General features: G+C 40.1%; 1 protein-coding gene and 1 long non-coding RNA gene across 2 annotated transcripts; both read right to left on the bottom strand.

Annotated features, from left to right (window-relative positions):
• Positions 1-3,590: 3,590 nt before the first annotated feature.
• LOC139945998 (uncharacterized) lies at positions 3,591-39,753 on the bottom strand. Its single transcript, XR_011787195.1, has 9 exons — positions 39,370-39,753; positions 36,233-36,347; positions 30,733-30,850; positions 19,038-19,189; positions 17,741-17,952; positions 11,266-11,393; positions 9,972-10,119; positions 8,245-8,418; positions 3,591-7,739 (listed from the first exon to the last, which is right to left on the bottom strand). It is a non-coding gene; the product is annotated as an uncharacterized lncRNA (long non-coding RNA).
• LOC139945827 (uncharacterized) lies at positions 15,651-16,654 on the bottom strand. The gene has a single exon (XM_071943297.1). It carries the CDS (start codon positions 16,542-16,544, stop codon positions 15,651-15,653), a length of 894 nt encoding a protein of 297 aa, XP_071799398.1. The 5' UTR covers positions 16,545-16,654.
• Positions 39,754-51,911: the final 12,158 nt, after the last annotated feature.

Here is a 51,911-nt window from a genome sequence, read left to right as displayed (position 1 = left end):
GTTTGCAAGTACAGAAATACAATATATTCGTTCCCTTTAGTGAACTAGGATCAGTGTCAAGACTCCAAAAATACTCATTCATAATATTATGTAATGACCTCAAGGGTAGTTTAGTATCGAATCGACGATGCTTAGCCTGTAATATGTTGTTGGCCAGATGTTTGGCTCTTGAGGGAAAAGTATGAACATTTCATCGAGAAGAAGGGCTCATCTAAATGAAAGTTTTTAATAGACATTTAACGGATTCTTCGGAGGCCCCACAAAAAAGAAGAAGTCATAAATAATGTGGGTCTTAGGAGAAAAAAAAGTATGGCAGAAATTTGGGCAAATGTGTTGGTATAGATTATTATGGCCCTACAGCTAGTAATAGAAATATACATTTTGGTTGCCTTACATAACGGTTGAGGCTCGTACCTCAGTGACCGCTGTTGTGGCTGGAAAGACTGCTGAGATGTAGGGAGAGGCAGCATACACTTCTGATGAAAGGGAAACCTTCAGATTCCACGAACTCTGAAAAAGAACAAAATTATATTTAGAGTACGGATGTAAAAGTGTTCATACATAATGAGGGGATATAGAAAGTACAAGGCATTGGGAAATTTTATTTTAGGGCAGCATGTTCAGGGGGCCTTCAAATTGTCTCCACATATATATGACATGTACAGTTTTTCATGTCGCCAGTAGTTTGACTGTATTGCCAAGACAGTCTTGTCTTAACCCCCTCAAATTTCCTCTTTTGCATCAACACATGAATCACTTACCTGATTAAGAAGATTCTATGAACATCCGTGCGGTTATTATTGTGGAAGTTGTTAAATTTTTATGTGTAAAATGTTGCAGAAAATCTGCTTTCTAACCACATACTTCGAGCAGTCGCCTTTGAACACACGAAGCCCGCGCTCAGAAAAAAAAAATGGCCGCGAGGACCCCCTTAAAGGGGTGCATCAATCTCGCTCCCAGGGGTGATCGATATCGGCGCGCCATCTTTTCCCAGCATGCCTTGCTCGATGTGCATGCGCGTGACCGTAGTACGAACGTCATCCTTTTGTTGGCCGAAATTTGAAAGAATCATAGGGGGTGAGGCCAGCACTTTTATCAACTTTTGCCTATTTTGTTTTTTTAAGGTGTGATGTTGTGCTCTCCATGATGCAGTAGGCTTTCTTTGAAGCCCTTTTTATTGAACAGAAGCCAATAATAATATTTCTAGCAATAATTGAAGAAGTTGTTACTTTGTTTTTTACTTGAAAGAATTGGGGCGAAACTTGAAAAAATATCAGGGGTAAAGTTCAGCATTTTTATCAAATATAGCCAATTGTGATTTTTTTTCGAGCGTAAAGTTCACAAGGCAATTTCATCGAGCAGTTCACAAGCCTTAATTTTTGTCTTGCGAAAAAATCACAAGGCTGTAGCCCGTGTGATTTTTGTTTCGAGCGAAAAGTTCACAAGGCTTGTAGACTTTTTCCAGCAAAATGTGACAAGTTCACAAGGCTATAGCCTTGTAGATTTTAGGCCAAAATTTTGACTTGTTTCATAAGGCTAGATTTTAGGCCAAATTTTTACTAGTTTCACAAGGCTATTATAGCCTTGTAGATTTAAAAGCAAGTTTTGACTAGTTTCACAAGGCGTAGATTTTAGGCCAAATTTTGACTAGTTTCACAAGGCTATATAACCTCATAGATTTTAGGGAATATTTTGACTAGTTTCATAAGGCTATAATAGCCTTGTAGTAGGTTTAAGGCTAGATTTTGAAAGGCAAAATTCTGACTAGTTTTTAACCTTGTAGATTTTAGACCAAATTTTGACAAGTTTCACAAGGGTTAACCTTATAGATTTTAGGGAAAATTTTGACTAGTTTCACAAGGCTACATAGCCTTGTAGATTTTAGGATAGATTTTGAAAGGCCAAATTTTGACTAGTTTCACAAGGCTATAACTTTGTAGATTTTAGGCCAAATTTTGACTAGTTTCACAAGGCTATAACCTTATAGATTTTAGGCATAAATTTTGACTGGTTTCACAAGGCTATAATCTTATTAATTTTAGGGAACATTTTGACTAGTTTCATAAGGCTATTATAGCCTTGTAGATTTTAGGGAACATTTTAGGGAACATTTTGACTAGTTTTATAGGCCTTGTAAATTTTAGGATAGATTTTGAAAGGCCAAATTTTGACTTGTTTCACAAGGCCATAACCTTGTAGATTTTAGGGAAAATTTTGACTAGTTTCACAAGGCTATAACCTTATAAATTTTAGGGAACATTTTGACTAGTTTTATAAGGCTATATAGCCTTGTAGTATGTTTAAGGCTAGATTTTGAAAGGCAAAATTCTGACTAGTTTTTAACCTTGTAGATTTTAGACCAAATTTTGACAAGTTTCACAAGGGTTAACCTTATAGATTTTAGGGAAAATTTTGACTAGTTTCACAAGGCTACATAGCCTTGTAGATTTTAGGATAGATTTTGAAAGGCCAAATTTTGACTAGTTTCACAAAGCTATAACCTTGTAGATTTTAGGCCAAATTTTGACTAGTTTCACAAGGCTATAACCTTGTAGATTTTAGGGAACATTTTAGGGAACATTTTGACTAGTTTTATAGGCCTTGTAAATTTTAGGATAGATTTTGAAAGGCCAAATTTTGACTAGTTTCACAAGGCCATAACCTTGTAGATTTTAGGTCAAATTTTGACTAGTTTCACAAGGCTATAACCTTATAAATTTTAGGGAACATTTTGACTAGTTTTATAAGGCTATATAGCCTTGTAGATTTTAGGATAGATTTTGAAAGGCCAAATTTGACTAGTTTCACAAGGCTGTAACCTTATAGATTTTAGGGAACATTTTGACAAGTTTCACAAGGCTATAACCTTGTAGATTTTAGGCCAAATTTTGACTAGTTTCACAAGGCTATAACTGTGTAGATTTTAGGCTAAATTTTGACTAGTTTCACAAGGCTATAACCTTATAGATTTTAGGGAACATTTTAGGGAACATTATGACTAGTTTTATAAGGCTACATAGCCTTGTAGATTTGGGATAGATTTTGAAAGGCCAAATTTTGACTAGTTTCACAAGGCTATAGCCTTGTAGATTTTAGGCCAAATTTGGATTAGTTTCAAAAGACTATAACCTTGTAGATTTTAGGCCAAATTTTGACATGTGTATTTTTTTTAACAAATTGTGAGTGTTATTTTATGTGTACAAGAATAAAGGCTGATTCTATTAAACTGTGTTTGTCTCTTATTTTGACTTCTTTACTTGGCAGCCATGTTTTTCCACAGCCATTTATTTTATAATAGTTTCCTTGCACATAATTACTTGCTAAAAAGAGACTTATATACACACCTAATTGTATTGTGGGCAAAAATTCTGCCAGAGGGTCCATCTTATCCTGGTGGAACCCTCCCTCACCCTGTGGGGAATACCTATTGGTCCCTACAGGGTGGGGGAGGGTTCCACCAGGATAAGATGGGCCCTCAATACAATTTGGGGGGGGGGAATAGGGTGGAGGCAAATAAAACGCAAGATACAAGGAGAGTCATGTTCAATTTTTTATTACAAAATTTGGCCTAACAAAAAGCAGTTGTGCAAACATCTGTGCCTGTCGGTGGACCCCCTCGGCCACCTGGAACTTGTGATGGTCTAAAGGCCTATGTGCAATGGTCGACATGTTCTCTGTTCTGTGAAGTTCAATTAGATGTACTCCTAGTGTCTACTTCAATGTTGTAATGTCTTACAAAACATAAACGAGCTAAACCCAATTTTGCACTTTGTTTTAGATGCAAGTGTTGAGCAGAAGGGAGTTGTTGCTTGCTTAAATGAACAGATGCTCTCAAGGGCCAAAGATTTCCCCGATTGTTGTCTTGCAACCAAGCTGCACTGGTATTGAGGGCCCATCCATATGACGATGCACTGGTCGGAGAAACAAATTTTGCAATGGCCACTAACTTCCCCCTTGCTTTCCATGGGGCTGCAATTTGGACGTTCAGATGTAGTCAACTGACAAAATGGCTACAAGTGAACTTGTTTTCAACCAACTTTGATAAACAACAAAGTTACTGAGTGTTTAAGAGACATGTATCAACCAAAAGCTCAGAAAAACACTTGACGAATTCACACAAATGTCAACATTTTTTTAACAGTTTAAGTATGGCGAATAGTGATGTTTTCTCACTACATGTTTGCCGATAAATGATAACAGAGATGACATTGGATTAGTATAACACCTACCATCTTAAAAAAAAAAAAAACTTTGACCACCATGACCAAACATTTTTTAACACGGCTAAAGATTGATCAAGAACTAAAATCTATGCAAGCCTATAGCCTTGTTTCATTTTAGGACAAAATTTGATAAGTACGCAAGCCTGCAGCCTGTGAGCGTTAGGGCAAAATTTGACGAATAAGCAAACACGCGCCTTGTTGCATTTAAGGGCAAAATTGTTAGCAAAATATGCAAGCCCAACCCTTGTTGCCTTTTAGAAAAAAAGAAATTGATAAAAACGTGAGCACTTTTTGTGGACCGGCGCGGTGGATAGAAGACGTCATTATCAGTATTATTATTAAACATACATGTAATAGCGTTGTAGCATTTTAGGGCACAATTTGATAAATATGCAAGCCTATAACCTTGTAGTTTTGCAGAACTTTATGACAAACATTCTGTTTGGCACTACTTTGAAAACTAAATCTGTGATCTCCTGCAGTAATTTGTCCTTGACCATGAACAGACAGACCCTTAGAACCTTGACATAGACCTGACCTTTGACCTCTTCTAAAAACATCCAATTCAAAACAACTATACAAATTATAGGAATCCAATGTCATCTTTAGTATCAAAAGGCAATAAAATTGGTTTTCTTACTAGATCTTTGGATTTGAAGTGGCATGACCAAGCAGAACATGTTTCTCCAGCCCTCATACCATCAACTGAATAGAAGTCCTCATCATCCACCGAGTCCAGATTCCATTGGCTCAAACGAAGACATCTCTTGACACCTTTGATGATTTCAATAGATCCCCAGTTCAAATCTTTTTACTCAAACACAAAAGATTGACGTGACCAACAAAAGGCTAACTTATAGGGGCCCTCATCTCAACGTCTTGAGAGATCTTGGCGACCAGGACGTTTTAGGGACCAACCACTAACTTCCAGCTCAATCCCTAGTCAATTGCTTCCGAAAATGCTCACTCTAGCTCATAAAATGTTGTAAGGCATTACACCAGTGAAGGAGAACACTAGTTGTACATCTAGGAGAATTTCACTGAACGGAGAACATACCTTTCATTGCATCCGGGCCCTCAGGACCAACACTTGTTCCAGGCAGCCGAGGGGGTCCACCAATAGGCACAGGTGTTTGCACAACTCTGCGAGTTTTTCATAGGATTGGATGAGGCCCTAACATCAAATGACCTGCTCCTGCACAATGAGTCCACGTTTTAGATCTTGAAATTTCAATAAAAATAAAAAAACCCAAAAGAATAATAAAGACATAATATAAAGAACAAATTGTGCTGTGTTTCAAGCTCTGAAGTATATTATTTCAAATATCTTTCAGAACAAAAGGATTTGCAAAAAAAATCATTAAAACATCAATGAATTTGCAATTAGTTTTGATAGAAATTTCCATATCTTGTCAAGATACTGAGATTTCCATAGTTTTGTTTTCATGTTTGGTCAATGAAACAAAGTTAGTGGCTTCGCCTGCAAGGAAAGTCATTACTTTTTGAAAATGTCACTGAGATTTCCATAGTTTTGTTTTGTTTTTATATCTGGTACAAATGAAACAAAGTAAATGGCTTCGCTAGCAAGAAAAGTCTTTCTTTTTTTAAGTTTTACTCTTTTGAGTGGTCTTATTTGTGGGTATAGGAGCAGCTCAAGCATTTATTTTAAAAGAAACAAAGACATATGATTCAGAAACGATTGTTATTCTAAAAAGATTCAACTGTCAAAATAAATAAGAAATGAAGAGTTTTGTTAAAAATTCCACGCAACAGTTTCAATCAAGGTCTCTCTGACTGGTAAAACTGTGTCCCAAGAAGACAATCAGAGTGCCCTGAGTCTCTGCAAGGGAAGGTTTCTTGAAGATTTTGTGTTGTGAATTTGGAATGTATTACTCTGAATCATTAACCTTGAGTGGGGAAGGGAATGTTTGTATAACTACAGGGGAAATCTAAACACTAGTCAAAGTGTGCGAAAGTTGTTACCATACAAGGAAAGTATGCATAACTCACGACACAAAGGGAGGTGTCAGTAACTCACGACACAAAGGGAAGTGTCATTAACTCACGACACAAAGGGAAGTGTCAGTAACTCAAAACACCAATGGAAGTGTCAGTAACTCAAGACACAAAGGGAGGTGTCAGTAACTCACGACACAAAGGGAAGTGTCATTAACTCACGACACAAAGGGAAGTGTCAGTAACTCACCACACAAAGGGAACTGTAACTCACGACACAAAGGGAAGTGTCAGTAACTCACCACACAAAGGGAACTGTAACTCACGACACAAAGGAAAGTGTCAGTAACTCACCACACAAAGGGAACTGTAACTCACGACACAAAGGGAAGTGTCAGTAACTCACGACACAAAGGGAACTGTAACTCACGACACAGAGGGAAGTGTCAGTAACTCACGACACAAAGGGAACTGTAACTCACGACACATAGGGGAGTGTAACTCACTACACGTGTCAGTGACTCACGACACAACGGAAAGTGCTAGTAACTCATGACACAAAGGAAGTATGAGCAACTCAGCATAACACCAGGTGAAGAGACCCACAAGGAGAAGTGTGAGCAATTCACCGCAAAATGGAAAGTGTGAACAATTCAACACACAATAGAAAGTGTGAGCAAAAATATCATTCAGACACCCTGAAACATTGACTAACCTACAAAAATAATCAACTAATTACAAAGCAAACACCAGGTCAAGTTTTGTTTGACTCCTAAGAATGTAGACACTTAAGTGTCTCCTACTCAACACATGCAACTCTGTATTTTGATAAAAAATTTGGCAGAAATCAAGGCACAGCAAGATTTTGTGCTGCGTTTTGTTTTATATTTATTTAATGGTTAAGAAAACCAAAACCATAAAGATGTTGCATGGCTGCTATTGCTGATGTATGAGATGGGCAAAAACCCCTCTGGGGGAAGAAATCCCATGCCGGCTCCACTATTGCAGCAAAGTTTGTCGACTCCATACACCAGCATACATAAACTGAATGAGCTAAATGAGTGTCAGTGAGTCACGGCACAAAGGGAAGTGCCAATAACTCAACACACCAAGGGAAGTGTCAGTAACTCACAACACAAGGGAAGTGTCAGTAACTAATGGCACAAAGGGAAGTGCCAGTAACCCACGCCAAAAAGGGAAGAAAAATTCTTCAAACTAAGCCTTAGACAACATTTCAGTTAGTATACTTGATAGTTTACCACACAAAGGAAAGTCTTGATAGTTTACAACACAAAGGAAAGTGTGAGCAATTTACCACCATAGCAAAGTGGATGTGCCAGAAATCCTACACAAAGAGAAGTGTGAGAAGTTTTAACGCAAGGGAAAGTGCAAGCATTCAAGAGAAAGTGTGAGCAATTCACCACACAGTCATAACCTTTACGATCCATCCCTATAATATAGGCCTACAACTAAATCCAAACTCCATAAAGGTTGCAACAGTGCTGGAGATGGCAGGAACTCCTTGTGAAGATATCACACTCTCCGTCTGGATAACTTGGTCTGTAGAAGATGAAAAAAAAGGGAAAAGATAATGATTTAAAATCTTTGTTGGTACAGGAATAACCATAAATGAATAAGTGAAATAATTTGGTCAAAAATGGGCTAAAGTTTGATAAAGGTAAGTCTTGTATTTTTGCCTAGAATTGGCTAAAACTTGATAAAATCACTAGGGGGAGACCTGGCATTTTGGTTGAAAATTTGATGAGTTGGGATAAAATAACAAGAGGGCAAGCCTTGAACTTTTTTTTTTTGGGGGGGGGGGGCGGGGGGCATGGATTTAATGGAGAGAAGACAATGAGTGAAGTTTCAGTTTTAGATGCGGGAGGAACACCCCAGTAAATTATTCCAGGAAAAAAACACACGCAGTTGGAGTGATAACCAAATCCATGTAGTGCCCCCGACGCGAATCAAACAAGAGTCCTAGAGGTGGAAGGCGATGTTGGAAATTAGATACAACTACGCTACCTAGACCACCAATTTTGTAGCATCAATATCAATATCGTACCTGTCAACATGAAGTTCAAAGAGTTGTTGTAACGCAGATTGCTTGACACTAGGCTTCAGTAGCGATAGCTTGAGACATCACTTCTGTTCTGTGTGACAGATAGCCACTATGACTGATGATCTGACAATCTAGACGGCGCTATGACTGATGATCTGACCACCTCTGATTGGATCACTTCATCCGTAGATGAAAAAAAGAGAATAAAGTTAAAGGTTCATTTATTTTCCCACAGTACCAAAAGAAAATAGACATTATCACTCCAAATAAATCTTTACAGTACAAGATAAGGCACTGCAGAGCTTGCAGGCAATGGTCCCTAATGCCGGGCATTTACTTTGACACTGAGAAGAACAATTTTCTTCTTCGAGTGAAATATGATAATATTAAATTAAACCCCAAAACAGTTCAGGGGGAAATTAAATGTGATTTTGCCTTGTACACCCTGAAAATCTCTGCTGTGAAACCACGGTGAAATTTCAATGAAGAGCTGCATTTGGTTAAAATTCAATAATTATTTCTCTCTCATTAAAAAAAAGGAGTCTTCTGACCAGTTACTGTCCTCCAAAAGCCAATGAATTAGCCTTTCATCTACAACACAAAATGGGCTGAAATTTGGTAAAATCACAAGGGGTAAGCCTTGCATTTTCTTTTGAAAATTTGATAATACCAAGGCCTCGCACTGTGTAAAAAATGGGATGAAAATTTGATTTAAAAATGAGGGTAAGCCTTGCATTTTAGTTGAAAGAGGGCTGAGATTTGATAAATTCTCAAGGGGTAATCCTTGCATTTTTTTCCTTAAATGGGCTGAAACTTGGGGCTTGGTTCTTCACCTTTATGTGAGCGGTGAAAATGTCAGAAATGTGATTACTTTCATTTTTAAATTCACATGTTTTTTCTTTAGCCTTGCATGTTTGTCACAAAATTTACGAAAATGGAGAAAATCACAAGGGTTAAACCTTGTATTTTTTTTCCAAAATGGAGTACAATTTGACGAAGGTAAACCATGTCCGTTTGCCAAAAATGGGCTAAAATTTGATAACATCTAGAGGGGTTAGCCTTGCATTTTTGTTGAAAATGGACTGAAATTGATCTTGCAATCTTGTGTAAAATGGGCTAAAGTTTAACATTTGATGAAATTGGTTAGCTAGACATTTTCTTAACAAAAATTGATGAAATTGAGATGAAATCACAAGGCTTTGCATTTTGTAGAAATTTAGCTAAGAATTTAATAAAAAAAATGGTTTAACTTTTTGTTATTCACAAGGGGTAAGCCTTGCATGTTAGTAAAAAAAAAAAGGCTGAAATTTGATATACAATCAAAAGACATTAAAAGCCTTGTACTCTTGCCAAAAAATGAGTTGCACATTTTGGGAATTGATTCACCTTTTTGTGACGGTGACCATATCTGAATTGTGATTCATTTCATTTCAATTATTCTGGCCGTGAAGCTAAACATTATTTTAGAAAAGTGAACTCAATCACTGTACTAGCCAAAAACCGAATGGAGAGAAGACAATGAGGAATGGAGTTTCAGTTTTCAATGTGGAAGGAACACCCCCAGAAGATGCACGCAGGGAAAACTCACTTTAGGGAAAACCCACGCAGTCGCAGTAATAACCCAAGTCAGTGCCCCCCTGCATGATTCAAACTGGGGGTCCTATAGTTGGAAGGCTTACGCAAACTAGATCACCATTTAGGTATTATCAATTACTGCTTTTATATCGTACCTTTAATTCGAAGTTGAAAGAGTTGATTTAACACAGATTGCTGAACACTATAGGCTTCAATAACAACAGCTTGTGACATCACTTCTGCTCTGTGGGACAGACAAAATTATGACTGATGATCTGAAAACCTCCAATGGGATCACTTCATCTGTAGATAAAAAAAGAGAATAAAATTCAAAGTTCATTTATTTTCCCTAGCAAAGTATCAAAACAAAATAAAATATTGTCACTCAAAAGAGATCGGTATAAAGAATACCATTACTAGCCCTCAAAAAAAGAAGAGTCAGCCTTGGATCTCGGTAAAAGTGGCCGGAATTAAAAAGAAATCACAAGGGTTAGGGGTAAGCCTTGTATTTTGTTTAATCACAAGAGGTAGGCCTAAGCCTTCGATATTTGTTTAAAAAAAGTTGATAACAGAAAGAGGTTCTTGCATCTTTGTTGAAAATTTTGATGAAACCAGATTTATCACAAGGCTTTGAACTTTGTAGAAAAAGGGCTGATGGTTTGATATAATAACAAGGGGGCAAGCCTTGCAGTTTTGTCTTAAATGGGCTGAAATTAGGGGCGTAGATTCACCTTTTTGTGATCGATGCAACTTTTTAATTGTAAAAAAAGAGGGAGATTGCCAATCACACTTGACTTTTGTACAGTGTTTTTCAGTTTTCTATGGCACTGTGTTCAAAAAGAAAAAGAGGAAATCAGCTGATCAGCAGGTTTGTTTTTGCCATCCATGTTCGCCAAAATTGGATTCAAATTGGATACAGGTAAGCCTTGTATTTTTGCTCAAAATGAGCAAAAATTTGATACAATCATGAGGGGGAAGCCTTGCATGTTTGTCAAAAAATTCATGAAAGTTTGATAAAGGTAAGCCTAGTTTTTTGCCCAATATGGGCTTAAATTTGATAAAATCACGAGGGGGAAGCCATGCAATTTTGTGTGAGCGGTGGGGGCATGAATTCACCTTTTTGTGAGCGGTGACAATGTCAGAAATGTGATTCACTTAATTTTCATTTATTCTGGTTGTGAATATAAAAAAGAAAAGTTAATCACAGCCAATGTACCCAATGAAGAAAAGACAATGAGAAGTAAAGTTTAAGTCTTAGATGTGGGAGGAACACCTCAGAAAATCATTCCAGTGAATAGCCAACAGTCACTGTGGTAACTCAATCCACGTAGTGCATGGCATGATTTAAATAGGGGGTCCTATAGAGGAGGAAGGCGTGGTAGGAAATAAGATACCACTACGCCAATTGACCACCAGTTATGTATTATTAATACCACTTTTGTACCATACCTGTAAACATGAAGTTGAATGAGTTGTCATATCGCAGATTGCTTTAAACAAGGCTTCTGCCCTGTGTGACAGACAACCACTATAATGATTGATGATCTGACAATGGATCTCCGAATGGATCACTTCTTCTGTAGATGAAAAAAGAGAAAAAGGTTCAAGGTTCATTTATTTTTCCACAGTATCAAAAAGAAAACATTATTACTCCAAAGAAATCAGTACAAAGTACAGTGCAGATAAATAAAAACAAAACTAGATTAAATATGCCACTGCATAGCTTGCAGGCAATGATCCATTTATGCCAGGCATTAACATTGATACTGAGAAGAACATTTTACTAAGTCTATAAGAAAACTAATTTTTTTTGGGGGGGGGAATCAATTTCATTTTCCCTTTGACACCCTGAAAAATATCTGCTGTTGAACCCCCCGTGAAAGTTCCATGAGGAGCCAGATGAAATTCAAGAACTATTTCTCTCTCCCTGAAAAGAAGGAGTCTTCTGACCAGTAACTGGCCTCCAAAAAACCAAAGAGTTAACCTTGCATCTTTGTCAAAAATGGGCTGAAATTTAATAAAATCACAAGGGGAAGTAATAAGCCTTATATTTTGTAAAAAAATTGCTGAGAATTTGATAATAGTTCATGGCATGTGATTGTTTTGTTTTGTTTGTTTTGTTTTGTTTTTTTTATTTCCAAATATCACAATTAATAATCATGAAACATACAAGAAATAAGAACAACGAGTGATAAGAGGAGGGCACCAGGAAAAAGCCTAGGCTTGTACAGAGCCTGGACCCTTGATAATGTAAATTAATAGGTTTTAGTTTATAACAATAACAATATTGATTATTGAAATTAAGGTACGGTGAAAGGTATAATGCATACAGCAAAAATAACACAAAACAATGATTGTTTGTAATTAAACTGTTTTGAAAAAATTTGTTTGCTATGCAGCCATAAATACATATTGAGAGTTGATAACAAAAAGGAAAATTAACAGAACATTATTTAGGAAATTACAAAACTTGATAATTTGGAATGGATAATCATGGTACGCGTGTAGTTACAGGTGGTGTCATTTTAGACGATACTGGTTATAAGTAGGTTTTTCATGTATTTTTTGAAGCTGTGCACAGTTCTAAATGAAGGTATTGGGATGAGCTGATTCCAGAGTAGGGGGCCTTGATGTCTGACTGTTTTCATAAATAAAGTGGTCCGAGCCTTACCAATATGAATTTTAGTAGCTGATCTAGTGTTATGTGAATGGATGTCAATATTTCGTGTAAAGAGAAGTCTTATGTTACCTGGTAACAAGTTAGATTCAAACTTAAACATAAGGACCCCAAGATGATATTTATACAGTTTAAAAATATCGAGTGTTTTAAATTGCTTGAAAAGGGGTGCAGTGTGCTCTCTAAAGCTAGAATTGGCTATAACTCTCAAGGATTTCTTCTGTACGATTAATAGCTTGTTCAGGTAAGAAGCATGAGTATTTCCCCAGGCTAGAATTCCGTATTGAAGTGGGGCAATGCCAGCGTATTATAAATAGAGAAAAGCACATTTCTAGGCAGAATATGTTTAAGTTTATGTAGAACACCCAAAATTTGGGAAACTGATGTGTGAATCTTTTGGCAGTGAGACTTCCATGTAAGGTTGCTGTCAATTATAACACCTAGAAATCTAAAAGAATTAACTTGGCTTATTTTAGAGTTGTTTATATAAATATTGATGTTATCATCTTTACATTTATTTGAAAATAACATAAAGCAAGTTTTCTTTTCATTAAATGATAGTTTTTTACATTTAAACCACAATGAAACCTTTTGCAATTCTGAGTTTATGTTACTGAAACTGCCTCCTTTAAGTTACTATGACTAAAGAAAACATTGGTGTCATCGGCAAAAAGAATAAAGGATAACAATCTCGAAGAATTACAGATATCGTTTATATATAAGAGAAAGAGTATTGGACCTAGAATTGAGCCTTGAGGTACGCCACATTTAATAGTTTTAGATGTAGAGTCATAGTCTTTCCAATGAACGAATTGTTTCCTATCAGAGAGCTAGCTTTTGAACCAGTTCAAGGCCTTTCCCCTAATTCATACCTCTCAAGCTTTGAAAGTAAGATAACATGATCAATAGTGTTGAATGCCTTTGAAAGGTCCAAGAACAATCCTATAGTGTGGTTACATTTATCAATAGACGAACTGATTTTGTCAACAAGGTCTATAAGTGCCGTTTGGGTTGAGAAGTTAGCACGGAAACCATACTGGGAGTTATGCAGAATATTATACTTAGTTAAAAAGGTATTAAGACGATTAGCAACCAAGCGCTCAAGCAATTTGGAGAGACAAGGTAATATAGAAATAGGGCGGTAGTTGCATATTAATTTAGGGTCACCATTTTTATACAAAGGAATAACCTTAGCCTTCTTAAAATCATGTGGCACAATTCCTGACTCCAGCGATAGGTTAAATATTTTCAGCAACGGCCCAGCAATAATGGTACCAGTCTTTTTAATAAGATAGCTGTCTAATTTATCATGGCCAGGACTTTTGTTAGACGATAAACCATCAATACACTTCAGAAGTTCACTTTTAGTTATAGGGGTAATAAAAAGAGAATTAGGATAATCACCTTCGATAAAGTCAGTGGGGTTTAGTCTTGAATCCGGAATCTTTGATGCCAGGTTAGGACCAATATTAGTAAAGAAATCGTTAAAATGCTCAGCAATGTGTCTTGGGTCGTCTACGGTCGTACCATTGACAAGGAATGAATCAGAACCGGGCGGCTTTTTACTTCTTTTGTTCAAGACATTATTGATCATTTTCCATGTTTGTTTAATATTACCTTTTTCCTTATCAAAGGAAGCAGTGAAATAAATCTTTTTCGCTTCTCTAATTACAGTTAACTTGTTTCTGTATTTATCATACTTTCTTTTGTTAGATTCATTTGGGTTTTGGAGATAGCATTTATACAACTTGTGTTTTCGTCTGATTGATTTCAACAGACCCTTGGTCATCCAGGGATTGCACACTGATTTCTTACATTTGAATCGTTTATATGGAACATATCTATCAAACACTTCATTTAATTTTGTAACAAACTGGGAGTAACATTCATTTACATCTTCAGTATTAACAATTTCATCCCATTGGATTGTGTCCATTTCACGTTTCATGAAGGAGACATTTCGATCTCTGGTATCCCGTTTCCAATAAAACATATTTGAGTTTTTAACTCTAACAAAACTGGGACCGAACAATACAATTGGCAAATGATCACTAAGACCTGAAGTAATAATTTCTGCCTGATGAGAGTCTACGCTGTTGGTGAAAATGTTGTCATTAAGAGTAGCTGAATTGCACGTTATTCTTGTTGGTTTGTCTACAGTTGGGCGAAAGGAGTGTGAATATAAGATATCCAAAAACTCGCGAGTTGGGTTATGGGAATCACTTTTAAGTAAGTTTATATTGAGATCCACTAAAATGTAGCAGATTTTGTTTTCAGTCGTTAGTTTGTTAAGAATTTCATCCATTTCTTCGGAAAAGTTAAAAACAGCAAGACCGGGAGGTCTGTAAATTAAACCTATGATGATAGTTTTGGATTCAAAAATGGATTCAAAACATCCTGAAGCACTAACAATGTCGGGCCGAATGGTGTATTGCAATGAGTCTTTTACATATAACATGACACCACCACAATTTTTGCATAGGTCTATTTTTGTGCTCACATTTATATCCAGGAATGGATAACATAGAATGCGGGGTGTTTTTGAGCCATGTTTCAGTAAGACCGATAATGTGGAACTTATGTTGTATTTCATTTAGAGTAAAAGTGAGATCTTCAAAATTTTTGTTTACACTTCTGATATTGGCGTTGAAAAGGAGTCATTTTCTAATTCCTTTGTTTTATCTCTGAGTTGTCTTTCTGACATGTATTGAGCACCACAGGTGTTAAATAAAAGCTGACTAGGATCCGCTGAATTCAGAATTGTCGGGTTAAAAACACAATCATTGAAACGAAGAGTAGTGTCATTCAATGGCTCAGAGCTACTGTCGTCACTACTTGCGCTTTTGTTATCACTCATTGTGTGAAATGAATTCAAATTGGTGACGACGGACAAGCAGACTGATTAAGTACAATGGGGTGATTATCAAGCTAAGAATAAGAAGATGCACTGTGTACATACTGATGAATGCAAAGGGAACAAAATGGCACCACAATATAAAGCAACATGGGGTAACTTGATTTACAAGAAAATAACACAAGTACATTCCAATAAGTTTGATTTGTGAAAATAATATACAACTAAATTTAAAGAAACCTTGTGATAACGCTCAGAAGAAAATTACTCAGCTGACGTGGGTTGTACTATGAAGAAAACAAGCTAGGAGATGGGGGTTGCTTCCCCAAGTTGAAAGGTCTTGAACAGACCGCTTTTCAGTTTGTAGGAGATTACTGCGGGGACGGACATAGGGATGTAGGCGAACTGTACCCTTGAGTCATCACGAATGGATTGGAGATGATCCTCTCTGAGACATTTTCTGCCTGCCCGGATCCTTGAGGTGACGTCATCGGTGATGTAGATGTTAGCTCCTCTGTAGGGATTGTTCTTCAAGGTTCGGGCGGCGTTTTTGAGAATGAATTTTCTGTCCGTATACCTGAGGAGCTTGACATGAATTAGTCGTGGGCGAGTCTGAGTACCGGCCCCGGAGCGAGATTGATGGTTTCCCGGAGTGCGGTGGGCCCGTTCGATTTCAACTTCTTCACCTCCCTCCAGCTTCATGTGGAAAGCTAAAAAGCCCGCCACAAACTCCTCGCAGGACTTTTGATCTTTCTCAGAGCCTTCTGGGACACCATGGATTACGATGTTATTTCTCCTGTTCCGGTTTTGGAGATCATCTAGCTGGTTACTAAGCTTGTGTGTATCACTATGGTGACTGTCGAACCTGCTGTTTGTGGCTGCTAAGTGATTCATATGTTGCTTCTCAAGCATTTCCAGAGATGTTTTTAGGTCGTTAATGTCTTTGATGTTGGCACTAACACGATGATCCGTATCCCGGAGGTTGACTTCAAGGGTGGACAGTCTAGCACCCATGGTCTCCAGAGTACCGAGAATTTTGTCCAGCTTGGTGTTCACATTGGCCAATGAACCATGACAAGACTGGCAGCCATCTTGCACCCCAACAGGCTCCTTGGGGGATTGGGTCGGTGACGGATCCCGTTTCCCTCGTTTTTTGCTTCCTCGTGCAGGTTTACTCTTTTCAGGTGACTCGGCCATGGTCAGCAAGGTTGTCAGGTAAGTACGTTGGCAGAAACTAGTGTAAATATTTGCGGTTATGGCTAAATATTGATGACTTTTTGGGGAGCGCAGAAGGGCCCGTGCGTCACTGTTGAATGATCATGGCGTGTCGTGGCCGATCGGTTAAGAGCACCGAACTCAAGCTCTGCTGTTTCTGTTTAGCAGAGTGTGGGTTCGAATCTCGGTCGTGACACTTGTGTCATTGAGCAAGACACTTTTCTATAATTGCTTCTCTTCACGCAGGGGTACATGGGAACTGTGAGGGCAGAGTTGGTTATTGGATTGATAAGCTTAGTGCGCTACATACTTGGCGGCACAGGTTGTATACTCCCCAGGGAGCTGAGATGGTTTAAGGAATGATTTAAGGCCCAGTGACCAGAGGTAATGTTGAAGAGCCATGAGCGTCACTGCGTGACGGACCTGAGCACTATATAAGAAGCCACTATTATTATTACTACTATTTATCATCACAAGGGGTAAGCCTTACATTGGTTTTTGAAAATGCAATGAAATCGGATGAAGTAGAAGTCCTTGCATTTTGTAGAAAATGGGCTGAAAATTTGATAAAAATGAGGGCAAGTGGGTCAGTTGTTGCAATCTAGTCTACAATGGGCTAAAGTGTAAAATTTGATGAAATTGTTAGCCTTGCATTTTCTTTGAAAACTTGATGAATTTGAGATGAAATCACAAGGCCTTTCATTTTGTAGAAATTGGGCCAAGAATTTAATAAAATTCATAAGAGGTATTTTCATTAAAATTTGATAACTTCACAAGAGAACAGTAAGCCTTGTATTCTTGCCCAAAAATGAGTTGCACACTTTGGGCATTGTCCTTTTTGTGACGGTGACAATGTCAGAAATGTAATTAATTTTATTTCAATTATTCTGGTTGTGAAGCTAAAGTATCTTTTAGAAAATCACTGTACTAGCCAAAAACCAAATTGAGGGAAGACAATGAGGAATAAAGTTGTAGTTTTAGATTAGGAAGGAACACCCCAGAAAATTGTTTAAGAGGAAAACCCACGCAGTCGCAGTGATAACCCAAGTCTCATAGAGTGCCCCTCTGCATGATTCAAACAGGGGGTCCTAAAGTTGGAAGGCGTGGTAGGAAGTTGGATACCAATACGAAAACTAGATCACCAATTAGGTATTATCAATATCGCTTTTATATCGTACCTTTAAATATGAAGTTGAATGAATTGTTATATCACAGATTGCTGGAAACGAGGCTTCAGTAGCAACAGCTTGGGACATCACTTCTGCTCTGTGTGATAGGCAGCCACTATGACTGATGATCTGACAATCTAGACGGCACTATGACTGATGATCTGACAATCTAGACGGCACTATGACTGATGATTTGACAACTTCCGATTGGATCACTTCATCTGTAGATGAAAAAAGAGAATAAGGTTCAAGGTTTATTTATTTTTCCACAGTATCAAAAGAAAAGACACTTATCACTCCAAATACATCGGAATTAAGAACAAATCTTAACAGTACAGATATATAAAACTAGATATAAATAGGCGATGCAGAGCTTTCAGGCATTGGTCCCTACTTCCAGGCATATACACTGATACTGAGAAGAACAATTTGCTACATCTATGTGTGAAATATGAAAATATGAAATTAACTCCCAAAACAATTTGGTTGGAATCAAATGTGATTTTGCCTTGTACACCCTGAAAATCGCAGATTTTGCTGAAATTCAAGAGTTATTTTTCTTTCATTGAAGAAAGGAGTTTTCTTACCAGTACTGGCCTCCAAAAAAAACAATAAGTAAACCTTGGATCTAGGTGAAACTGGGCTAACATAAACATAAGCCTTGCATTTGTGTTAAAAATTGGCTGAATTTTGATAAAATCACAAGAGGTAGGCATAAGCCTTTGATTTTTGTTGACAATTTGATAACATCACCAGAGGAAGTGCTTGCATTTTTTTGAAAATTTTTATGAAATTGATTCAATCCCAAGGCTTTGAATTTTGTAGAAAATGGGCTGAAAGTTTGATAAAATAACGAGGGGTAAGCCTTGCTTTTTCGTCTAAAATGGGCCAAAAAATTATAAAATCATTAAGGGGAATACCTTGCAGTTTTGTGTGAGCGGTGGGGGCATGGAGTCACCTTTTTGTGAGCGGTGACAATGTCAGAAGTTTGATTCATTTCATTTCGTTTATTCTGGTTGTGAGTGAATCTAAAGAATCTTATAGAAAAGCAAAACTAATCACAGCCAAGAACCCCAATAAAGAGAAGACAATGAGGAGTAAAGTTTAAGTTTTAGAAGTGGGAGGAACACCCAAGAAAATTATTCCAGGGAATAGCCAACTGTCACTGTGATAACCCAATCCACGTAGTGCCTGGCATGATTTAAACAGGGGGTCCTATAGAGGTGGAAGGCGTGGTAGGAAATAAGATACCACTACGCCAATTGACCACCAGTTTTGTATTGTCAACATAACTTTTGTACGGTACCTGAAAACATGAAGTTGAATGAGTTGTTATATCGCAGATTTCTGGAAACCAGATTGCTGTCAATAATGACAGCTTGAGACATCACTTCTGCTCTGTGGGACAGACAACCGCTATGGCTGATGATCTGACAACCTCTGTTTGGATCACTTCATCTGTAGATAAAAGAAAGAGAATAAGGTTCAAGGTTTAACTATTTTCCCTAGCAAAGTATCAAAAGAAAATAGACATTATCAATGCAACAGAGATCAGTATAAAGAATACATCATTACAGAACAGATGAGATATCCAAACATATAGAGTTGAACGTCTCGTTTTCCGTAGCGTGACTTGGCAAATGAGAGCGCCATCACTTTTGCGCAATTTGACTGTTGCGCAAAAGTGTGCATTGGCATTAAAGCGCACAATAAAGATTGTGCGCCGCTGTGCCATGATGCCTGTGAGACCAGTCGTGAGCATTACAAACTTCGAAGATAAAGAATGTGCACACAGTTTGAATAGTTATTCATAAATACCTAAGACAGTTTATCCATTCTGATTGGTCAAGAGGGCATTACGAGGTGTTGTTTGAACGGATGATATAACACCAGTAAAAAGTGTTATAACATGGGCGTGACACGCGCGCTTGCACCTGTGTGTATAAGACAGTTTCTTCATTCCTATTGGTCAAGAGCAACGGCTGAAACAGTTGTGCCACATCATGCGATACGCGCGACATCCACAGCATCTCCTTATAAGGAGTTGTTTACCCGAGGGCCTAACCATTTCATAGCTGGAGGGGGTGTTGTGTTGAAAGAAATCATTGAATAATTATAATTTTTGCATTTATTTTACCTTTTTACCAAAAAGTGTTGGTGTTTTTGGACCGAAAATGTATTTATGAATGGGAATCAAAGTGTGTTGAATCGGTTTTCAACCAGTGGTTTGAACCCGCCGAGGCCTGGTTCTTGATAATTTACCTCGACTTCGTCTCGGTAAAATTATCAAGTCCAGGCCTCGGCGCGGGTTTAAACCACTAGTTGAAAACCTCTTCACTACACATTGATTCCCTTATTAAATTTGATCAAGGAACTTGGATAAGTAATGCCTAAATATTTATAAATCCTGTGAACAAGCTGCCCACAGGCAATCATTTCAAAAATGAGTTGTTTACGAGCTCTTTCAAGGCCATTGGTGAAGCGTGGGGATCGCAAAAATGTGGATCATGAACTTGATCGAAAAGAGAATCAGATAGGTAGAGTTCTGCGAACGTGTTTGGGCACTTCCAGCAGGCCGCCTTTGTTATGTCAGCAAAAGGAACACCTTTAAAGAAAGCCCAGGAGGCGGCTACCCCCCCTAACATCGTGCGCCAGAATCAGGTCTTCTGTCGCCGGCCAGCCGCCTGGCACGGAATGGATGGCAGTCACGATCCATCGAGAAATCATGCACTGCGATGCCGGCCGAAAGGGCGGTGTTGCCGTGATAAAAAGCTTTGATGATCCGCACGAAGTGACCTCGTGCGGTTCATGTACCACTTAAGTGCCCGGACAGGGCACCACAGTTTATCCTTCGCCTCTGACGAAAAGGACTTGATGTCCGGGACAAAAATGTCCAGGGGCGTGAAGGAACTGGACTGGTTTTTGGTTAAGAACCCGGTCGTGGGGACCAGGTGGACGCTGCCTGGTTCCCATCGGATATTTCCTGCCTCCACCGACAGGGCATGCAGCTCACTGTGCCGTCGCGAAGTAGTGACGGCCAGGATGGAAAGCTGCAGCAGCGTTGAGCAGTCCATGGGCATGTAGGGTGGCCCTGCTAAGGTTGATAGAACACTGAAGAGGTCCCAGGACGGGACAAGTTTGATCAACTGGCTGATGGCCCCATTATCCGAGACAGAGGAGCCAACCGGGAACCCGGGGTGGATCGCAGCAATGGCTGACCGGTAATTTCTTACTGTGCCGGTCGTGAGGCCGCTGTCCAGCAGGTAAACCAGGAAATCCCCCACCTCCCCTACAGACGTATTGGGAGGATGGAGGGATTCCCGACTACACCATTTAAAGAAATGGTTGTAGTCGGCTGTTGTTTACCTTCCTGGTAGAGGCCCGTCGTGACTAGGCTGCGATTGTTGCAGCCCATTGCGAAAGGCCTGCTGAGCGGAGGGATCGCGTGACAGCACCCAGCACGTCAGGTGAAGATCCCCCGGAGCCGAATGGATCATTCCCGAACTGGGCTGGTACAGAAGATCCGCTCGCCCTGGTAGGATCACCAGGCGGTGGACCAGTAGCCTGACGAGTCGTGGGAACCACGGCTGGCGAGGCCAGAACGGGGCTAAGAGAAGGACCCAGCAATCCTCCTGCTCAATCTTGGTCAGTACTCGAAAGACGAGCGAGATGGGTGGGAACGCATAGGCCAGTAGGCTGTCTTATTGCACTGATAGAGCGTCGATCTTCCACGCGTTGGGGTCTGGGCCCCTTGCGCAGTAGATTGGCAGCTGGTTGTTCGCATGGGAGGCGAACAGGTCCACGAGCGGCCGGTCGATTAGGTGAAAAAGCCATCGGGTCACCTGTGGGAGCAGCGACCACTCCGTGGGGGCAATCCAGCCCCTCGAGAGAGCGTCGGCTGTGACGTTCTCCAAGCTAGGAATGTGGACCGCTGACAGTGCCGTTCCCCACTGTGTGCACCAGTGGATGAGGTCCCAAGCCAGTGCACACAGGCGTCCCGACCGGGTGCCGGGCCCCCTGGTGATTGATGTAAGCCACGACTGTGGTATTGTCGCACCTCACCAGGACCGCACAGCCCCTGACATCCGACTGGAAATGTCGCAATGCGTTGGAGACTGCTAACATTTCCAGGACGTTAATGTGGGACGATTGGTGTTCGGAACCCCACACGCCTGCGATCTGTCGCGTGTGGAGGGTTGCCCCCCAGCCGAAGAGCGACACTTCCGTCGTGACTGCCACAAGCAGGGCGTGGTCGGCACCGAGTGGTGGGTTGGGTGCCTGATGGGTCTGTAAAAGGAGAGCAGGTGAAGTTGAATAGGTCTCATCCTCAACCTGCAGAAGTCCACCAAATCCACCATGCTGGCCATAAGGCCCAACAGCCTGAGCCAGGCCAGCGCCGGGGCCACCACTGCCGGGAGGAAGAGAGAAACGCACTGCCAAAGGTTCAGCAGGCATTCCTCTGATGGGCGAGCCAATCCTCTGCGCAGGTCGAGGGACGCACCGAGAAAGGTGGGAACCTGCGAAGGGATAGGGTGGGATTTCTCGGTATTGATGATAAATCCGAGGTCGGAGGTCAGGTGCCAGGTATATTGGAGCGCTGCCTCCTTCTCCTCCCGAGAACGGCCCACGACCAACCAGTCGTCTAGATATAGGAATATCATGATGCCCCTCCTCCGCAGCGCCGCCCCGGTTGTCTTCATAATCCGGGTGAACACCCGAGGTGCGGTGGAGAGTCCGAACGGGAGCACCACAAATTCGTACAGGGTGTTGTTGTATTGGAAACGTAGGAATTTGTGGTGCGCCGGCCTGACCGGGATGTGTAGGTATGCGTCCTTCAGGTCGAGACTTACCGCCCATGCGGGCGTCACTATAGAGTTCAGTATAGTCCTGAGCGTCTCCATGCGGAAACGCTTCGGACGGATGAACTTGTTGAGGGGTTTCAAGTTTAGAATCGGGCACCACACGCCAGCTTCCTTCTTGGGAGTCAAGAAAACGGTTGACATGAAACCCGTCCGAACCCCCGAATAGGGGACAATACGCACCGCCCCCTTGAGGAGGAGGGTGTTTATCTCCCCCTCGAGGGAGCGGCGCTTTGCTAAGTCAGACGGTACGGGTGTTGGCCAGTGAGCATGTCCGACGGGGGGTGGGAGGGGGGGTCCTCGTAAACTCGAGCGTAACTGCAGCCGATTGTTTCGAGGACCCACCAGTCGGAGGTCACTTGACCCCAGGACCCCAAGAAATTCCGGAGGCGGCCCCCCACGGGTCCGTCGGTGGGAGGCCGTTAGGAGTTTGTTAAGTCACTTGCGCCACGCCCCGGTATGTCGGGGGGCGGGCGCTCGGAAACCACGACTCGACTGAGTGCATGGTTGGCTAGGTTGGGTTTGTGGATAGCGTGAGCCAGCCGTGTTAGCGGCGCGGCCACGAAAACTGCCACGGGCGGCGACGGGGGATGACGAAGGATGCCTGTTGCCTTGCCTTATTACCCACGGCCTTAGGTGGGGCGTTAGGCTTTCAGGTTTATTTTGTCTGTGGCTTTGAGGCGTTTTGCCTCAGCCTCCATGGACGTCTGAAACTGGCCGGCAAATAAGTCACCCCCGGTGAGCGGGAGATCGTCAAGGCGTTTACGCGCCCCGGCTGATGGCAGGAAAAGCGCATCCAGCACATTGGCGCGGCGTGACGTCGCCAGGGTAGTTATCTTTGTGAACTGGACAAGGATGGAACACAGACCATTGTCCAAACAATGGAGGACTGCAATCATCATGTCCGCTGGCACCATGGTTTCCTCATCGCACCCCTGCTCCAGATACTCTGATAGGAGCAGAAGAAAGGATGTTGTGCGCATACCCATGCGCGCCGATGAGTCCATTTTTCAGGCAACGTCCTCCAATTTGCCACGGCTCTTGTCTCCAAAGGGGAGCATGGATGACGACGATCCCCTGTCCGCGACCAGCTTGTCAAAGGCTGAGTCCAGCAAGACAGGAGTGGCGAAATATTTTTCGAAGGCCGCTAGAGGAAAACGATAATATGGCTCCGTACGTCTGGAGTACGGGGTCCATTTCTTTGTCTCCATTACCCCGTCCATACGGTCGCTGCACACCCGATCTAGGGGCACCACCATGAAGGGTTTAGTCACGCCTGTGGGGCCCGCTCTCTTCTTGAAGGATTGACGTTCATCAGAGGAGGGCTCCGGTTCACAGGGAAGGTTTAGTACCCTGATCATATCCCTCTGGACCAGCCGTAGCTCAGTCTCGGTGATCGACATCCGTTGGATCGAGCTGATCAACTCGTCCTCCTCATTGGCCAAGTCGGCCGAGTCGGAGGGACAAGATGTCCTTGAGGAATGCAATTCTGAAATAGCATCATCACGGCGCCCATGGTCGAACTCAAAGGTCGCCGACGGGTACAGGCTGATGCATGGGGGCCCCCTGAGGGGGTCCCCACTGGGTGGTAGTCACACAACCTTGACCGTATGGGTTAGTGGGAGTCCGGCGCCCGGCTAGCCGTGTACGGGAGTCCCCTTTGGCCAGGCGCAAGCCAGCGCACCCATGGCCGTGTTGACTGTGGGGCACCGGTTCAGTGGCCAAGTCAGACGGGCCTTGTCCACCGCCCTCGCATCAACTCGTAATTGAGGTCGCGAGGGTGTGGAACGCCTCCAGGAATTCCTCCCTTGAAATCGGGTCCCCACCCTTGTGGCGTTTGCCATGGCAGGGCCGATCGGAGGTCGAGCCGCTTGAGCTTGGGCTACGACTGGGCTCCGATGTAACATCGGAGGCCGGTTGCGGGGCCGGAATACCCAAACTTTGGGTGAACCCAGAAGTTGAGGCTGACCCTTCGGAACGTAACATTCCCATGGGGCCCCAAGGTGCCTGCCCGTTGCCAATAGCCCCGGCGGCCGACAGCGCCCCAAGCCCGATAACGTAGGCGGGGGCTGCCTGGTCGAGGCGGCCATACATAAGGCCATCCCTTGGCACCGCAGTATTTGCGTGTGCACTGTGGGGGGCCGTGTGCACTGAGCCGTGGAGGGGTAACCCCTCCGGCTGTGCGTGCCCTGTAATCAGCCCTGGGTGCACCAAGCCGTGGAGGGGTACCCCCTCTGGCTGCGTGTGCCCCGCTGGCTGGCCTGGGATCGATGGGGCGGGCTCCGTAGTGGAGTCCCGCTTACCAACTCGTCCCTTTTTGGGTGTTGCCCTTACCGGGGCGTTTTCCCTTCTGTCTGGTGGATCCCGACCGGGACGGCGAGACCGTAAGGTCCCTCGCACGGCCGGTAATTGATCCGTCAGCCCCGGCAGCTGACAATGGCTGAGGGGGCTGACTGGGGGATTGCCTGGGCGGCGACGTAATGTCACCGCCGCAATCCCCTGAGGACTCAGGCTGTCTTGGAGGGATGTAGGTCCTCCCTACGGCGACAAGCCCTTTCCTCCCCGATTTCTTATAAGAACTCATATTCTATACAATTATCTCTCTCTAGGAAATCTCAAACAACTCTACAAACTATCCTGCTACCGGATAGCCGCTAATAATCACTCTTATCAAGCTAAAAAGGCAGTCAAATCTCACCGATTTCGGGACAGAAAACTAGTCACGTTCGATGCCTTTGCCAGCTAAGAGAAAAAGAGGACGCCAACGTGGTGCGCATGTCACAGGGCGTCGGGGATAGGACTTTTGAGGGCGCTATTGTATGTAAAACTCTTAGCTATTTGCCTGCCGGCATAGGGAACAATGCAATTGTAGTATTCGCTCTACAGGTAAGTAGAGTGAAGTAGACCCTTGTCACACAAAGTTGTGTGCCTTTAGATGGTTGATTTCAAAACCTCAAGTTCTAAATCTGAGGTCTCGAAATCAAATTCGTGGAAAAATACTTCTTTCTAGTAAACTATGGCACTTTCTCACAATACCATCAACCTCTCCCCATTACTCATCACCAAGAAAGGTTTTACACTAATAATTATTTTGATTAATTACCAATAGTGTCCACTGCCTTTAACTCAATATGAACTAGATTAATTATTGCATGCAGGCAATGGTCCATTTATGCCAGGCATTTAAATTGAGACTGAGAAGAACAATTTTCTACATCTATGAGTGAATTATGAAAATCTGAACATATACTTGGGGCGGGGGGCAAATGTGATTTTGCTTTTAACACCCTGCAAATCACTGCTGTGAAAAAATAGTGAAAGAACTGATGCCCTCAGGGACCAAAGATTTCACTGATTGTTGACTCAAAACCAAGTTGCACTTGATGGTACTGCACAACTCTGTGAGTTTTCACAGGGTTTTTAATGCCGTGATGCCCCTTTAAAAATCAGGTACCTTACAGACACTTGGTCGTCGTGCCCTTTTCCATATATTCCATAACATTATTTATTTGAAAGTGTTATTTGAAAATTGTTAACATTGTAACCCATTTAATAATGACGACAATGAAATAAATATGGGTTGGGAAGTATAACATAAGTCATCAACAAATAAAGGTTTGAAAATGGCCTTGGTGTCCTTACAGTTGGCCTTCATGCCCCTTTCTCTTTTTGGAGCTTTTGAGGCCAAGTGGCCTTGACCCTCTGAAGCTAAAGGTTGAGGGCTGCTAGGGCCTACTTTTTTGACAGTTTCACTTTTTTGAATGGTCTCATTTTTTGGTAGGAGCAACTTGTAAATTTAACTTAAGTAATACAAAGACATAAAATTCAGAATTTATTTTAGTCCAACTGATTATTTATGTTGTCAAAATAAACAATTGTATTTTTGAAAGGTACAAAAGTTCTGCAAGGCTTTTTTAAATATTTCACGCAACAGTTTTTATCAGAGTGCATTCTCACCAGTAAAAACGGTTTCCCAAAATGACAATCTGAGTTCCCTGATTATCTGCAAGGAAAGATATCATTTACACACATCCTAAACTTCTGCGAAGATTTTGTTTAACATTTCTTTGAACAGTTACAGTCAGAGTGCTTTCTGACTGGTTAAACTGTTTCCCAAGGAGGCAATCAGAGTGCCCTGATTATATCTGCAAGGGAAGCATTTCTTTGATTTATAAAGGTTTTCTTTGGTGAATTTGGTATGTACGATTCTGAATCATTTTTTAGTGTGAAAAGGATAGTTCTTAACCAACTAAAGTAGAATTTTAAGCAATTTAAAGCACAGGGTGTGTAAACCTGAACACAAATCAGAGGAGGTGAAAGTGGATGACAATACAAGGGAAAGTGTTAGTTACTTTAACGGAGGAAGTATGAGCAACTCAAAGTAACACAAGGAAAAGTGTCAGTTACTCATTACACAAAAGGAAGTGTGAGCAACTCAGAGTTACTAGAGGGAAAGTGTCATTTACTTATTACACAAAGGAAGTGTGAGCAGCTCATAGTAACGCAACACAAGGGAAAGTGTCAGTTACTAAATACACAAAGAAAAGTGTGAGCAACTTGGAGTAACACAAAAAGGGAGGTGTGAGCAACTCAGAGTTACACGAGGGAAAGTGTCAGTTACTCATTACACAAAAGGAAGTGTGAGCAACTCAGAGTAACTAGAGGGAAAGTTTCATTTACTTATTACACAAAGGAAGTGTGAGCAGCTCATAGTAACGCAACACAAGGGAAAGTGTCAGTTACTAAATACACAAAGGAAAGTGTGAGCAACTTGGAGTAACACAAAAAGGGAGGTGTGAGCAACTCAGAGTTACACGAGGGAAAGTGTCAGTTACTCATTACACAAAAGGAAGTGTGAGCAACTCAGAGTTACTAGAGGGAAAGTGTCATTTACTTATTACACAAAGGAAGTGTGAGCAGCTCATAGTAACCCAACACAAGGGCAAGTGTCAGTTACTAAATACACAAAGGAAAGTGTGAGCAACTTGGAGTAACACAAAAAGGGAGGTGTGAGCAACTCAGAGTTACACGAGGGAAAGTGTCAGTTACTCACTACACAAAGGAAGTGTGAGACTCAAGGTAACACAATGGAGGGTGTCACCAATTATACAAAGGAAGTGCAAGCAACTCGAAGTAACAAAAGGGAAAGTGTCAGTTACTCACTACACAAAGGAAGTGTGAGAGACTATGATTAACATAAGGGAAGTGTAAGCAACTCAGATTTACACAAGGGAAAGTGTCAGTTACTCACTACACAGAGGAAGTGTGAGAGACTCAAGGTAACACAACGGAGGGTGTCACCAATTATACAAAGGAAGTGCAAGCAACTCGGAGTAACACAAGGGAGAGTGTCAGTTACTAATTACACAAAGGAAGTGTGAGCAATTTGGAGTAACACAAGGTACGTAAGTCCAGAGCACTTTGGTTAAAGGAACAAGGTACCAATATTTGAGTACAGGAACATTTAGAGAATAACCCAACATACTCGGATATGGATGTCTGCCGGGAACCCCCCGCTGCGTGTGGCGCATGGACCCCAACAAAGAGGCAAAATAATGGGCTGAATCAAACATTCTAGGTACCACATGACACCAAGAAAATACCAACCGTCAGACAAATTTTCTGCTGCATTAGGCCTGCCAGACACCCCCTAGCTCCCCCAAATGTTTACTGTAGAAACCTATGGGTTGAAATTCAGCTCAGATTTACCTGAAACTTTGTATTACTGTTCCACTATGACTAAAATGACCACACACCACAAAACTCTGGTTGACTCGCCCGGCGGGCGATTGAAAGAAAAAAAGTTAAGGGAAACAACTGAGACAGAATGCATCAAACCACCATCGTGATTTGAGGACATCACCCGACTTAAGCAAGTAAGCAAGAGTGTCAGTTACTCTTTACACAATGGTAGTGTGAATAAGAATAACTCAGAGTAACACAAGGGAGAGTGTCAGTTACTCATTACACAAACGAAGTTTAAGTATCTCAGAGTAACACAAGGAAAAGTGTCAGTTACTCGCTACTGTATTTTCCTGCGGATAAGACGCGTCTTATCTGACTTTATAGACCCCCAAAACATTGATGCGTCTTATCTTTCGGTGCGCCTTGTCTGCCGACGATTGATTTTTTTTTTATGATCACTGTGTGAAATAAAAATACCTTCATGTCCAGTTCAAATCAACGATCTTTGTGTGAAGAATCCTTACTCAATAATGCGGTCGAACAAGGCTAATCATTCAGACAATGAGACCGTATTTTCGTTCTAACAATGCCGCAATCCCCCCAGACGATCCAATTATTCCAACAATGCTGCAATGTGTTTATTCCCCATGGCCGTGCTTTCATTCCATTAATGCCGCAATGCGTCTAGCTTTCGGAACAAACGTCGGCGGCGTACAAACGTTTTTCTGTATGGCCGGGTATTCGTTCCGAAAACGACTGACAGTCAATAACTTCATACAAACATCATACACCCAACCGCTATTGTGTGGTAAACTTTGAGGGTTTTTCTTGTAGGGAACAACGATCTCTGAAGTGTGCTTTAGGCTGAATATTTATTGCCTCTTTTTAGACGTTTGATTTTAAAAAGTATTATTGGGGAACGTAGAATTATCTTACTAGGATATGATTTGTATTTGTTTGTAATGCCAAATAAAATAATACAACACTAGCCCCCCAAAAAATAGGGAAGAAACCACATTTTATTTTATTTAATTATTTTATTGCTTCAAAACTTCGGGTATAGGAACAGTTGTTTAAATCATGGTTGCCCTTGCATGAAACTTGCCTGTAAAATCAACAATGTCCAAGTTCAGACTCGAAAAATCTCTAAAAATGACACAAAAATTAGCCCCAAAACGCAACCGTTCCAAGGTCTGTACCATGCAACACGCAGATATCACGCCTATAGTCGTTGTTACTGTGCGTGTGACAATAAATACAAGAAACATTGACTGCTAGGGGGCGTTTTGGAGCGATGTAATTGCGTGAGGTTAAACTCCCTCTATTGGTAACAATTACGCGAACCAGCAATAAACGCATTGAGGCAAGACTCGACATGTCTGGGCTAGACTGGGCCCCTGTCTTTTTCCGCAAGGATAAAGGGGGGTCCCTGCCCCTAGATCCAGTGATTCCCAATGGGTACACTGAACGTGCAGTGACATAGATGCCCAAATAGTCGCTGCTCTCAAATCCGCAATGGAATTTGACTGCGTATCTATACATTCAGGCTATGGCTGGGCATGCTTGGGATCCGCACAGTCACGTGGGAATTTTGGCGTATTTCCAGGCAGCGCAAATGCGAGGGTGTAGCGCAACCCGTCGGCGAACATCGCTCAACACGGTGCCCACATGTCTCCAACATCTGTTGTGCAATCTCGAGATTGAGAAGTGTGAGCTATCTAGCTCTATATTGGCGGTGTCCCTAATTTGTCAATATCTTTGTTCGGGGAATTTAGGTGTGATCCCTGGCTACACGGCAGTTAATGGTTGTATGGCTTCTGACTGGCACCCCCGAACAAAGATATTGACAAAATAGGGACACCACTAATATAGGGCTAGATAGCTCAGTTGGTGGAGCGCCGGCACGTTAATCTGGAGGTCGTTGGTTCGAATCCAACTCTAGTCAATTCTTTGTTCAACCCCAAAAATTAAATAAATAGGAAATAGAATTTAGACACTAAAGTGTCTCATATTACATGCAACTCTGTGTTTTGATAAAAGTATTGAAATTTCCAAAAACTCAGGCACAGCAAGATATTTTACTGTAGTTTTTACATTTTTCAATGTTTTTAGAAAGCCAAAACCATAAAAACCAGATGTTGCATGGCTGCTGATGTATGAGATGGGCGAAACCCCCCACTAAATACCCTGTGGTGAAAAATTACCATCCGGCTCCACTATATGGCAGCCAAGTTTGTCAACTCCATACATCAGCACACACAGGCCCTAAAAACTGGAATGACTTAAACGAATGAGATACAATAGTAAGAGAAACATTTCTAATGAAGCCTTTGACGTTGTTTCAATTTGTGAACCACACTTAGGGAAGTATGGATTATCACATAGAGGGAAGTGTGAGCGATTCACCACACAACAAAATGTGTAAGCGATTCACCAAAGTTTGATTTTTTGACTCACCTGAGCAACTTGAGGTTTGTAGTCTGTGTGATGATAAGCATCTCCTTGATCACATGCAATGCATGTTTCACAGTGTAGGAGAGTTACACACATCTTTCAGTGACACACATTTCATACACTGCACAAGAGATAGTAAACAAAACAGTTAATACATGTCCATGTAAGGCTTGAATATAATACACTTGTGAAACTGTCAGGATTCAAATTCTTTGGTGTAAATGGTCTCTTGAAAGATTGTCAAACTTGTTCAATTATTTCAGTAAAAAAGAAAAGTGATGTACTGTATGAAGATAGGATTCAAACTTTCAAAAAATTTTTTATGATTAACATCATTAGCCTTTTTTGTGGAATGGCAGACGCTAGTATTGCACCGTTGGGTTGAGTGTCTACAGACAAATTCACCCAAACCTAAAAGCTCATAGTGTCCACCTTTATTCGAAATGGTTTATGGTGGCAAGGATGCTTATCGAGTGATCACCAGCTCTGATTCTTTCATAAAACTACTCCGAAAGCAGCATGAATGTTTTAAAATTAATGTGCTTTTTACATGCGCTGCGATAAGTGACAACTTGGGAAAAATCTTAGCATAGAAAAGTGGGTTTCCACTTTAATAATTATTTCCCTTCTTGAAGGTTCTTTGGTGTAGAGCCTAGAAGTGGCGTATATGAATTTGTCCTCTTCACTCAAGCTGTTATTTCACAACACCCTGGTTTTCACAAGAATTGGCCTTAAAGACAGTTGACACTATTGGTAATTGTCAAAGACCAGTCTTCTTATTTGGTGTATGTCAACAAATAACAAACCTGTAAAAATTTCAGCTCAATTGGTCGTTGAAGTTGCGAGATAATAATGAAAGAAAAAACACCCTTGTCAAACGAAGTTGTCAGTGTTTAGATGGTTGATTTCGAGACCTCAAGTTCTAAACTTGAGGTCTCAAAATCAAATTCGTGGAAAATTACTTCTTTCTCCAAAACGACTCCACTTCAGAGGGAGCCGTTTCTCACAATGTTTTATACTATCAACCTCTCCCCATTACTCGTTACCAAGTAATTACCAATAGTGTCCGCTGCCTTTAAAAGATTGCATTTTATGCCCTGTTTTCGGTTCGATCTCGCTATTGCAACAATATTTTACACGGGTGGAAAAAAAAATCATAAAGCTTAATTTATCAGCATTCAGACAGTGTATGGTTCATATTTCTAGCGTCTTTTTTCCTTCTCTCACTTTCACCAAATTCCGTGTGGAACGAGAGGTTTTAGTCCACACAGCGTGACCTGAGCCTACTTCGCCCTTGTTTAAAGGCAGTGGACACTATTGGTAATTACTCAAAATAATTATTATCATAATACCTTTCTTCATTACAAGTCATGGGGAGAGGTTGATAGTATAAAACACAGTGAGAAACAGCTCCCTCTGAAGTGACGTAGTTTTTGAGAAAGAAGTACTTTTGCAAGAACTTGATTTCTAGACCTCAGATTTAGAATTTGAGGTTTCAAAATCAAGCATCTGAAAGCACACAACTTTGTGTGACCATGGTGCGACAAGGGTGTTTTTTCTTTCATTAATGTCCGCAACTTCGACGATCGATTGAGCTCATATTTTCACAGGTTTGTTATTTATGCATATGTTGAGATACCACAACTGTGAAGACTAGTCTTTGACAATTACCAATAGAGTCCAGTGTCTTTTATTTTCTTAACGGGCGAAAATGCCCTCTACATCTTGAAATTGTGTTCTTACTAGTCATATAAAAACTGTTGCGGTTGAATAAAGACACCACCGTTTATTCCAAAACAATTAACCAATGATAAGCGACGGCTTTGCCACAGATTTCTGTGATCACCATTGCTTAACATTGGTATGCCACAATGTAAGAATTGGTGAGCTCGTGTGATTGTAATTTTTTTTAAACTTAATCAATAAAACTATAATTTAACTAGAACAGCGAAGCTGCCATGGCGAGCTGCTGATCACCAGATAGAACCAATGATTGACAGAAAAACCAATCATTTGATCAACTGAAGGTCAAAGGATGGGGATGTTGACAAGTATGAGGTTATGACATTAAAGGTTTTAATTGCTTTAGCTCATTCAACTTGAACCAGTGATCTTTGAGTTTTATCTTTTCATATTATATGCATCTAATCAGCAATAATTATTTGATTAAAACTTTGCACTCTTCAGTGATGCACTCGTTGAGTTTTATCCTTTCATATGCATCTTTATGTAAAAAGTAATATTTGATTTAGGTTCCAAGAGAGTACATCATGGAAATAAGGAGTAATGCCTATTCAATGTGTTCATTGTTTTAGCTCATTCAACTGAAACCAGCGATTAATTCTTTAAGTTTCATCTCTTCATATTAATCTACATGTAAGAAGCAACATTTGACTAAGGTTTCAAGTCAGTACATCATCGCAATAGAGAGTTATGACCATTGAATGTTTTTCATTGTTTCAGCTCATTCAACTGAAACCAGTGATTCATCTTTTAGTTTTATCTTTTCATATGAATCTACATGTAAGAAGCAATGTTTGACTGAAGTTTCAAGTCATTACACCATTGCAATCAGGAGTTATGATCATTTATGTTCTTCATTGTTTCAGCTAATTCAACTGGAACCAGTGACAGAGAGTTTGGTTTAACAAATTATTTCAAATTGAGATTTGAATTTGAGTTTGTTTCTTTATAATCCAGATGTCAATGTTCGTGCCTGAAAAAATAAAATTTAATTTTTGTTATTCCAAAAACTCTAACATTTTTTAAACTTTTAAACTTTTAAAAATTTTTATTCAAAAAACTTCAACATTATTTGAAAAAATACCGCCACACTAAACAACTTAAAAAGCCATTCGCCACACTGAACAGTAAAGCAAATGTTTGCTTCATTTTAAGCTGTATTTAAACCTCACGTTCACCCAAGGAACCATTCCAATGGATTCTACAAATAATTTTCAACTCACTTTATAGAGGTTTTGACGACCGAGTATGCTTTAAAATACGACTCGAATAACTGAAGAGAAAACATTGAGTCTTTCGCGGTCGGCCATTTTGTCTTCAAGGAAAATACCACGTTTCATTGGAAAATGTGCATATCTATGTAGCCTGAACACCCGACGTCATACTACCACCCTCGTGTATGATAAAGACAGGGGACCAGTCTCTAATTAAAAGACGCTAGCCAACCGTGACTACTTTGCATATTCACTGCTCATGAATATTCATATTCGAATACATATTTCATAATAAGGGAAGTCAATGTATTTTATGGTACACACTTTTTTGGGGGGATTTAAAACACAAATAAAATATAAATAAAATCCAAGAATATGGAATGAATGTTTGGAAGATTTTTGAAAAGATTTGTGGGAAAGAAATAATCTTGAAGTTTACCTGTCCCATCAGTGAATGGAAGCCCCAAGCTTTTTTGATAAATTTTTCAGATAAATTACCTAAAATATTTAATAACCAGCCCTGGAGAGAATGTTGCTAAACACTATTCAAGTTCTTTCGTTCATATTCGAATACATATTTCATAATAAGGGAAGTCAATGTATTTTATGGTACACACTTTTTTGGGGGGATTTAAAACACAAATAAAATATAAATAAAATCCAAGAATATGGAATGAATGTTTGGAAGATTTTTGAAAAGATTTGTGGGAAAGAAATAATCTTGAAGTTTACCTGTCCCATCAGTGAATGGAAGCCCCAAGCTTTTTTGATAAATTTTTCAGATAAATTACCTAAAATATTTAATAACCAGCCCTGGAGAGAATGTTGCTAAACACTATTCAAGTTCTTTCGTTTCCATTTTACTCTTTTAACAAAAGATAAATCTCAAAATAATCGCATGATGGATAATTAATGAGAGAAAATCATACTTTTCACAATATTAGCATAAACAACTTAATCGGCAACGAGCAAAGGGGGCCCAACTGCAGTGATAGCACAAAACATTGTGAGAAATGACTCCTTCTAAAGTGAGGTATTTTATGCGTGAAGTCTCAAAATCATTTCAAATATTATTTTACTGAGAAGTTACTTATTTCTCAAAAACTACGTTTTACTTTAGAGGGGGCCGTTTTTCACATTTTGTTAAACTATCAATAGCTCTCCATTGTTCGTTACCAAGTCAGTTTTTGTGCTAACAACTATTTTGAGTAATTACAAATAGCGTCCAGTGCCTTCTAACGCTTTCTCCCCATTTTCTTGGGCTCGCCACCTCATGTGGAATTGACCGATTGCGCTATCAATGTTCACAAGTGTTCAAGTGACCTAATAGTAGGTATAGAAAATCACAGCTACAAAATAAAGACATGAGAAAACTCCTACTATAAAAACGAAGCCCTTTTTGTAAAGTTGAATGTTGTGATATTGATTAAAATCACATTTTGCTGTTTGATAGTTTAAGTATTGTATTACAAAAAAGGTTTCTTTTGTAAGACTATAAATGAGGTTTGAGCGAGCTCACGCGCCGTGGATTTTACGCTGTGTGACAGCTATACCCCTTGTAATCAAATAGTTTGAGGGTGAGAATAAATCAAATTTGCAGCCTCTTCAGGAGATTTTTATTGAAAATATTGGGAACAATATCATTACAACGAGGGCATTGTAAAACCACACTTTCCGTGCACAAACACATGGTATCCTGTAATCATTCTCGTGGAATTTCTTAGTTGGTGGACTGTTGGTTTTACCCATTACTGGCATTGTTCAGCCAGGGGTAAGGTCTCATCTTACAAACTCAGGAATACTCTCAAGTGATTTCGAGAATTTAGGGTTTATTTAACAAAAAATTGAGAGTAAATAGCAAACAAAACACAGAGCAACCGCAGTAACCATGTCTTATATGCAGTAGACCTATACGCCGTGTTTTGTTTTACCCACTATATAGGTCACGTGAGGCACGGCGCGCAATCGGTCTATTAATTATTACTATGAAAACACCAGTTTTTAAAGGCAGTGGACACTATTGATAATTGTGGAAGACTAGCCTTCACAGTTGGTGTATCTCAACAAATGCATAAAATAACAAACCTGTGAAAATTTTAGCTCAATCGGTCATTGAAGTTAGGAGGTAATAATGAAAGAAAAAACACCCTTGTCACACGAAGTTGTGTGCGTTTACATGGTTGATTTCGAGACCTCAAGTTCTAAATCTGAGGTCTTGAAATCAAATTCGTGGAAAATTACTTCTTTCTTGAAAACTATATATGGCACTTCAGAGGGAGCTGTTTCTCACAATGTTTTATACCATCAACCTCTCCCCATTACTCATCACCAAGAAAGGTTTGATACCAATAATTATTTTGAGTAATTACCAATAGTGTCCACTGCCTTTAAAGGGAAGGTCATTCATTGTTTTAGGGAAGAGTAAATTCATTCTCTTCCTCTAGAGGTATATAAAACAAGACAAGTTGCAAGCCCCTTGAATGACATCCCTTCTTCATAGAACCTTCAGAAAGATTGTAGTCTCTGACAACTTTATTATTACTAACCTTCTGAGTTAATGTCTGCATGGTCTAGTGACATTCCTTTCTCCATGGGTCCAAACAGTCTCTTTGCTGTGGTTTTCTTTATTGGCGTTGATGACACAGTAGACTATCTTGATCACTGAAAAGTGAAATTAAACACAACACATTTATGGTATGTGACAATGAGTATAAATTATGATACCGTTTGTTTACACGACAAGGCATTTATTTATTCTTCCAAGTTTTTCCCCTCTATTTTCAGTTGTATTGTTTATTTTTTTCTAGCCGGTCCCTAGACTATGCCAGGGAGAAAAGGGTTTTCACACTAATGTCAGGCATGCAACTACATCAGCTGATATCATTTTTTTCTTTTTTCTCAGTACTTTCAATTGAAAAATATCGTACAAACTTTTGTGACATTTTGTAATTTCCTCCTTTTTGTTTAAGTTACAGACGACCCTGCTGTGTGAAAACATAGGCCTTATTAACCGTTTATAGATTTTGGAGTAACTATAGAATACAGGTACACTCTGAGCTCTATCTGCGCCTCCGCGGAGGCGGAGTCGCGGTCACATACGTTTTAAGTAACTTGGTCGTACTATACTACTTGATTGTATTGAGTGTGATTGATGAATACAACAGATAAAATGTGAGGGTCGTAGGGAGTCAAAGTGTGACGTGAGTGGTGAGGTAGGTGAAGTAGCCGATAGAGGGCGTTTTAGGAAGACGTGCATTTGATGCAATCGTGAAGACGGGGAAGCTGGAGGCGTGGAGGCGCCGAGGCGCGGAGTCGCGGTGTTGACAATGGCCGATAGAGGGCGTCTTTAGGAAGACGAGCATAATATGATGCAAGCGTGAAGACGGGGAAGGTGGAGACGTGGAGGCGCGGAGGCGCGGAGTCGCGGTGTTGGCAATGGCCTATAGAGGGCGTCTTTAGGAAGACGAGCATAACATGATGCAAGCGTGAAGACGGGGAAGGTGGAGGCGCGGAGTCGCGGTGTTGGCAATAGCCGATAGAGGGCGTCTTTAGGAAGACGAGCATTTTATGATGCAAGCGTGAAGACGGGGAAGGTGGAGGCGCAGAGGCGCGGAGTCGCGGTGTTGGCAATGGCGGGTAGAGGGCGTTTTTTAGGAAGACGGGCATTTGATGCAATCGTGAAGACTGTGAAGGTGGAGGCGCGGAGGCGTGGAGGCACGGAGACGCGGTGTGGACAATGGCCGATAGAGGGCATCTTTAGGAAGACGAGCATATGATGCAATCGTGAAGACGGGGAAGGTGGAGGCATGGAGGCGCGGAGGCGCGGAGTCGCGTTGTTGGCAATGGCCGATAGAGGGCGTTTTTAGGAAGACGGGCATATGATGCAATCGTGAAGGCTTCTTTCACCTTTTGAAATAATCCTCTTATGGGGTGAAGTGTATTATGGTAATATTAATTATTGTACGGAATTCGGGCTTTCTTTCCCTTTTTTAAATAATCCACTAATGGGGTCAAGTGTATGAGGGCAATATTAATTATTGTACGGAATTCGGGCTTTCTTTCCCTTTTTTAAATAATCCTCTAATGGGGTCAAGTGTATGAGGGCAATATTAATTATTGTACGGAATTCGGGCTTTCTTTCCCTTTTTTAAATAATCCTCTAATGGAGTCAAGTGTATAAGGGCAATATTAATTATTGTACGGAATTCGGGCTTTCTTTCCCTTTTTTAAATAATCTTCTAATAAGGTCAAGTGTATGAGGGCAATATCAATAATTGTATGGAATTCGAGCTTTCTTTCCCTTTTTTAAATAATCCTCTAATGGGGTCAAGTGTATGAGGGCAATATTAATAATTGTACGGAATTCGGGCTTTCTTTCCCTTTTTTTTAAAATCCTCTAATAAGGTCAAGTGTATGAGGACAATATTAATAATTGTACTGAATTCGGGCTATTTTTCCCTTTTTTAAATAATCCTCTAATGGGGTCAAGTGTATTAGGGCAATATTAATAATTGTACGGAATTCGGGCTTTCTTTCCCTTTTTTAAATAATCCTCTAATGGGGTCAAGTGTATTAGGGCAATATTAATAATTGTACGGAATTCGGGCTTTCTTTCCCTTTTTTAAATAATCCTCTAATAAGGTCAAGTGTATGAGGGCAATATCAATAATTGTACGGAATTCGGGCTTTCTTTCCCTTTTTTTTAAAATCCTCTAATAAGGTCAAGTGTATGAGGACAATATTAATAATTGTACTGAATTCGGGCTATTTTTCCCTTTTTTAAATAATCCTCTAATGGGGTCAAGTGTATTAGGGCAATATTAATAATTGTACGGAATTCGGGCTTTCTTTCCCTTTTTTAAATAATACTCTAATAAGGTCAAGTGTATTAGGATTCGGCCTTAATTATTTCCCTTTTGGAAATAACCCTCTTTTGGGGTAATAATGTAGTACAGCAATATTAATAGTTATTAATTATTTGTACGGAGTTTGTACTTCCTTTCCCATAATTATTGAAATAATCCTCGATTGGGGTCTTGTGAGTTATCGTATAAAATATATGGACAACACAGCTGCGCATTAGCTATAGCGCAGTTGTGTATTTTCGAGCCTAATGAGGGCGCTGTTGTGCATCTTTCAGAGTGCCCCCTAGGTTGCCAAATATTTATAGTTAAGCAACAGAGCCTGACCTCAACTCCGGTGTACTGTGTACGTATGAACATGGTATGAACGTCACCGCGACTCCGTCTCCGCCGAGGCGCAGTCGAAGCTTCGAAGTGTACCTGCATTCTATAGTTGTACCAAGATTTTATTTTTTATAATGAAAACAAAATTAATCAACGAGACCTTTCCAGCTATTTTGCAGGCATATTCTTTAGTACAAAAAAAAATAATAATAAAAAAAAACGAACAAAGCTCTTTCTTAAAAAAAAAACAGGATCAATAAGAAGCCCGTTTCATTATAATTAATTATTTAATCCACTTTAAAACAAAAAAGAATGAATATTTAAACATTATTTTCGTAATATCATCGATCAGTCACTTGTGGAGGGGGGCCCATAAAAAGCATAGCTTGTCGAGAGTATGGACCCCTAACCTAACGAAAGCAATGAACTGAAGCAAAAACTAATACGTAGGTGGAGATAGCGAGTAAAATGCGAGTAAAACTTTAAATCTAGCCTACCTTCTGGTGAATATTCTAGTCGTAAACTCTGGTCTTGACCACAAGTAGAAGTCTACTGGTAGATCTAGAACATGTACTTCAGTGTAGTAGGTAAACAAGATCGCGGACAGGACTGTCATCAGATGTTTGACAAACTCAGACAGTTTTGAGTTATTTAATTTACACACTGCTCTCGCATTGATTGGAATTCATCATTCGCATCAGCTGGATTGACCGTGCTGTGTACTTCCTTCTGATAATCTCTGTTTCGCACAGATTTCCTTCTTTTGCTGGCAGATTCCGATACTGCCCAGGTAACTTTCCTGTTCCTCACCTCTTCTTCGTGGCCATATTATAGCGCCGTCAAAAACACATAACACACCCGCAGGTCCTATCCCTACGGGATGGATACGGTGCGGTGGTTGCGCACACTCAAACATAAAAACACGACGAAAAGCCGAGGCACAGATAAACACGATCGACGTGTGTAATAAATCCATGCCATTGCAATAGCACGTATCGTGTGTATAATCCCATGCCATTGCAATAGCGCGTATCTATATTTAGACTACGCCCTCCGGGGATGGTAAATGTAACAGCTATCGTCGCAGCCTGTCAAAGGTACATTATGCTTCAAGCATTTTTCGTTCGTGCGCGCGTATGACGGTACAGCGTCTTTAAGCGCCAACCCCATAGCACAAAAAACACAAAGCAACCACATTATGGAGGACGAAAAGTGGACATCTGCTTTTCTGGTATCAGAATTACAGAAAAGCAGATTTTATGGGTTTTTTTATATCAATTTTTCTCCTTTTCTTCTTTTCTGCCACATGCAAAGCAGATTCAACAATTTGTAGCCTTGCTCAAGGCAGTCGAATTATTCACTCCGAAAATAGACCGCCGCTGTATAAAAACCCACCCGTATTCACTGTGCGTAACATCGCACGACACGATGCCCCCGTACACTATCCGCATGCGGAGGCCGTCAGTCGGCCTAGCCTTGCTCAAGGCAGTCGAATTATTCACTCCGAAAACAGACCGCCGCTGTATAAAAACCCACCCGTATTCACTGTGCGTAAAACCCACCCGTATTCACTGTGCGTAACATCGCACGACACGATGCCCCCGTACACTATCCGCATGCGGAGGCCGTCAGGCCGACAGCCTTGTAGGATCTGTGTTGAAGCCACTGACCTCATTACTATAATAAGCGAAGAGTTCCCACGGTCAGCTCATTACCATAATGCCCGCGAAAGACGAGACATGTTTACCTCACACACCACCACCACGGACGCATGATAGGGTCCAAAGGTCGTGATAAGGGAAGTGCGTGATTGGACGTCAAAATGAATAATTCATTTGCCTCACATCCTGTGTTGTCTGATAGGTCTGCTGACGAACGATATACATATTCATGAGCTGCATACTAGCATATCCTCGAGCCCCCCCAATTTCGTCCACTATTGGAATTTTTTCAATACAACACATTAAAACGGGAAGATACAGATCCGACAAGGCTGTCGGCCTGACGGCCTCCGCATGCGGTTAGTGGTGTACGAGTGCGATGACTTGTGTGACTGTGAACAGTATTCGTGCGATGTGACAGTGTGTACACGGGTTGGTCATTCGGTGTGATCGCACACACCATGCACAGGGTATACGGCGGGTGGGTTTACAGCTGCGTCTTTTCGGAGCGAATAATGCGACTGCCTTGAGCAAGGCTAAACAATTTGTGAAAATGCCTTTTCTACTTTTCTGTTACCAGAAAAGCAGGTTTTACTTTTTCTCCATATGCTGACGGACGAAAGGTGGCCGTTTGCTTTTCTGCTATTAGATATATTATACTACTATTATATTACTATTAATAATTATTATTATTTTCTATTTCTCTGCTTTTCCGCCACCTAAAAAGCAGATTTTAACTTGGGCGGCCGAAAAGTGGCCATCTCCTTTTCTCCTTCCGGATACCGGAAAATCATACTTTACCTAGGTGGCCGAAAAGTGGCCATTTGCCTTTTTTGCGTTTTTCTGAAGAAGTGTTTTTGTGATGACCGCACATGCGGCGCGGCATCTCAAAGGAAATACGCCAAACTTAATTAACAAAAACCTCTTGAAAACCTTGTCGCAGCCAGCAAATTGAACCTCTTTAAGATTTGGCTTTTGGTATGAACCAAATTATTCATTAATTGTTTTTCGTATAATGTTTAATTTTTTACAAAAATTCAATCTAAAGCTTTTTGTTTTTTTACTGGAAATTGGAGAATTGCAAGAATTTTGATCCAACTCAACTCAAGTTTCGGGTATTGGAACTGATAAAATGGAACCAGAACCGAATATCAATTTTACCTTCAACAGCGTATAAAGTATATCATTCATGGTAAGAAATATGTCACTAGAAGCTAAACTCATCAACATCAGGCAGGTTGAATAAAGCACCACCTCTCAGAGTAATCACATCATCCCAGCTACAGGTACTTAAAGCGCAGTTTCAAAAAAATGAAGTTTTGGTTTGAAAGGCATGGGACACAAATCGTGGGCAACCACCCAAAATGATTGTTAGCACAAAACTTAAATTGTAGCGACCAATAGAGAGCTGTGAACAGTAGACAAGATTGTAAGAAATGTCTCTTAAGTTACAAAGTTTTTGAGAAAGAGGTTATTCCTCACTATAAAATATAGTGTGCATCTGAGGATACATTTCAAGGTCACGAAGGGTCAGTCATGACTCATAGGACCTTGAAGACACGATTATGTATCTAAAAGCACACAAAATAATGGAACATTGTTTTATTTTTATTTTTTTATAAATCTCTTGCAGACTTGATGACCAATTCAGCCCAAACTTTCACAGTTTTGTGAAATGACAAAAGGTACACATTGGTAATTGTCAAAGACTAGTATCTCAACATGTGCATAAAATAACAAATCTGTGAAAATTTGAGCTCAATCGGTCATCGAACTTGCAAGATAATAATGAAAGAAAAAAAACACCCTTGTCACACAAAATTGTGTGCGTTTAGATGGTTGATCTCGAGTCGTGACACGCGACCTTGCACCTGTTCTTTTAAGTTTCTGCATTCCTATTGGTCGAGAGCAACGGCTGAAACAGTTGTGCCACATCACGCGATACGCGCAACGAGCACAGCATTCCCTTATAAGGAGTTGTTTACCCGAGGGCGGCGGAGGGCTTTACCATTTTATAGCTGGAGGGGTGTTGTGTTGAAAGAAATCAGTTAACAATTATAATTTTTGCATTTATTTTACTTTTTGACCAAAAAGTGATGATGTTTTTGACCGAAAAGGTATTTATGAATGGGAATCAAAGTGTGTTGAATCGGTTTCCAACTAGTGGTTTAAACCCGCCGAGGCCTGGTTCTTTGAATATAATTTACCTCGACTTCTTCTCGGTGAAATTATCAAGAACCAAGACTCGTTGGGATTAAACCACTAGTTGAAAACCTCGTCACCACAGATTAATTCCCTTCATATTTTAAAGTGATATGTCGTGTAATTATTCGACTTCTTCTCTGCACATACAAAAGAAATCACTTACTTCAGTAGAGTAAAATGAATCGAACCCAAGCATTATGACTGCAGTGGTGCTAGAATGTTGGTGCAGCCACATTGGAGTAAATCGTGGTTCTATCCATTGGTAAGAGAAAGATGACGAATTACACTGAAGTAGAAATTGCTCAGTACATTTCTTTATGATGTGAAGGAGATTGCTGATGATCAAGAAGAAAGTAACTCACAAGAAATGTTTTATGCCACTATGAATTGAAGGGTTTAATCTCTATGCAATAGAAACAAGACATAAAAAAGAAGGATGAAGACCGAATTCTTGAAGAAGAAGAGCCTCAAATTTAATCAGATCATAGTTGCTGAAATAGAAATTGCCCGGTTCATCTTTCATCCTTATGCGAGGGAGATTTCAGATGACCAAGAAGAAATACATCCACAAGAAAAGTAAAATGACGAGAAGTCTGACATGTGCCAATGTGTTTTGGAGCTTGAAGAATATAGATGATGGACTGTAACGAAAGTTTCTGAAGGCAAAGGCACATAATGGAGTAGAACTGCCACCTTCTTTGAGGCCCTGAACCAGCTCAAGCCTTGGGTGTAGTTTATTGACAATAGTTCCATCATGGGGGTGGCGGGGCAGAGGTGTCTGTAAGTAGAACAGGCTCACAATGAAGGAGAACATTTGCATTATTTCTTTTCAGGTTTCCATTTTTAGCATATGATGAACTCTTTTAGAATACCATTGCTACATATATGAAATGAATGGTTTAATCTCTATGCAATAGAAACATGAAATAAAAAAGAACGACGTAGATCAAGTTCTTGAAGGAAAAGAGCTTCAAATTTAAAGAGATCTTAGATGCCGAAGTATAAATTGCCCAATTCATCTTTTATCCTGATGTGAAGGAGATTTCAGAAGACCAAACAGAAATACATCCACAAGAAATGTAATTTGTTGAGAATTCTTGCATGTGCACTGTGTTTTCGAGCTAGAAGAACATAAATGATGAACTGAGGCGAAAGTTACTGAAGACAAAGAAATAAATGACAATCTTGGAGCCTGAGTAGAAAAGGGCACATAATGGAGGAGAACTGTCACCTTCTTTGAGGGCCTAACCAGGCACTGATAGATGTTGAACCAGCTCAAGCCTGGGGTGTAGTTTATTGTCATACTCCAGGACAATTAAAGTTCCATCATTGGGGGGGGGGGGGGGGGGTGGGGGGAGGGTCATATTTCATCCTGATGTAAAGGAGATTTCAGAAGATCAATAATAATCTATAAGCCTTGAAAACATGTCAATTTTCCTTGATTTTTTTTTATAAGCCTATATAGCCTTGTAAACTTGTCAAATTTTGCTTGAAAAATCAATTTTGCTATAGCCTTGTGAACTTGTCAAATTCGCCTTGTGAATTTGTTAAATTTTCCTTGTAAAGTATACAAGCTATAAGCCTTGTGAACTAATCAAATTTTGCTTGAAAAAGTCTACAAGGTCTTCAGTGTAGGCCTACTTGTCAAATTTTGTTTTCAGTTTGTAGCTCGAATTGGTTATGATATTTTGGTATTGTTTTGTTAAAGTTAAATAAAGTTACAGAAAATTTGTGCAAAGAGTTATTCAGAGCGACGACCAGGCTTTCAGGGGACTCAAAGTCTGGCCGAAACCAGCGTGGTGATCACCCATTAGAACTCTTCAGGGACTTGCCGCCCCCCCTCCTTTACCCTCCCACACGGTAAATCATCCACACCTAATTTGGGGATAGGTGACGGACCCCAATAAATTACTGGTGCAAGCAGTAAAAGTAATTTCCCTCTTGGTACGGGTAGGATTCGAACCGGTGTCCCAGCTCTTGATTGCACGCACAGTGGAACTACCAGTACACTGTGTCGCCACAGTGCCCGCTGGTGTTTGGAGATGTTTTTTATACTACTTAAACAGCAAAAAACAAAAAAAAACAAAAAGACATGGTAAGTGTGGATTTGTCTAAAGTTTTTATGTCTGGAGAAAGGTAACACGTTTGTAGCTTTGGGTTCTACGCCATCACGGAGGTCCACCATTCATGATGCCATCGATGTACTTTTTTTAAATATTACATCGAACTTATTTAATATCTATCTTTTAAAATTTGGGAAAATTTGCTATACAGTCGGAGATATTCAAGAGGCGCAGGATGGAAGTTTGTGACAAAACGTTAGTGTTTGATTTAGGCGTATTTGCAACGGTCTCCTTCACTTGTCTGCTCTCACCAAACGCCAGTTAAAATATCCAAGAAGTGCAAAAGAATCTAGAATTAGAAACTTCAAACCAAAAACAATTCGCTTATCTCCCAGCAGAAACTAAAACATAACTTTTTACTCCCCTCTTGTGGTTAAAAATAACAACATGCATTTGCGGACACACACGAAAAGACAATTTGAACATAAAATAGCAGTGGGCAAAAACTATTTTCCAGCATTATCATGGTTAAACAAAATCATATAATAATATTATGTCTTTGTTGTTTTGCATCTTTTTGAGTGACAACTTTTGAAGCGATTTTTATTTAGTAGAAGGATTTCTCTCTCAGATAGTGATGTGTGTGGTTCATATCGGGGATAATGTTTGTTTTATTTCATTGTTTATCCTGTTGCGCTTGGTATTTTTAACCAGAATTAATCAAAATCATACAACAGGTGCATCAATTAGTACAACGCATTAACTTTGCGCGGGAGACTCTACAATCCGCCAACAGAGGGCGCGATTCCTGTTTTAATACCTAGTCAGATACCCTAACTTAAATTACACCAAATTCAACGCTGAATGTACGGATGAAGTCCAGTTTGATAAATCACGTGCGTCCCATTCAGAAACGCATGCGGGATTAGAATTTCTCAAAAACATGGACGAAGAGGAGGCAGTTGCTTTTTCGAGAGCAATTTTCCCGCAATTTGGCTCCATTTTACCGTTTCCTGAAAAAGGAACGGTAGTTATTAAATGCAAGACATGTCCTCACAAAGTAAATGCAAAAAGTAAGTTTGGAATATATGAATTTCTTGTGGAAACCTTAGCTTGTAAAGTTGTGTGTGATGACTGAGTCAGTGAGTGATGGCCCCTGCCTGGACTTGTGCGTTATTTATAAAATGGGTTTTAAGATTTTCAACTGTGCAACCTCACCTGCCGGTGCCGGGCACTCATGATTTCAAAATCCACCAACAGATTTCAATCGGCCAATTATTCACAGATTTCAACATAATGTAACACTTGTGTAAAGTGTGTTTATTAGTTAGTATTTTATTATCAGTGAATTTTTTGTTCTTTTAATCTTTCCATTCTTTGTATCACTCAGCGGTGTGTTGGGCGCGATCGGTCAATCTGCGCGATCGATCAACCGATCACGCTGCGCTATTGAAAGATCAATTAAGATCAATTGGTTGCCCAGCAATCGGTCGATCGGGCAACAATCGGTCGATCGCGCAATGAACATCTTTGCACGATTGACCGATCGCGCTACGAGTATTTTTTCTCGTTATCAGCCGAACGCGCAGGGAAGGCTTTGCGTGATCTACCAATCGTGCAGGAACGGGTTTGCACGATCGACCCGATTTCTCCAAGCAATAAAATTCATTGCAGGACAAATTTTCAGAATAACCATAGTAATTTATATTGTGTCGTCACACTTTAGTTAGCAACTACGATTAATTTGCATTTCCGATCAATTTTTGTGAATTCGGCCCCTGAATCGCGCATGTTCGTTGCCGAATGTTGCGCGATCGACCGATTGTTGCGCGATCGACCGATTGTTGCACGACCTACCAATTGTTGCGCGATCGACCGATTGCTGCGCGACCAATAGATTTTTCAAAAGCGCAGCGCGTTTGGTCGATAGAGCAGCGCGATCGGTTGATAGCGCAGCGCGATCGGTTGATCGCGCGATTGACAAATAGCGCCCAACATCGCTATCATTAGCACATACAGCATATTTTTGAATGAATGAAAAAGTAACTTTTTGTCTTCCTTCTCATTGCAGCTGCTTTACATGGTGTCATTCATACCTGGGTCTCAACTCTTGCAAGAATGTTGAAGGTCGTCGCGAGGTCGTCAGCCAGAAAGACCTAAGACAACACTGGTGAGTGAAGCAGGCCAAGTAAAAAAAGAAACATGTTTGTAGCGTCCCAGCCCGCTTCCTTTATAAAAAAAAAAAAAATTACGCACATTCTTTTTAAAGGGTATTTTTAAATGTTCTCAGCTTAAACAATCTGAATGTCTTGACCAAAACGTTTCATTTATGTATTGTTGTGTATGAGCAGCAGAAAAACAATGTACATTTGACATTTTAAAAAGAATGGTGGCCGTCTTGAAATAAAAAAATAAAAAATAAAAAGCCCCATTTTATGTGAAACCCAAACACTAAACATGTTTCTTTTTTTACTCTGCCTTATCTTAGGAAATGTCTTGATGTCTTTATATCTAGATGTTTACATACAGAAATGTTTGTACTTTATTGCTGTTTATTTGTCTATACTATAACCACCAAAACATTTTGTTTGTATTTTTTTCATTCAGAGGTTTCATTATTTATATTTTACTCTGAATTAAAAAAAAAAGATGTACAATTGCAATATGAGAAAAGGGTTCACCACCCACAAGGAAACCTCTGGCAATTTTTTAAATTGGTTGAAGAAAAAGATGCACAAAAGATGAAATTTATTAGGTGATTTATTTCATATGATTTCTTTTGAGAATATAACCTCCAAATTACTTGGGTTCACCGTATTAATTTTTTTTTAAGGAAAGAAACAAAAACAGATAAATGCACAATTTTGGTTTGAATAAAAGGTGGGTTATCACTTGGTAAATTTTGAAAAAAGCAACCCCCAAATGTCTTTGTTTGTACTTGCTTATTTTATTTCAGGGGTTTTATCCCTCTGAAAACAGCAAAAATCAGTGATAAAGGTTCAGCAATCATAGGGAAACCTCTGGCCAATGTTTTAACTGCTCAGTTACATTTTTCAATTGAAAAATGTACCAGCAGTAATTTTAAAGGCAATTTTTTAACAATTTGGTAATTTTTGATCATTACCTTCACCCCTCCCCAAGTATTGTGTTAGAAATAGTTTTGTTTTATTTCAGAGGTTTTATATTTAACTCTAAAGAAGAGCAAAATTCAGTGATATGGCTGCTTCGCCACCCGTTGGGAAACCTCTGGCCAATTTTTTAACTGTTTAATGCCATTGGACCCTTTCGATAAACAGTATTGCCCAAGGCCCACACTTTGTGTAACACAACATCTATATCAAATAAAAAACAAGTGAAAATTTAGGCTCAATCGGTCATTGGAGTCAGGAGAAAATAACGGGAAAACCCACCCTTGTTTCCGCACGTTTCGCTGTGTCATGACATGTGTTTAAAATAAATCCGTAATTCTCGTTAACGAGAATTGATATTGTTTTACTGTTTTCTCAAAAAGTAAAGCATTTCATGGAATATTTCAAGAGAAGTATTTCACCACTACCTTCTGTAAACCCTGTAATTATTTGTAAATTTGTGATCTTTTTTTTTTTCTGTACCGAAAGGGTCCAATGGCTTTAATTGAAAAATGTATCACTTCATTTTAAAAGGCAATTTTTTTAAATTTGGTAATTTTTGAAAAAAATTCCCTCTTCCCCTCCCCAAATATTTGGCTAGAAATAGTTTTGTTTATTTCAGAGGTTTTATATTTAACTCTTTTTTTAAAAAGAGGAAAATTCAGTGATATGGTTTCGCGTCCCGTAGGGAAACCTCTGTCCAATTTTTTAAGTGTGTTTAATTGATAAATGTATCACTTATTTTTGTTTTGTTTCAGAGGTTTTATATTTAACTCATTTTTTAAGAAGAGCAAATTTCAGTGATATGGGTTCGCCACCCGTAGGGAAACCTCTGTCCAATTTTTTAACTGTATTTAATTGAGAAATGTACCACTTCATTTTAAAAGGCATTTTTCATAACTTGGTAAATTTAGAAAATTACCCTCCCCCTCCCCAAATATTTGGCTAGAAATAGTTTTGTTTTATTTCAGAGGTTTTATATTTAACTCCTTTTTTAAAGAAGAGCAAAATTCAGTGATATGGGTTTGACATTTGGTAAATTTTGAAAAATAACGTTAACCCCTCCAAATATTTTGATCAAATATGTTTGTTTTATTTCAGAGTTTTTATATTTTACCTGTGAATAACAGAGGAGCAAAAATCAGTGACGAAGGGTTTGCCACCCGTAAGGAAACCCCTGGCCAATTTTTTGTAAATGTTTTTTTTATTGGGGGGGGGGGAAACATAAATTGTTGATGTATCGAAATCTTTACCTCAGATGGATTCATCGCAACTGTGACAGGGTTTTGCTTCTTTCTGTTTTCTTAGCAAGTTGAACCAGTAGAACTTTTTTTGCTGAAACTTTCACGATTTTATTCCATCTTTCTGTATTTTGTCCATTAATCATTGACCAAAAAAACCAAAGTTATGGCTCTACCTTTTAGGTGTATTATCACAAAAACAATTTTTGTTTCAGTGCTTGAATATTATTCACCACTTCTTAGTTTCTCTTTTGTATCTGGTCTGGTTTCAGATTGACAGGGCATGTGCCAAGTGTGGTCACGATGGACTTCATTTCCACACCAGACAAACACGATCAGCTGATGAAGGACAAACCGTCTCTATTTCTGCCCATCATGCAAGTAAGTTAAGGACTTTTTAAGCCTGGTTCATATTTCCTGCTAATGCAAAGTGAATTTTGGCGACACAGCCCTGTTTTCTTAGCGAATGTTTCAAAGGGGTTGTGACACAGTTCAACTGTTGCGAGTTCGTGACAACAAAATTTGCTTCACATTCGCAGGAAGTATCAGCTTTAGGCTTGTAGACCCTTTCAGGTTTATCATACAGTTTCCATAGATTGCCCAGGGGTTAGTAGGTACCTGTGAGGGCAGAGATGGTTCTTGTGATTTATTTAACTTGGTCACTACATATGTGGCTGCACAGTCAGTTTATTCCCAAGGGAGCCGAGTTGGTTTGATGAATAAAATAAATGGCCAAGTGATCACGGGTAACACTTGAAGAGCAAGCAGCATTACGGATTTCAGTGCTACATGAGGATGAGTACAAGCAGAAATTCACTGTTTACATGACATGTGTAGTATTCAGGAAAACAGAAACAAGCAAAACATGCAATCTTGAAGGATCTGCGGTGGACTTCACAAGGAGTTAAGACTAGTCTTATCTCGAGTTAGGGCAAGTTACTTGTCTACTTTAGGACTAGCCTTAAGTTTTTAATATCTCCTGGGGCTAAGTTACGACCAGTCCTAACTCTTTGTGAAATTGACCCCAGGATGGTTAGGGTCAAAGGTTCATTGTTTATGTAAAAGTTATTTTTATTTTGTAATTTTTTTATTTACAGGAATGAAGAGATTGAGTACTGCTGACGAGAATCAACATCTGTGGATCGGTCTACACTGAGAGGAACTCAAGGCAATAGCTCACTGAAACTAGGAGATGAAATTGACGACGTCGACAACAAAGACAACCACCTGATGCCAGAGAGATGTCTTAACTGTGTTTATTAATTGAAAATGCGCCACTTCATCTTAGGTGATTTATCATTTGGTAAGTTTTGAACAAGCCCCTAAATATTTGGTTTTATATTTTTAACTCTGAAAACAGAAGAGCAAACATTCAGTGACAAAGGGTTCGCCACCCGCAAGGAAACCCCTGGCCAATTTTTTTTTAATGTTTGGAAAAACCCAATAATTTGTTTTATCGAAATCTTTACCTCGGATGGATTCATCGCTACTGTGACAGGGTTTGGCTTCTTTCTGTTTTCTCAGCAAGTAGAACCAGTAGACCTATTTTGCTGAAACTTTCAGTTTTATTTTATCTTAGGCGCTTTATCACAAATTTTTTTTTTTCAATGCTTGGTTATTTTTCACCACTTAATTTCATTTTTGTATCTGGTCTGGTTTCAGATTGACAGGGCATGTGCCAAGTGCAGTCACGATGGACTTCAATTCTACACCAGACGATCACGATCAGCTGATGAAGGACAAACCGTCATTTATTTCTGCCCATCATGCAAGTAAGTTAAACTCTACGTAAGCCTGGTTCCTTTTTCCTGCAAATGCAAAGTGAATTTTGGCAACACAGCCCTGTTTTCTTAGCGAATGTTTCTTATGGGTTGAATGGGTTCAACTTTTGCGAGTTATTCGTTACGAGTTCGTGACAACAAAATTTCGCAGGAAGTATGAAGCAGGCTTTAGGCTTGTAGACCCTTTAAGGTTTATCATACAGTTTCCATAGATTGCACAGGGGTTAGTAGGTACCTGTGAGGGCAGAGATGGTTGTTGTGATTTATTTAACTTGGTCACTACATATTTGGCTGCACAGTCAGTTTATTCCCAAGGGAGCTGAGTTGGTTTGGTGAATAAAATAAATGGCCTAATGATCAGGGGTAGCACTGTTGAAGAGCCACGAGCGTCACTGAATTACAGATTTCAGTGCTACATGAGGATGAGTACAAGCAGAAATTCACTGTTTACATGACATGTGTGTAAAGCACAATACGGTTACAAGTGTAGCATTCAACAAAACAGAAACAAACAAAACATGCACAACTTTTGGATCTTGAAGGATCTGCGGTGGACTTCACATAGAGTTAACACTAGTCTTATCTCGAGTAAGGAAAAGTTACTAGTCTAACTAGCGTTAAGTTTTTAATATCTCCTGGGACTAGTCCTAAGTTAGGACCAGTCCTAACTCTTTGTGAAACTGACCACAGGATGGTTAGGGTCAAAGGTTCTTTTTTTATGTAAAAGTATTTTATTTTTTTATTTTTTTTTATTTTATTAACAGGCATCAAGAGATTGAGTACTCCTGTAGAGAATCAACATCTTTGGATCGGTCTACACTGAGAGGAACTCAAGGCAAGAGCTCACTGGAACAAGGAGATGAAATCACCAACGACAACGACCACCACCTGATGCCAAAGAGATGTCTTACTGATGAGGAGGCTGATTTTTCAACTTTGTTTATTAATTGAAAAATGCGC

Source organism: Asterias amurensis, chromosome 1 (genome assembly GCF_032118995.1).
Source record: "Asterias amurensis chromosome 1, ASM3211899v1".
Lineage (NCBI taxonomy): Eukaryota > Metazoa > Echinodermata > Asteroidea > Forcipulatida > Asteriidae > Asterias > Asterias amurensis.
Note: the sequence above shows the minus strand (reverse complement) of the source record. Positions and strands in the feature narration are given on the sequence as shown.

Bases quoted from the DNA above. Each gene is read 5' to 3' on its own strand.
- LOC139945827 (XM_071943297.1), bottom strand. From the start codon at position 16,544: ATGGCCGAGTCACCTGAAAAGAGTAAACCTGCACGAGGAAGCAAAAAA.